This window comes from Polyodon spathula, chromosome 41, assembly GCF_017654505.1.
Source record: "Polyodon spathula isolate WHYD16114869_AA chromosome 41, ASM1765450v1, whole genome shotgun sequence".
Taxonomy (NCBI): Eukaryota; Metazoa; Chordata; class Actinopteri; order Acipenseriformes; family Polyodontidae; genus Polyodon; species Polyodon spathula.
In genome coordinates this window covers 280729-352817 of record NC_054574.1, presented here as the reverse complement: position 1 = coordinate 352817, position 72089 = coordinate 280729, and the positions used below count along the sequence as shown (strand labels likewise).

General features: G+C 41.4%; 2 protein-coding genes across 5 annotated transcripts in view; both read right to left on the bottom strand.

Annotated features, from left to right (window-relative positions):
• Window positions 1-31712: 31712 nt before the first annotated feature.
• On the bottom strand, window positions 31713-53003 carry tbx4 (T-box transcription factor 4). 3 transcript variants are annotated; one of them, XM_041236526.1, is made up of 9 exons: window positions 52887-53003; window positions 44362-44511; window positions 44032-44126; window positions 39916-40035; window positions 39090-39237; window positions 35895-36047; window positions 34815-34903; window positions 34232-34479; window positions 31713-33518 (listed from the first exon to the last, which is right to left on the bottom strand). In XM_041236526.1, the coding sequence occupies exons 2-9, from the start codon at window positions 44506-44508 to the stop codon at window positions 32923-32925; spliced, it is 1596 nt and encodes a 531-aa protein (XP_041092460.1). In that variant the 5' UTR covers window positions 44509-44511; window positions 52887-53003; the 3' UTR covers window positions 31713-32922. The 3 variants fall into 3 exon arrangements, with proteins under 3 accessions (XP_041092460.1, XP_041092458.1, XP_041092461.1); XM_041236524.1 differs by lacking the exon at window positions 52887-53003 and adding an exon at window positions 48697-49045; XM_041236527.1 differs by lacking the exons at window positions 35895-36047; window positions 52887-53003 and adding an exon at window positions 48697-49045.
• A 13885-nt stretch (window positions 53004-66888) lies between these two features.
• Window positions 66889-72089, bottom strand: part of tbx2b (T-box transcription factor 2b) — an 11437-nt gene continuing 6236 nt past the window's right edge. For both annotated transcript variants that reach the window (XM_041236518.1, XM_041236519.1), the window contains exons 4-7: window positions 71388-71464; window positions 70896-71065; window positions 69468-70081; window positions 66889-68586 (exon numbers count right to left, since the gene is read on the bottom strand). In XM_041236518.1, the coding sequence (XP_041092452.1) occupies window positions 68149-68586; window positions 69468-70081; window positions 70896-71065; window positions 71388-71464 (1299 nt within the window). In that variant the 3' untranslated portion in view covers window positions 66889-68148. The remainder of the gene's footprint in view (window positions 68587-69467; window positions 70082-70895; window positions 71066-71387; window positions 71465-72089) is intronic.

The window sequence follows — 72089 nt, the reverse complement described above, 5'->3', positions numbered from 1 at the left end:
TGCTGCCTATGACTGTGCCCATTTAAGCCCTGATGATTAAAAACAACAAATGCATTTCTGTACCATCAGTAGCAAACAGATCAGGCTGCCAAAGGAAAGACTGCACACTGCAGGTATGTCGGACATGAATCCACAGTGAGGTGCAAACTGGCAGGGGGGGGTCCTTCTTAAATGAATCATATTTCCTTCAGCTAGGGACGCTGCTGCTACCGAACCCATGCTAACCCTTATGGGATAGATGAGATGTGCACGTTATTAGCCCATCCTACTGCAGCTTACTTAAAGATGTTCTGCACTCTTCCTAGCATTAGCATGGTGTGCTTTTCTTAATTCCTCTTAAAGAAAATGCGAGGAGTCGTGCGTGCCAGAGAGAGAGAGGCCTGATTCCTGCATTGTTCAGGATAGGGCTTGCACAGGGGATGCACAGCGAATGTCAGCGCTTGCATTGATATTGACGGGTGGGTTCAGGGCTTGGAGACGTGTTGATTGCTGATTCACCAGGTGGCTTCTTGTTCACTTGTGTGATCAGCTGCCTCACACTTTTTTAGTTTTGGATACATTTCAAGTTTTTCTTTTATTAATGCACAGAAAAAAAAACCTGTGTGCCAACTGACAGGCTCTGACTCTAATCCGCTCTCCCGTGTTGACACCAAAGGCTAGGAGTGCTCGATTTCTTCTTGTTGAGGACTGTTAAGAGATTTGCATGTCAAAGTGAGCTTTCCATTCGCCGAGCCAAACGGATTACCCTCCTCTGCAAACATGCGTTTACTTTGCTGTTGCTTGGATCCAACTTGCCAGCATGTTCTGGGCAACAACTCGGTGTGTGGCCACACAGCTGACACAAAAAATTAATAAAATGTACTCACTGTTACAAAGCATACCCACTACTTCGTTAGTGTTTTGTCCTTTGTTTTTTTTTTCTTTAAAAAATTAAAGCAATTTTTGGTTACGACTGGCAGTCTGACTGTATAATCCGTTCTGTGTGTCGTTGTCTCATTTCTAAAGGGGACTTCTATGTCTAGTGTGGGAGTGTCTGTGTTTGATGTTTTGTTTTTCCCTACAGGTCAGATTGAGTTCATTGTTGGCCTGATTTTAGAATTGCATCCAATGTGCTCCGTTCATCTAGAACCAGATGCAGAGAAAGGGTGCCTGGTAAAACTTTAGAATGCTGTCAGTAGTTCAATTGTAATTGGGTTATGTACAAGATTACAACATTAGAAATGCATGCATGCTTTGCGAGCACTTGGTGATTTTCAGTTTGCACAGCCTGTTCCACAATGTGTCTGTAATCTGGGAACAATCCGCTGTTTAAACAGCTAGCACAACTTGGTGATGGATTTTCTACTTCCTTTCCTTGAAATTGCACCACTTCCACCACGCCATAAAGGTCAGCCACTCTCAGGTTTGCTGCTGCAAACACTCCTTTTTATTCCTCCTGTTCTTAGACAATGCTATTGTCTGACGGCTGCTGGGGTGCTTTGCTGTTTCAGTGAAATTGGCTGCAAACCAAATGGATGGTGCATTAGAGCTGCCCTGCTCTCCCTGCTGCCTTTGATCCAGCACAAATGACTAGAGCAGTGGATATTTGCAACAATAACACAAAACAAACTTAAAAGGTTCACGACTGACAAGCTGTGTGAATATGAGTCTTTGTTTAACTAGCGTAGTGACTCTAGTGTGGAATTCAATATCTTTACTCGTGATCCTGGCTGTTCTCTGCTCTCGCGAATCCCCCCCTGTGCCTCTGAGGGCTGTGTGTAAAGAACCCCAAGCCCCTAACAGCAGTGTTTAGTTGTCAGGTTTCGTGGTCGTTTGCTGGAGAATTTCTCTTACGTTCTGTGGCCCCAAGTTGGGGAAGCGCTGTTAATTATGTGCAAGGTTTGCTGCAGAACAAAAATGAAACAGCTCACAGCTTATATGAATTAAGGTGCTGTGTTTAAGGGCAAAATAAAAAAACATGCCTGGCACACTTGTACAGATAGGAGCCTGGCTGCCTATTCTTCACCTTTCAAGCTGGTGTAAGAGCTACATTTTGTCCCAATCGCAGAGTAGCCATCATGTGACAGTTTTTCTAAAGCGTTTATCGCTTCCGACCGAGACAACTGCGTTTTGCTAAAAGCGATTAGGACCCCTCTGTCAGCTGTCGATTTGAGACAGTTGGTGGGTTTTATATAACAGGATGCATTTGTGTGGTGTGTTTTTTTTTTTTTTGTTCATCATGTCACGACATTTGGCAAAGGTCCTTCTCCCTTTTAATGCGCCTTCCTGAATAGCAGGGTGACCTCAATCTGAGTAAAGCCTCCCTGGACAGCGCGAGGGAGGCTGTGCAGCCTGGACGGGGCATATTTGCAGACCGTTGTATTATTTGGTTATGAGCACATGTTAAGCAGATTCATCATCATTGTATTTAATAAAGATTTCATCTGTCACGCGGATGCATAATCTTCTGTGTCGCAGTGGCTGCCTTTTGTCTTGAGCAGATTGCTAAAACTGCATTCATCTGGGCTCTCTGTTTTCCACAAGACTGGACCTTGTTATTATGTAAGCATGGCTCCCACAGCATCCTTCAGTTGCCTGTTAATGCTCCCAGTCTTTAATTCATAATGGGGCCTCATTGTTAAGCTCACAGTAAATAATTGCTGATTATGCACAGCCCGGTGTTAGCTGGCTAATAGGCTTTATTTTGCTTTGTATGTTTTAAGGGCAGACGTTATTGTAGTGTACAGCAAAAAAACAACTGAGAAGCGACAGCACTGAAGCAGGGTTTGTGTAAAATCTCAACACAATGTGCATGACATTGTCATTCACAGGGAATGCAGATGACTAGTTTAAGAATCGGGGAGCACAAGTGCCTCTCTTGCCTGGTAATGGAGTTGACAAGGAACCACATGAGCAGCAGCTTTCACAGCTGCAGGGACATTGCACTGTCCTGATCTGGATTTTAAAACTGCAGCACGTTGGTGAAATGAAGTAGAATACCTTCCCTATAACTGCAAACCCCAGCCTGTCTGTTCACTATACTACACTTCAAATGCACGCTGTTTACTTACAGAATACATATTGATACTGTATTTCGGCTCTCCTTTCCTCTTACGGTCGCCAAATGGAAACCGTTTCAACTTCAGCGTCAGACAGCTGGTCTTCTCCAAACAAGACATGCTGTATCATGCAGTGATGAGTGGCTTTCTGCTGTACAAACAGCACTTTAGAAATGCACTACTTATGCTTAAAGTGGCTCACAGTGTAAATAAACTTGTTTTCTGTAATTTATTTTTTCCAGAACAAGTATTTGTTCTTAACGTTCTAGTGCAGCTCCCCAGTGACACATCAATGACCCTCCTTCATTATTAAAATTGTTTACGGAAAATCGACCTTTCACTGTATAAATTAATATTCCTTCCTACTGTGTTACTCCACTCGTTACAGTAAACAGCTAGAGATGGCGCCATGGGTTACGTTTAAAAATAGTTTGCAGTGTTTCTTTAGATCCCAGCAGGATAGCCCATGTCTAATGCAATTGCTCGCTGGTTAATAAACACAGCGGCGTGTTTTGTATAATAATTGTTTTAAATGCAGGATTGAAAATCCACTATTAAGCGAGTGATCATCATGCAGAAATGATTGCATTGTTTGAAATGGGGGATGTGTGCCTGACACCTCGCTGTGTTTGGGGTTGGGGGAGGTGGCGTGTGTGTGAGTAATGCGGGGTATAGGGGCTGAGGGTTGGGTGTTTGAATGAATAATCTTTTAAAGGTGTTAGTGGCTGACGTTAGGCTTCATCTCCTGTAATCCATCTGTTATTGCAGCCGACAGGACTTGGCCCAGACCAAAGTTTTTGCAGCCCCAGAATTAAAAATAAATAAATAAACCCTTACCGGCTGTGGGGTGCTTGTCAGGAATTAGTCTCCAAATCTGCCTTTTGCTAATTTGCTAGCAGACGAAGATGTATGTGAGAAGATACAGCTACGGTCGTCCTGTTATGGTTATCGCAAATCTCATCAAAGTATAAGTTGATAAAGAAATCAAAATACTGTGCATTGGCAATTAGACACATGGGTTTATGTATTAACAGCACACTACTGTCAGAGTAACTTCATGCTACTGTGAGAAATCGATAGTAGTAAACGTACGTTTTTTTAGCAGCATGTGGACCCTTTTTAATAAGCATGAATGGCCCCACATGCTACAGGTTTGAACTCTTCTCCAGCTATTGTGTTTGTTAAAGGTCATTGGTGTACACACACGTGGCAGTGCATATAACCTGCTTTTTAAAGATGCATTGACTGCTCTCTTACAATGCATTGTGACAAACCTCGGAGATGGTTCTGCATTTTAAAAGTGAACTACTCAGAAACGTTGAGCAGTTTACCCTGCTGAATATTCTCCGCAAGGATGACCGGCACTCTCTGTAATTGCTTACAGGAGGCCAGCGCTGATAATAATGCTTAGTTGTTGATTGTCTTCTGCAATCTGTCTGCAGCCACAGCTGACAAGTCTTGGCTACAGCCGAAGTTTTGAAACAAAACAAAATGATCCGCTAAGGAGGTTTGTGAAGAATTAGCCACTTAATCTGCCTTGACCAGTTCAGAAGCAGACAGATCTAGGTATAGACATACAAAGTGTGCATATGTCATTAATGGTTTAGCAAATCTCTTAAGTTAATCAAGAAGATCTGTGGGGTGGGGTGGGGTACACTGAACAGTATGTGGCTCCTAAACCTCTCAAGTGTCTTAGTGTCATTCAAACGTCCTTATTGAGAATCTAACTTTAATAGCATTACCATTTAGATGTGTGTGTGTGTGTGTGTGTGTGTATCTATATATCTATATAATGTATGTGTGTGTAAACCTAACCCTAATAAAACAATTGGCAAATACAAATACGAACTACAATGTAACAGTTCTTATTTAAAGTCATTTCTAGAACCCTTATAGTAAGAATTATTTTCATATGTGGGTTTTATTTGAGCTAACTGGGCAGTGGAGTTACACACACTTTCAGCAGATTACAGGTTGTAGCAGCTGAGACCAGTGCTGCGCCAATCTTCATTCAAAATGAACTTCAAGAGCAGTTGAACCACATCAGTTGCCTCTTCACTGTGACGACAGACTGTGGCGCTACAGTGGGAGTGTTGAGGTTCTGTACTAAATGGCTCGAGAGCAAGTACAACGCTGTGGACCATTTATAGAACAGCACCATTACTCTGAGCAGGGAGGCAAAGTCCAAGCATTGCGTTGGGAGGAAGAGATTGATCTGAAGACTGGGTAGCCTCAGGGTGAACTCTCATGGTGGTGTCCGGTGGGAGGTTTGAAGAGATGCTGGTTAAATGATGACACATTTGATTTATAGCTCGTCAGTGCCATCCTCAGAAACCCTGTTGCTGTGACTCTCGCTCGCCATCTTCACGAGCTTTAAGAAAGGCAAGCTTTGTGACGGGATAACGTGATTGCTAACAAGCAGTTCAGGAACTTTACTTTTATTGCCTTCTGAAGTCAAGATCGACAGTTTCAGAATTATTGAAGTTCACTGACGTGACAGGCTATATATATATATATAAACGTATCATTTTAAGGAAGCGGGATGTGCTGAGTATAGCCGTCACCGATGAGCATTTGTCATGGTAGTGGACAAGCTTGAACTCCTAAGCTGTGACACGAAGCATTGCTCTGGAGCTGTGTTTCTGGACACATGCAAGGGCTGCACCTCTCTGAGGAGACAGCTAACCGAATGCAAACTGCCTCCAGTGCATTCTCTCAGTGCCAGGGGGAGCTGTGCTGTTTCTCTGGAGTGAATCCTAGAACTCTGTGTAATCCCTTCATTGCAGACACCCTGCAGCAATGCCAGTGCTACAGTCTGGTAATTGGCATATTGTAAACAGACACTGTGTGTGAAGCGCTATAGCAGTTATTTAAACTGTACACTGTAATACCTCATGCCTGGGTGACAGCACCCAGTGGCAGCTGCCAGGATTAGGTACGGAGCTCTCCGTTTATCTGTGTTAAATTCTAACTAAGAGGTATTGCTATAGCCCACAATTTTACAGATAATCATTACTTCTCATACACAGCGCACAGCTGCCTCTGATCTCCCAATTAGCAACAACAAAAGGATTCAGTGTCCTGCAGTCCTGGAAATATCATGGGTGTGGGCTCCTTACAGAATAATAACAAGTGCCAACAAAAAAGTTCACAAGGTCATGCAGCACCAGACATGGAGGTTTGTTTAATTAATTTAAAGCACAGTTTATGTTGAGTTCAACACCAGCCTGGCGACACACCGCTGCAGACTGGAGTGTGTCAGCTGGCTTCTGCTGGAGCAGCCCAATGCAGTTACCACAGTGTGATCGATTTATGAAAACAATGGGTGTAGTGTCCTTAATATAATGCCTTTCATTTAACAAGCGGAACTTTGAAACTAAAGATACAATGCAGCAGATCCCAGATTGTGCTTTCTAAAACCCAATCGATGACTACCCACAGGAAAACCAGTATAGCCACTGTTTATCACCAGAGAGGTTATTAGGAGAGGAAATAAATTGCCAGTATCACTGTTGTACTTTCTGTTTTGTTTCTTAGTATGTAGTTAAGAGGGGGCTGGGGGAAACCCTATTCAATACTACGGTCATTCTCACCAAAGTCAATCTGGAGATTCAAACTAAATAATGCAAGTCCCCAGAGTTCAACACACATGGCTGTGCTTGTCAGAGTGAACTGCTCTATTGCTTTTGTGTTGCCCCCAGTTTGGCTCAGCGGACACCTGTGACACAGCCAGAGCTGACTAAGGCTGGGGTCATGCCAGCGAATGAGTGTGTTATCAGGGTTACTGTGGAACTCAGTGCGGGGTCCTGGAAGGACGGACAGTGAAACCCTCTGAGCTTCTGTGAATCAGTGTAGAAAAAGATTGAGACACATTGCCACTGTCACTGGAATAAATAAATAACTGCAAGTGTGAAGCATGTTATTTTTCAGTGTTCAGAGTCTGTGTCACTTTAAAATGCATTTTCTGTCTGAATTAAATTATTTCCTGTTGGATCCGTGCTGAAGTTAGGATTCCACTCAGTAATTTGAATAATATTTACACTTGCAAAAAAAAAAAAAATTGCTTGGCAGTGATAAAAACAAAAAAAAAAATTAACGAACGTCACTACTTTTGTATCAGACTTATAAAAAAAAAAAAAAAAAAAAGAAACCCTGCTATTATTTGTGCACAATAAAGGCATTGATGCTGGTGGTGGAGAGGCCCGAAGCAGCTGAAGAATGTTGCAGAGTCATGTGTTGTGCTTGTTGCCCGGGACAGTGGGTCGAGGAGGGATCTGAAAGTCCATTCACATTTCAACACATTTCAATCAGCTGAGATTAAACGCAGTAGTGTTGATCGTGACATGGAGAAAAGCTGGACTTTTTTGTGTTTTCGTCTTCCTTGGAGATATCAGATTAATGCTCCAGACAGATGCGAGTTGTTGACCCCTTATCTCGATTAATAGTGACATTTGAGAGCCTGCCACTGATATAACTGTGAAGTAAAGAAAGGTTCTGTGCATCGATGTGTCAGTAGAGTCATCAAACACACAGCCCTTTTTTAACAGTGTCTTTCTGGGCATGCGCTTTGCTAGTCGGAGGAGCACTAATAAGAAACAAAGTCAGTTGTTGACTTTTTTGGTTAATTTTGAGCTTGATTTTTTTTATTTTATGTTTTTATCTGTAGTGCTACATATCTGTCCCAATAGGTTTTTTGAAGTTTTTACTAATCCTTGCATTTTTAACAGCAAAAAAAAAAATATTTGCAAAAAGGACTTGGTGTCTGGAGTTAAACAGGATTGTGTTTATTTTGTAAGTGGATCAGATTGGCTGATTGCTCTGGTCTCTTCCTTCCCCTCCTGTGTTTGGTGCTGATTTTAAACAGGATTGTGTTTATTTTGTAAGTGGATCTCGGCTGATTGCTCTGGTCTCTTCCTTCCCCTCCTGTGTTTGGTGCTGATTTTAAACAGGATTGTGTTTATTTTGTAAGTGGATGGGACCGGCTGATTGCTCTGGTCTCTTCCTTCCCCTCCTGTGTTTGGTGCTGATTTTAAACAGGATTGTGTTTATTTTGTAAGTGGATCGGACCGGCTGATTGCTCTGGTCTCTTCCTTCCCCTCCTGTGTTTGGTGCTGATTTTAAACAGGATTGTGTTTGATCTCTTCCTTCCCCTCCTGTGTTTGGTGCTGATTTTGTATTTTGTGGATCGGATCGGCTGATTGCTCTGATCTCTTCCTTCCCCTCCTGTGTTTGGTGCTGATTTTAAACAGGATTGTGTTTATTTTGTAAGTGGATCGGACCGGCTGATTGCTCTGATCTCTTCCTTCCCCTCCTGTGTTTGGTGCTGATTTTAAACAGGATTGTGTTTATTTTGTAAGTGGATGGGATCGGCTGATTGCTCTGGTCTCTTCCTTCCCCTCCTGTGTTTGGTGCTGATTTTAAACAGGATTGTGTTTATTTTGTATGGGATCGGCTGATTGCTCTGGTCTCTTCCTTCCCCTCCTGTGTTTGGTGCTGATTTCAAACTGCTGATCGACGTCTTCCAACATTTTCAAGTCCTCGGCTCAGTCCCAGGAAGCGCTTTTTTTTTTTTTCCTTTGGCAAAGAAGTAAGAATACAAGAGGGAGTGTACTCGGCAGAGAGTCTTTAAGAGCCTTTGAGAAGAAAAGGTGTGCTTCATCTTGACATTATTTAAAGATCGCTCGGAGACAGAACAGCTTCCAGCGCCTGATTAAGGAGGGTTTATGAAACTGTATTAGAAATGAAGATATATATTTATTGAACAGTTCAGCTATCTACTGCTACACCAGCACACACACAATGAGACGTAAATGGGTTTCAATAGTGTCTATAAATCACTGCAGTAACTGTTATGTGTGTGTGTGTGTGCGTGCATGTGTGTGTGTGTGTGTGCGTATATATATATGCATTTTAAATTCATTTGCACCAAAGACAACCTCTACTCACTTTCCATTTAGTGAACTCATGTTTATCTTTATTTTTGTTGTTTTGTTGTTATTATTATTATTATTATTATTATTATTATTCTTAGTAAAACCTGTGGGACAGATTGATCAGTGTGTGTATATCTTTTGAACTGCATGCATTAATTTCTCTCCTATAGCACAAAGCTTGGTGTAGTAGACTGAATTCATGGATACCGGTAGCGCTCATGTGGTCTGTAGCTTGCATTATAACAAGGGCAGTAGCGTACACACTGCATGCATCAGACAGCCTCTGCCGGCTGCCTTGTGTTTGGATGGAGAGCCGCTCGCTCGGGAGTGACTTGCCTGTGTAATGACAGGATGTGCTGTTGGAGAGCTGATGATTTCAGTGCAGCTGGATCTGACACATGAGCTCTGCAGCTGTTTGCATTCGAGCCCCTTCTGCCTGTGTAGTGGACGACAGTCACTGGAGTCGCTGCAGGGTTTGGTTTGAAAACATGTTGTGGTTCTTCCTGCTAGTTTTAGTTTAGTTTTGGTAAAAGCCAGTACAATACTCAGCTGGCATGCAACTGTGGCAAAAATGTTTAGAACTAACTCATTTTATTTCATAAAGTCGAATGAAACCTGCTGAATAATGTTACGTCAACATGTTGAATTGCATACTGCTTTGTAGTTTTCCATACACGCAATGAAAAACTAATTGAAAAATGTGACCCTTGCGATTCCATTTTGTAGTTTTTTTTTGATTGCGTGATGTTTAATAAAAGATCTAAATTCCGTTCATATAGTTGTGTTTTTGTTTGTTTTTTAATGAGGTCTCAATCCTAAAATTCTAGGTGATGCAAAACTTTTGGCCGTAGCTTCATGTGTAGTTTTATTTCAATATATTACATTCTTATTGGAGGCAATAAAAATGGCTCTATGTGCTTTCCCACTGTAAATTTTATTCCTGACTGGGGAGGGGAGGGGGGGATATCAATTTTGTTTCAAAAGGTAAAGACACTAAATATTGCTGCGGTGATTGTCAGCCCTGTAAAGCTGTCTGGGCTAAACATGTGCTTTTCATTTTTGTTTTGCATTTTTGTCAAAGGCTTCAGTAACTCCCGTCCTTTGGATTTTTTTTTGTTTAATGCAGTGTGGTGTTCAGTATCTGAATATTATCCACATCACGGATTATCTGAAACATTTTTACAGCGTGTGTTCGGCCTTTTAAATCCTTTACCCTCTTCTGTCTGTGGAGGAAATATTTTGCTACTCCTTGTGACCTCTCTGAGAAAACGGAAAATGAATGCCCTCGCAACACTGTGTAATGTAACGCAAATGAAAGATTATTGGAGTTTCCCAGACGAAAATGATTGTCGTGCAAATATTGAGTTTCATTAATGGCAGAGTCTCGGAGTATTGCATTTTTAATATAATCGAGGTTTAATGGCACAGCCAAGCAGCTGACTCCCTGAATCAGAGGGGCTGAGTGTGTGTGTGTGTGTGTGTGTGTGTGTGTGCACTGTCTCTGCAAAATTGATTTGCTGTTTTATTAAATGCAATTTTGCCAGTCTAAGTGGCGCAGAACTTCATAGCTGTAATTTTATTTATTTTTTTTATATATGAAGGTCTTGCACTGTGCTAATTTATAGTGATTGCAATGTGAAAAAAAACAAAAAAAAATCTTTTAATTGGCAAAAGCCTTATGTTCCTAAATGAAAGTTACTTTATATTCTATTGTCATGAGTGCTTCGTTTAATTATGTGTTGCTTTTTAGAGCGTTATTTACAAGGCTTGACTACTGTTCTTTTTAAACCAGTGCTGTGATTACAGCTGCTGCTGATTTTTGTTGAAAAAATGACCACTAGCTGTGTGCGGCTGTCCTTTCTCTTTCCTTCTGTAACTCTGGGTTTTGCATTGAGAGTCCATTTGCTAACTCACAGCTGCACAGAAATCACACTCCCCTCCCTGCGGGTCATTTTGTAAAATGTGTGACGCATGCCTTCAGTGCAGGACTCTAGAGCCACACCATTTGCGCATTGTGTTTTCTGTTGAGTGTTTTGTAAAAATCTTTATCTTCATGCACCTCTACTTCAACGATTCATACAAGGAATTGGAGCCTGACCGCTATTCATCAACCCAGCCAGCGTGTGGAGCCCATGCGTAGATCACAATGACGGCACACTTCTAAACGACTTGTTCTTGTTGTTTCTTATCATTCCATCTGCAAGATATGTTTTATGTTGTTTCCACGCTTTATGAGCAAGTGTCTCTCGTGGTTAACTGGCAGATGCCTACAGTATAGACAGTTAAGAGACAAAGGCACGAATAAGCTGCAGCCCCCTGTCCCTCCTCGTTCTCTGTCCCGCTGTCACATCCAGGTAATCAATGAGAGACAATTCCACTGTAAATTCAAAGCCGTGAAAGAATTAAAAACACAAATCCTTCAAGGTGGTCTAGTTGTGTGAATGCAGGAAGTGTTGAAATGCAGTTTGTCAGAACAGGCAGGGCTGCAGCTATACTGGTGATGAGTGAACCGCGTATGAAAAGTGGCACTTCAGTTTATTTAAACGAATGGAGAGCGATGAAAGAGGTTTGCCTTAACTCGCAGGCAAAGACAGCCCTGGACAATACAGACGGGGCTTCAGGCTTAGATCAGCATTCAGCAAACCCGTTCCTAAAGCACAAAACGAAAAGCCGGTTAGTTAATCTGAAGGTGTCAGGTTGTTTTGAAACCTAAAATAAAACTATTCAAACAAGGTGTGCAGTAAGAATGAGTCTCTCCACCCGATGACAAAGCACAGGCGGGAGAGGCACAGGACTGGAATAGTAACAATGCAGTTCATTAACAGGAGTCATTGAATAGCAACTAGAGGCAAGCCTGGTGGCAGGGCAAGGGAAGGCTTTTAACATGTTCTTCTTTGTGTTTTTTCAGTGGGATTAAAGAAGGGATCTAAAGCTCTTTGCTGCAGCACAGGGTTTTAATCCACATGTCCTGAACTCGCATTCATCCAGAGATGTATAATAATTCAATCTTAATAAAAGTGAAGCATTCTTATCTTTTTTTTTTTTTTTTTTTTTTGATTTGTTTCTTTTTCTCAACCCAAACATTGCCATCGGATCAAAGGTAAATGATGTGCGTGTGTTTTAAACACGTAATTGAGCCCGGGCCTGCTGAAGTGGTTGTGTTGAGCCGATCGCACAGTCCAGGTGTTTGTTCTAAAGGAAGTTCTTTGAAGAGGTGGAGAGAGATGTGCTGCACTGAGAGCTGCTTCAGCAAGTTCAGTGCTGATTCGGTACTCATGGTTTCTATTCACAGCATGCTGCTATGAGATGCGCTGCACTGAGAGCTGCTTCAGCAAGTTCAGTGCTGATTCGGTACTCAGGGTTTCTATTCACAGCATGCTGCTATGAGATGCGCTGCACTGAGAGCTGCTTCAGCAAGTTCAGTGCTGATTTGGTACTCAGGGTTTCTATTCACAGCATGCTGCTATGAGATGCGCTGCACTGAGAGCTGCTTCAGCAAGTTCAGTGCTGATTCGGTACTCAGGGTTTCTATTCACAGCATGCTGCTATGAGATGCGCTGCACTGAGAGCTGCTTCAGCAAGTTCAGTGCTGATTCGGTACTCAGGGTTTCTATTCACAGCATGCTGCTATGAGATGCGCTGCACTGAGAGCTGCTTCAGCAAGTTCAGTGCTGATTCGGTACTCAGGGTTTCTATTCACAGCATGCTGCTATGAGATGCGCTGCAGTGAGAGCTGCTTCAACAAGGTCAGTTCTGATTCGGTACTCAGGGTTTCTATTCACAGCATGCTGCTATGAGATGCGCTGCACTGAGAGCTGCTTCAGCAAGTTCAGTGCTGATTCGGTACTCAGGGTTTCTATTCACAGCATGCTGCTATGAGATGCGCTGCACTGAGAGCTGCTTCAGCAAGTTCAGTGCTGATTCGGTACTCAGGGTTTCTATTCACAGCATGCTGCTATGAGATGCGCTGCAGTGAGAGCTGCTTCAACAAGGTCAGTTCTGATTCGGTACTGTCGGCTGATCTTTGGGCAGAGGGCTCCCCGCCTCCTGTGCAGTATAGAGAATGATGAGGTGATTGATGCAGCTTATGCAGCCGTTGGTCCGATTTAATGTTGTTTAAGTGTGAGTGCACAATATGAAGAGTTTAAGTGCCCTTCATGCATCCGCAGATTAACGCAGCACTGTGTCAGAGTGGTACAAGTTCAGAACCTGTGAACGTCCTTGCACCTGCCTGGTCTCTTCAGCCAGTCCCTTCGTTGCTGAGGGACGCTACAGCCTCAGATACGCGCACACATGGGGGCCTGATTTTAAACTGCAGCTTCGTTTCATTTCAATTCACTTCACCTCAAGCTCTGCTCTCTGGAAACGTGTCAGGAATTACTACAGCAGCGTCTGTGTTTAGCGTTGCTGTTCTGTATCTCAAAACCCCCGTTTCTGCTGTGTCTGTACCAGGGCAAGAACGTTCAGGTTTCAGGAGCATATGCTGTATGTTGTGTAAGACAGTGCCCAGTGGAGTAGACGGTGTTCCCCCACGTTGTGTGAACCTTTCTTCCCTGCAGTCATATGTAAGCTGTAATTCTGTGGATACAGTCAGTGACCAAAACACATTCCCATGTGTGATATCCTATTATCCTGTTCTGCTGCATTCATACAAATAAACCGACCTGAACACAGCTCTCTAACAGCAGCTCCTCTAGCTGCAGGGCGCTATATCTGTGCACGTGAGCCTGCCAGTTTGTGTGAGTCTTCTGCATCACCAGCAAATGTGTTTACAGCCCTCGCCCCGCCTCTCTCTGAGTAATTGGCTGATGCCTGATCGCTGCATGGCCAGGCAACCAATAGTGTTATTAGTCAACTAAATGTCATGACCTCGGAGTTGCTTCTGGGCTGAAGGCACAACAATGATGTCAAAACTTCTCGAGTCTTATACATCAATTCAGTTGGGATTAAAAAAAAATGTACTTAACAATCATTAGAGTGTGTATTTATATTGCCAGCAGGGAGATTATTCTTTGAAAAGGCTCCCAGCGCCCCTCCAAGTTGAATCATGCTGAAATGGTCCCTCAAGAGTTGGTTCGTGTTAACAGATAATAGTGTGAACAATGAACTCGGCACAGGAACACCTTCAAAACAAATACACTCGCTCCTGTTTTAATAAAGGGAAAGGATCTGTCTTTTAAGAGAGCTCCCTTTCTAAATACTTCTTTGAAATAAACACAATTCGCTGGAGCTTACTGTAATAGCAGGTGTTATTTAAAGGAGCGTTTGAAAAAGCTTTCAGCCTTGTTCTCCTTTGTCTTTTAAAGGCTGTGTTGTAAAAGAGGGTTTTTCCCGGTCAAGCTCTTTTATGTTATTGTCAGATTTTAGATGTCATGAGCAGTGCGTTCTTCCCTGATATTCTGTCCATGTGTGTGAACAGATATTGTGATGTCACAGTACAGAGGTGAGAGTGCATCGTTCGCTGGCTCAGTTTTATCAATGAAACCGATACCACAGGGAATTCTTAGATCGCGGTAATTGTTCTATTGAAGGATATAAACTAAAGTAGAGTTTCTGCTTTATAATTAAGCAACAAATTATTACATAACGTGCATAAAATGAAAAATAACAGCCGCTGCTTGGCATTCCGCTGCTTGGCATTCTGCTGCTTGGCATTCCGCTTTGACCCGGGAGATCTAGTCAACCCGTAGCTGTTATTAATGTTATCCATGGCACCCCCAAAGTTTGCTCAGCAGTAGAATGAACGCCTTGAGATGATGCAGGGCCTCCAGAGGTTAGCTGAGGGACACGACGTCTCCAAGCCAGACACTTCTCTTTGAAGATCACAAGAGTGTCAGATTGAAGGGGGGTGGGGGGGTAGAAGAATGGCATTCACTCGCAAGAGCGCATGACAGGACCCTGGGATTGTGTTGAGAGAGGGAGGGAGGTGGCTTTGAACAGTGTATGGCAGACTGCCTGTAGATGTCACTGTTTCACTGTGTTACAAAAAGCACTGAAGAACAAATGCTTTCTTAAAAGGAAGGTGTTTGCCATGTCAGACAGGGTTCAGCACGGGCACACTGAATTCTTCAAGTGGTTCTCCAAGACTAGGAATCTATATTCTAGAAGCCAAGCCTCTCATCCAGACGCTGACCCCCGACCCCTGACGCTTATTATTCCTCCGACAAGCTGCCTTCCAGTCTCGCTTTTCTGTTGCGCTGCTTCGGTAGGCGTCAAATGTGATTTGAAACCTGTCCAACAAGCAGGCAGTGTAGCCTCTCCGGGTTTGAGGTTCAAATGCATTCGATTGTCATTGAGCAGGCTGTTCTAAGAAATGAAAGCCCCAGTCTTTGCTTGAACCATCCCACCCTGATTCTGCTGGCTGGGCAGTCTGTTTAGTGGCGTGACCGCTGGCTAGTTTTTCTTTCACAGTGAGGATGTTTAAATCAATGACCTCCCATCGTTTCTGATAGGCCTGTTGCTCACGGTTAATAATATCATGACAAAATACCCAGATAAAGGCATTTAAAGCAAGAAAGCTCCAGTTCAGTGCGTTTTATTAAATGAAATGGGCTGGATCACCAAGTCAAAATAACAAACTCCTTTGCTGGGCGCAGCTCGACTCTTGCAATGAATAGGGAAGCTGATTCTTGTGACATTCATTACACTTCCTTCAGCCCATTTTCCATTCACTTCTATTACATTTTTTAACTAAATTATTTAACTGCACTAAAACGTAACCCAGATTCTCAGCACTGTCACCTTTCTTTTTATAGTGTCTCTTTGGAGCTGAATCCGGCAACCCCACTTTGTAGTCTGACAAATGCGACAAGAAAATAATGCCTTGGTAATCCATTGGCAAATGTGACAGAAAGGACATTGGCTTCAGCTCCGATCCAGCCTGTGTTTTGTGTGTCACTGTTTGCTTTAATCCTTAAAAAAAAAAACAGAAAGAAAAGAAAACATGTTAGTAATGGCCAGTAACAAGATCCTATTGCATTAAGAGCAGTATATCATTCACTTAGCACGGATTATGATAGATATGAGCTCACAGTTTAAAAGGCTGCATGTAATAAAAAAGCAAACACGATTATTGACGGGGACACAAAGGGAGCTTTAAGTGTGTCTAAGCTGGTTGTGTGAATTGGATATATTTTCAAAAAAAAAAAAAAAAAAAAAACAACCCTACCCTGTTCAAAAGCAATTGCTTTCTGAACAGCGAGAGAAGATTACTGGAGGTGTTTGCTTTGCCTTTTCAAACAGCGTGCTCATGTGAAAAAGCATTCCCTGTACGAGGAGAGGCTTCCAGCTCTCTAGAGGTTATTATCTCTTCTGAAACCCGGTGCTCCCTGTGCTTATCTGTTTTTATTCTGTTTCAGTTTATACTATGCTGTTCAAAGAGGATGTGTGCATTTAAAAATGGAGGGAGTACACAGTCCCACACCTTCACTGCAGAGAGAGAGAGAGAGAGACACTGAAGGGTGCAATAGTCATCTTAGTGCAGAGTTCTGTGACTTTGCAGAGGAACGTCCTCGCTGAAGGGTAGCCTGACATATGTTTGCATTGGTAATGCATTCAGAAAAATGATCTGTAGCTTATTCGATTAAATTGGAGGTGGGAAGTTCTATTCCTTTTTTAAAGGTGGGGGAAGGGTGTATAGAAATAATACAAATAGACAATTTGTAAAGTTAATCCTGTTAACCCTAAATCCTGTATTTCGATGAATTTGTTCTCGAACAACAAAGCGGTTTTGCAGACACACTGCATTGTCATTCATTAGTTGGTATCAGACCTTGACCTAGTTGCTGGATAATGCCTCTGCTTTCTTTAAAGTCCCCCTAGGCTCTCCCCCACATCATAGATCCCCTTGCTCTCTTAAAGGAGTCAAATCTCATTAATAGCCGTTCTTTCAAGTTCCGAACATAGTCTTTGCTAATTGCAACGTACAATACAAACCCATGTAATGAACTTCATTGACTGATGGCTGTTGTGAGCAGCTACAGCGGAAGAAGAAATAACCAGCATGCTGCCTGTGCATCTCCTCTCAGTTTCAGCAGGAACAGGTGTGCAAATCAGGCTTTTTCAGAAGTAGAAAGTGCTCTATATCTAGAATACTGTACCTTTGTGGTAAACTACTTTTCAGACAAATGCAGTGCACACAAATAAGTGCTTTTGTATAGAAGGGGTGAAACAGCTGTATAAGTGGCCAGAGAGCGTAAAAGTGTGAAGGTATTCAATAATACATGTGGCTTTTCAAAGAGCAATACTAATGGATGGCTTAAAACAACACATGGATGGGGGGAGTAGCAAGGAGACGAAGCAGTATATCTGAGAGAGAAGTAACAGCTCTCCCTTCTGGAGCGCTGATCTATTAGGCTGCCTGGGCGGAGGAAGCAGGGTCTGCGGTGACAAGTAACCCATCACCTATTGGAGTTGCCGTTGTCGGGAGAAACATGTTTTAGGGCTTTAAGAGAGACGGCTCAAGCAGACTGTCTGGCTATAGAAGCTGACACAGTGACGAGTGGTTGACGAGGTTATTAAAGTAATGGTGACATTGACGGTTCCTTTCTGAGAGGCGTGTTGATTCTTCTGTAATTGCTGTATTTACTCTGCATGTAGGGTTTCTGAAGCTGGCTGTGTCAGCGCTGGCTCATGCTTTGTTGACAAAGGAATAATAATGATTTGGTGGCATGCAATATGGTGTCGGGGTTCATAACCTTTCGTTGATACCTGCAGTGCATCATTCAGACATGAGCACATTTTTCATGCTGGTTTTCCTGCTGTATCTGTGTGTTGTTTCTAAATGTGTATATGTTTCACAAACAGGGAACTCCCCTTCTTCACCTCTAGGTGTCAGTAGAGACTTGCAGTACTGGGGGTGTGGCAGCAGATGCTGCGCCCGACAGCTGTCAATCACTTCTCCAATCGCATTCACATGTGTTGGTGTTCATTAAGAACTCCCATAATGCTTCTGTGGCAGCGCTCCCAGTGCAACTTTATTTGTAATTGTTTTTCACTGAGTGAGTTAACCAGTGTGCGTTTATACTGGCCGTGGAAATGAATGGGTGCAAAAATACAGCAAATACAAAAAGTGTCACGTAAGCTGCTGTCCTTCGCAGAGCTTTGGAGAGCTGTGGGCAGCACTGCTGTACTCAGGATAGAGATCATACGCACAGGATGCAGCCATGCATCTGTTAAACACAGATTGACAGCCTCCTTCAGAAAAGAGGACTAGCAGGTGTCTGTAATGCACAGTATATACCCGCACACATTACTGGTGTGCTATGGTTTAAAAGGATGCACGCTCTGTGTGCTGCTCTTGTCCTATTCAGCATGTTGCATGAAACACCTGTAGTAAATGGCGTGGTTGTAATGAGTCCTGAAGGGACACCAGTGCTGAGTGTGCATCGTGTTCAAGGAAGAGGTGCAGCACTCTTTACTGTGAGGAAATTATGCCTGGTGATAAAGAAGGACTGTATCTGGGGATCAGGGCTGAGGTTTTAACTACCAGGGAAGACATTGTATGAGCAGCTGCATGGGAGTATAGCAGCTTTCAAGATGCAGCAAAAATAGAACTACCAGAACCAAGCCCAGTGGGATCATTAGGAAACTGATGACAATTATACTGCTGTCTGCTGCAGGAGGAGATTGGAGGTGCTGAGAGAGGAAGAGTTCACTGCTTGTATTTATAATTCACTACACACTTGGTTTGACCTTGTGTAATTCAATTCACACCTGCATGTATTTTCGGAAGGGAGAGCTGTCTGCATTTGCCTCTCATGCTTATTAAAACACAATACACTTGGTCTACATTTTGGTTTTGTTATTCATTTGATCCATTGTTCACACAATGCGAGAGGCGTGGGAGGGTGCAGTGCTGTTTGGACTGGATTAGGAGTGTCATGTTGCTGCTGCTGCTGCTGGGTCACAAGGCTTGGGAATGGACTACAGGTGACAGTCGTGGCTCCAGTTCAAATGACAGGCGAGGAGCCTTTGTATTTGTGTTTACAGGACAAGAGAATATATCAGGGGGGTCGGCAAAACAAACACTTCTTAACAGATACCTTGAAAAACAAGAATCCACCCTTTGTGAACAAACCTGTATTAGCATTGCTTCAAAAACAAACAAGACAGAATAAAGGTGTTCTAGGGCGTGTGAAGCCTCTGTCCCCCGCGTGGCTCAGACACAAAGGGGGTGTATTTGGCATCCAGGTAGAAAGAGGGGGCAGGGTTTATATGGGATCTGAGGCAGCCGTTTACTTTGAGATTAGGATCAAGGAGAATGAGACAGGGGAGGGTGTCCCAAATAGAAGGATGAAAGCAGCTGTAACGTCTACAAAGAAACAGCAACAAAGAGCAGGAGAGAAAGGGAAACTGGCCGATGCTGTCATTTACATGAAGACTGACTGGTAATTAAACACACCCGTCGCTCACCCGGGATCAAGTCAATGAGGGCAGGGTTACATGTTCATGGAAGCAGCCGAGCGAGTTTGTTCAGATCATGCAGGATGTGTTCATCGAATCCTGAACGGAGTGTCAATCTGTATCGCTCCACATTGGTGGCGTTAGTGAAATGAGTTTAGAATGTTTCCTTGAGGTTTCACAGCTGCTTTAGAAAATCAAGTGAGCCAGTTTTGTGAATGTGTCGGTCTGGTACCTTTTAATAATATAGACAGGCTGCAGTTACTTGAATACACAGTGGAGACTCCATACAGTATATACCGCCATCCTAAATCTGCTCTTCATTTCTCCTTTAGGTTGCGTATTGAGTGCACATAATGAGGAGTTTGCAAGGTGAACAGGTGTCCTGATACTGTGTGGAATACCGAAATTAGCAACCTCAGCTTCAACACAAAGCGTGGATAATGACTTTCTGTAAAATGCTTGCCGTGAATGTGGAGACTGCCTGAAAGTGAAGCCTCATTTGTGTGTCTCTGAACCCTGCTTATCCACGTTGAGATCTCCTCCCTCAGCCAGACTGGCACAGTATCTCTGCCATCGCTTTGATAGCTGCCTGGCCCCTCACAACGTCAAGTGAAGGCCCTGTCTGCATTCTGCAGCATATCTCTCCCAAGCAGGCCTGTCTTGTACAGTTGCAGACACTGTGTCTTGTTAATTTCCTGATACCTTAATGATATCAGCAGGTTGTTTGTGCAATGTAAAGCTTGGACATTCTCTTGCTGTGTGTGTTTGCGATGGGGAGCGGTGATAGCGCGAGGCAGCCACAGACGCATATCAAGGGAATCGCTGATTAAACCTGCACACAATAGGAATGTCAGGTATTAAACAAGCTGCCAGTGCCTGCTTTCAACTCCAGCCTTTTATTTGTTTGTATTCTGCAGGTTTTGATTACACGTTCATTTCTCTCATGGAACCCTATGTTGCAAGGCTTGGTTCCAAAACAGCAGAATTGCTCTAAAATCAGTAAATGTAGGGGTGACTGGCATGGGGATTCTTAAACTAGGGGACCCCCGCAGGTCCACAGGGGGTCCCCAGGGTATTCTCTCTGTCTCATCGAATGTCCAGCATGCTGGGCGCACTGTGGCATACTGCAGAGTTGAAGAGCAACATATGGGCATATAAAAATACATTGTTGCTGCTGGGTAGACCCGAGCCTGAGGAAACACAGTGGAGCTCCGCAGTGCACTGCATGCAGACCGCTCTGCTGTGACAGCCAGCCTCGGGATTCGTCATGAGCTAAACGCTGACCTTGCACTCCGGGAGGAAGTGGACAATAAGGCTACAGATCTGTGAGGTACTGTTCACAGACACTGAGAGAGTGAGTGAGCTGCCAGCACAGAGCCATGCCAGCTCTGCAGCACATCCCTCCACATGCCCTGGCCCCTCTCTGCTGTGCTGCACGCACTGCTCCGGAGCACAGCCAGGGCTGCAATCATTCACACAGGAGCTGAGCACAGTGCAGGGATCTTTATTTTAAATAGCACAATATTTGATATGGACTGCGCAGGGATGAACTGAAGCGATTTTTTGATTTTATTTCCCTCTACCTCCTGCTGGGTATCTCCTGATCTCTCCCTCCTTCTTTCTTATCATTGTTGACTCATCATTCTGAGGTGCCAAGTTTCACAGCTCCTCCTGATGTGCCTGATCTTATCTGTCTGAGAGGCTAGAGCTGCATTAGGAAACAAACGTGAAATATATACACAGAACTGCGTGTAAAGCATGGGGAAATAAACGTGAAATATGTAGACAGAACTGTTGCTAAACACGCTTGGAGCATTCCTCTGTGAGAAAGAGAAACAGCACACATTTATCCTATTAACAGATGGCAGTGCAGTGGTTTGCCGCTGTACTATGTGTGTGAAACCAGTTGTATTTATCCCCCAGTGTCTGTAGAACTCATTTAGCCCGCTGGTAATTGGCTTGAGAACAGTCAAAGGGTAGAGATGTGTTCTTTTGGATTTCTACATATTAAACAGGATTCAGACATCATGTTCAACACTGTAGCTGGTAGTTCTTCAATGATGCACGTTCATGCTGTTCCCCTTTTTAATCATTGTTCATTTGTTTTCTAGCATTTTACAGCCTCCTCAAGTTTAGGTGTCGTTCACATTCCCTTCAAAGGCAGTCTGTAAAACAGTGGAGCTGTTCCCAGGTTTCCGACGGCACGGCAGTGGTTTCCTTTTGTTATAAAATGATTATTAAAAGTGCAGCGTGATGATTTCTTTGGTTTGTTTTGTATTGATTGTATTATACAGAGCGTGAAGTGAAGGAAAGCTCTTGGCTGATGATTTAAACTCTGATGCAGACAGCTCTGTTGCCTGCAGTGAGACTTCCCAGATTCAAGAAAGGTCAGGTTTTACTTAGCAGTCAAAGCCGAGCTGTAAATCATTGTGCAGTTAGAGGCTTTGGAGCCAGCTGAGGAGCCAGTCTTGCAGTATCCCTGCCTGTGGAAGCATAGTTCACTGTCTGGAGCTTTATTGTGCCAGGACATGCAGGGTTAAGAGTTCTGGACGTTCTTTCAGACAGAATAAAAGACGCTTTCCTGAGAATCCCATTGCAGCACTCCAAAGGGCTTTGCAAAACAAAGTAATAATATTAAAAAAAACAAAAAAACAAAAACACACTTGTTATTTCAAAACTAGACACACAACATCCATGCGGTGCATTGAAATGGGCTCAAAATGTGCTCTGTGGTGTTTGAAGTGCGACTGGGCTGGTTCTGCTTCCTGTGTGTCTGTGTGTGTGTTCATCTAAAACTTTAAAAACTTGTACAATTCAAGGGTAAGATTTTTAACAAAAAAAACTAAGTGAAGCAGAATGTATTTTTAAAAGTCCTTTCAACCCAGAGGGGACACTGAAGAGGACATGTGGTCAAAACATTTTGTCTTCTTGAAATAAACTTCCATTAGTTTTACCAGCTGACCAAATCCTTCTTTTTGCTTTTTGTTATTTTTGACTCATTAAGGCCTGATTCGAGGCAGCTCTGTGAAAAGCAGCCATCGAGACTCGTGTAACGCGGATGTTGCTTGACAAACAGGGCCATGCGTTTAGCAGGTGTGCATACAGTGTGCTGTCAAAGACTTGCAGCTTATGCAGGATTAAGCAGGCACTTAGCAAGGAGGAAAGAGGGTATAGAGTCTGAATCTCTGAAGGCTCTCTTACTGGGCAAAGCACCTAATATCTTTAAGGGATTCCGCTTTGCACTGGGTAGCAGAAGTAGCAAGCACTTAAGGTATCTTTGGGGTTTGTTAAGAAATTATTTCTTTGTGTTTGGAATAGCCCAAAGGTTAAAGACAAGAGAAAGGAAGTGCCTCGTAAGAATTGAGGTGACTGAAACTGATAAAGGAGTGAGCAGACAATACATTTACATCTAATAAATGATGCAAAAATCTCACTTTCTTCAGCAATTCCATGTTTCAATGCCTTCCAATGAAAAGGAAATAAATATGGGCATGTAAATGCATATTAGTGTGTTCGATTAGTTTACCGGTCTGGTGCTTTAGTGGAGTTCTCCTTGCCAGACCTCTCTACAGGTCTAATATGGTTAAGATTTAAATACATGTGCTGTTGTATTGTATTGCTGCAATAATCAGGTTTATTGGAGATAATGAAGTACAGTATGGATAGTCCTTAGCACTAGCTCTTGTTTGTTCCGTGCATATCTTGCAAGGCAGTGGTATTATCTCTTCAATCTTCTTTCGTTTTATTGTTATTTGTGGAGAAGCTCTTGTACTTTGCATTATGGGCTTTGCGTGATTAAGTGCGCAAAATGACAAACATGCTTGTCTTGCGCTCCTCGTCTTCTTTCCTAAGTCGAATAATCACCTTTAGGAGGCTCAGTCTCTTTTAGCTAGTCTGTCAGTCCCCAGTACCCAGATCCCCAATAAGCCGCATTTGTTAAACTAAACACTTGATCTGTTTCGGGGGCATCAGCTGGAGGCGAGGTCTAAGAAGCCTGATGAAAGTATCTAGCAGGATTTAAAGAGGACACATGTATTATCTGGGAGATTTGTTGCCGCTTGTCGGAGTTTATCCACAGATCTACCCCCTCGAGTATGTTCCCAGAGCCATTCTGTACATGTACGTACTTCAATGGAAGTGACAGCAGTGTGTGTTGCCAGTAGTCCTTGCAGCCTCAGTCGCACGGGTTCAGGGGCGCACGCTGAATGAATGCTCTGTGCGCCCCAGCGATGAGCAGCTGCAGGAAGTGTGTTTCATCACCACAGTGCTGAACCGGTTTGAACCCTTTACTTTGGGGTCCGTTCAGGTGCTGCAGCTTCCTCTGCCTGTGTGTCCCCCAGGATTCATTAACACCCTTTCATAAAGACAACCCATGCAGCTCTGTGTTAAAATCTAATAGACCATGCAGCGCCTTGTTAAAATCTAATAGACAGTCCATGCAGCGCCTTGTTAAAATCTAATAGACAGTCCATGCAGCGCCTTGTTAAAATCTAATAGACAGTCCATGCAGCGCCTTGTTAAAATCTAATAGACAGTCCATGCAGCGCCTTGTTAAAATCTAATAGACAGTCCATGCAGCCCCTTGTTAAAATCTAATAGACAGTCCATGCAGCGCCTTGTTAAAATCTAATAGACAGTCCATGCAGCGCCTTGTTAAAATCTAATAGACAGTCCATGCAGCGCCTTGTTAAAATCTAATAGACAGTCCATGCAGCCCCTTGTTAAACCTGCTCCCCTGCTCTTGTGCTTCATGGTACAGTGCTGCATGTTGTTTAGTGTGTTGCCGAGTGCTTACTGTGTCTGGGAGGCTGGGGACTCTGATAAGGGCAGAAGAATGATGGTGTGAGATATTTTCTGGATGTTTTATTAGCTGAATAAAAGGGTTGCTGCTACTTTACATCCTACATGTGCTGCCAACTCTGGTGTCAGAACTATATAGGACCTGACAAATGAACCAAGAGTGCCTCTCGCCAAAATAAATTCACCTTTCTGAAAGCATTTAACAGATTTGGGAGTTTCTGTACCCTAGGTGAAATGTGCAGTAGCTTTTGTTGAAGTAGTTTAATGGCCAACGTAATATTAAAACAATGTTTTCTGACGTGTTTGATGTCTTTCCACTAGGAGACAGTGATTTCCACATTGTAAATACAGTAGCTTACACATAAGAAGCACGCTGCTTCCCAGCAGAAGGGATGGGATCTGTTGCTCAGCAGTTATATCACAGTTATATGAACTGCATTTATCAGAATTCAGGAGTTTTTTAAACAATTAAGCACATTTCCAAAGCTTTTTACTCAACATAAAATGCCGAATGAACAACCTAACATTCTCAAACTGTCCTGAAATCCAACCGATTATCTGTTTAACAAAAAGATACTGCATGTCGCAGTTACACAGTCTGGACAGCAGGGGTCATCATGCTCTAATTCTAATATAGGCTGACACACCACAAGCAACAGCCAGCAATGGTGTCTGATGAGATCAGTTCCAAGTTTGATTTTAACTTCACTTGAACTTGAATTCTTGAAAGGTAACCAAGCAAAAGATTCATAAAGTTCATAGTGCAGCATGTGCACTGCTCTGATAGCGCACGCCACTCTTCTGATAGCGCACGCCACTCTTCTGATAGCGCACTCCACTGTTCCCTAGGCCCTGGTAATGCTTCTGCTTTTACTCTTTGCAAACATGGTGTTGCTCTGAACAGACAACTATGTTAGAAGTGTTCAGAGTTTATCAAGCTGATTAAACTACTGAGGGCCAGTTTTAGCAGGTTTAGTCTCCTTTGTTGAGAGAGTGCTGTTGTTTTCTTGTGTCTTTATCTACAGCAGTAAGCTTTAATTCAGTGTTTACATATATTAACCTGAATGCAAAAGCAATGTCACACCCCCATGCAACTGACATTAGCACTGCAGGAGGTGCTTATAGGCTGTGAAATGGTTTTGAATGCAGAATTCTGTTACAGTACATGGAATATGGGATGTTCTGAAAGTCTGTAACGCTTTTATTGAGAATACAGCTGTGTTCAAGATAGTGTGTGTGCATGTGAATGTGAGGAATGAGTAGCAGAGCTGGGCTGGTGGAGAGGAAGAGAGCCCTGTCAATGCAATCCCTGCAGAGCTGGAGATTGGAGGCCAAGTCACTGACCTGATTAAGACCCTCTCCGAGGGAGGAGGGAGAGAAGCTGCAGGAAGCCTTGCTGTGCAGGGATGCAGACCCTCTCTGAGGGAAGGAGAGAAGCTGCAGGAAGCCTTGCTGTGCAGGGATGCAGACCCTCTCTGAGGGAAGGAGAGAAGCTGCAGGAAGCCTTGCTGTGCAGGGATGCAGACCCTCTCTGAGGGAAGGAGAGAAGCTGCAGGAAGCCTTGCTGTGCAGGGATGCAGACCCTCTCTGAGGGAAGGAGAGAAGCTGCAGGAAGCCTTGCTGTGCAGGGATGCAGACCCTCTCTGAGGGAAGGAGAGAAGCTGCAGGAAGCCTTGCTGTGCAGGGATGCAGACCCTCTCTGAGGGAAGGAGAGAAGCTGCAGGAAGCCTTGCTGTGCAGGGATGCAGACCCTCTCTGAGGGAAGGAGAGAAGCTGCAGGAAGCCTTGCTGTGCAGGGATGCAGACCCTCTCTGAGGGAAGGAGAGAAGCTGCAGGAAGCCTTGCTGTGCAGGGATGCAAAAACAGGCTGTGAGTGGGTTATTCATTAAGCTCTCTCTGTGACAGTTTCAAAACAGATAATATAATTCACTTGTGTGTACTGTTCATTTGTTTTATTCATCTAAACCCTGTTTTTTATTCTTGAGTTTTAGTTATAGAAATACTAAAAGAAACATATAGAAATTCAATGTAAATTTTTTCCACTAGAAGTCTTTCTCCATGTCTTCAGAGTTCCCAGCATTGATTTCTGGTCTAAATGTTTGTCATTTGTTTTATTGTGCGTGTGCGTGCAGGGGGAGGGAGGGAGGGACGTTCTGCTTTTGGTCCATTTGGAAGAAAGTGTTTTTTTAGAATGTTTCAGGAGCTGCTGGGGCCCTCAACAGCTTCTTAATGAGCTTCTGTGTAGCTCTGCTGCTCCAGCTCAAAGTATAAAGCATAGTTCACATTCTATGATGAACACCGGGTGCTGTGTGTTCAGTCTATGCAATGAGAGGGAGTCTATGGGAGGGTGCTGTGTGTTCAGTCTATGCAATGAGAGGGAGTCTATGGGAGGGTGCTGTGTGTTCAGTCTATGCAATGAGAGGGAGTCTATGGGAGGGTGCTGTGTGTTCAGTCTGCAATGAGAGGGAGTCTATGGGAGGGCGTTTTTGCTCATGTGGATCGAATCAGAAATCTCCACTAATTGATTCTTTACTAGACTCCACAACAGCCTAATGGAGCTCCCATTAAATCCCCAAGTATTTAAAGCTGGTTTGAGTGTTTCTGGGAGAGGTAGCCTGTACCACTAAGATAGCTTTTACAAGACGGGTGAATTAACTGCATTGCTGTGAAGCACTCTGCGTCCGGGCCCCCCTTAGCCTGGGATTTGAACAGAGACAATAGGAAATGGTGTGAAGTGGGCAGCAAGGCCGAGAGAGATCTATCAAAATGAATTCCAGATGACTCAGCCTGGCTGTTTGCAGGACGCATACCGTGTCTAAAGACTATTTGCGAGGTTTAAACCAGCCTGGCTTTTAATGCAGATGGATTGGTTTTTATGTGGAAAAAGTTCAATAGCATTCATTTTTATGTCTTTTTTTTTTTTTTTGAGCTGCTGATCTTATAAATAAATAAATTACGATGAGAATGAACTTTTGTTCCTGTTGAACTCGGGGGGGGGGGGGGGGGGGATGCTTTTAGTTTGTGGAGGTGGCGATGGCTTGTGCAGGTTAGTTGCAGTTCAAAGCCCTTGGTGACGGCGGCGCATGCTGAAGGCTATTCATGAAGGCCGTGACTGGCAGTTAATGTCCACTGCAGAGGGGGCTATTGCTGGTACAAACCCACCCTGCAGAGGGGGCTATTGCTGGTACAAACCCACCCTGCAGAGGGGGCTATTGCTGGTACAAACCCACCCTGCAGAGGGCGCTATTGCTGGTACAAACCCACCCTGCAGAGGGGGCTATTGCTGGTACAAACCCACCCTGCAGAGGGCGCTATTGCTGGTACAAACCCACCCTGCAGAAGGGGCTATTGCTGGTACAAACCCACCCTGCAGAGGGGGCTATTGCTGATACAAACCCACACTGCAGAGGGGGCTATTGCTGGTACAAACCCACACTGCAGAGGGCGCTATTGCTGATATAAACTCACACTGCAGAGGGTGCTATTGCTGGTACAAGGCAAAACTTTATTTTTTATTCAGATATTTTTGAGTGAAATTCGAAGCTGCTTATTGGTTACAGACTGCTAAATTCAAAAGCTGATTGGCTGTTGATCTGAGATGATAATCCTGTTTTTTCTTTTGCTTGCTCTGCAGATTTGGTTGATCCCGTCAGCTGTTCTCTTCTGCTCCAGAGTTGACGTCCCTTGTAAACAAACCAGCCTTTAGAGAAGGATCCGAGCTGAGTGCACGTTCAGTAAGGGGCAAACCCCTGCAACTATTCACGTTTGTAGAAACGCTGTATTGGAAATATAACCCAATTGAGGGGTTCAGGGCTACAATTAAACAGTGCACACATACTTCAAGAAAATCTCTTTGTAACAGCCATTGTAATTAAATGTAAAAGGAATGCATTCAGGGCTCGTATCAAAGCTCTCGGCTTCAAGCAAAAATAAAATCAATTTGACATGCATTAAACAGCGGCAAGCTGCAAAGAAACACAACAGAAATGGGAGGGTAAAGTACCATAACCATGTTGAAAACACGGAATACTGTGTGTTTTACAATAGAGATGTAATACCAGCGTATTAAACTTCTGTATGAACACAGATAAGCCTTTTCTTTGGGACTGGGAAGCCTGTATATGGTTTCCGGCTGAAAGCCAGTGTAGAATCTGAGAACATCTTGCAGAATTTCATGGCTGCGGATTTGTTTGGTAGGGATTTCACAGTGCAAGTGTATCAGAGGAGGTGGATGGTAATTGGATCGCTGGAAGCAAGCACTGGTCTTTTAGACAAACCTAAACCTTTTCTTCTGTCTGTGTTTGCTTATTGCATTAACATTTCCAGAAGCAAATCTCTTCAGGCTTGTTTCTTCTGCACATTATTCCCCTGCAATGCATCTGTTATGCAGCCTGGGGAGATATTTGGAGAATATGACCAGTGATGGGTCGAAATGCCAGAACTCTATTAATCCTGTATGAGACCCTCCCCTTCAAATCCAATATTAAATATCCGCAGCTGGTCGGCATGTTGGCCAGAGCCCCCCTTGTTGTTTTTTTAATTGATTTTGTTTATTTCTTTATTTTAATTTGAGGGATCCGTTTTGAAGGGATCAGATGAAATAAAGACCAGCTTTGATACACAGTGAGCACTGTAACGCGAGGAGACAGAAAATGACACCACGTCTTCATTTTTCTATGTGCTCTCTGGCACGGGGGTGGAAATAACAGATCTGCTGACTGAAATGTAGATTCATTAAGTGCCTTTATGCAGTTACACCTATTCCTCATTGTATGGTTTTCATATTGCATGCATGCTTTCCACCACATTCAAAGCGCTCCCAGCTCTCTTTGTCAGAGTACATGTGTATGAAGTGTAGGGTAATGACTTCCACACATCTGAGATTAGGCAACTTGAACAGGCTCCCAGAGTAACGGGGAAATACTGGGCTTCATTAGCACGTCTTGAAAATGTCAAGGGCTAGCAGCGCTAATGTGACAGAAAGGGACAAAAAAAAAACGAAGCTTTGAAGAATCGCAAAGGAGGAAAAAAATGAATTACTTATACGTGCGTGTTCTGTCACGACTGCCGTCCGATTCCAGAATGAAAACGATTTTGCAGATTATTTTATGTGTTGGACAGTATTTTATTATTTTGGCTATTTGTCAGTCTAACCGTTTAGGTTATTCAGACTTTTAAAAACCCAGACAATGAGAATATCCTTCTCCACTGAAATGTGGCACACTAGACTCAAAACAAGAAGACATTAATTTTATTTATTTATTTATTTTTGAAAATCAAATCCAATATCCCTGTTATGAAGAAAGGTCAGAGAGTTTCCTATCACCAAAATGACCTTCTTGACGAAGCAGAGTACAGTATTGCTGGAACTTCATTTATAACCCCCACAGCTGAATGGGTTCATTTCAGTGGTTCAGATCGCTGTGCTGCTGACAGCATCCCTGTGTAACAGTGAAGAAGCTGGTGAAACAGATCCCTGTGCTGCTGACAGCATCCCTGTGTAACAGTGAAGAAGCTGGTGAAACAGATCCCTGTGCTGCTGACAGCATCCCTGTGTAACAGTGAAGAAGCTGGTGAAACAGATCCCTGTGCTGCTGACAGCATCCCTGTGTAACAGTGACGTGAGACGAGGTCACACCTCCACAGTGCCACCTCAATGCAAAACACTGGTGCGCAGCTAGCAGTGCTCACACCCATCTGCTTGTAACTACTACTACTGCTAGTGATGATAATACTAATACTAATAATAATAATAATAATAATAATAGTTCATGCATTTGATTAATTGAGTCAGAGCTGTGCAAAGCAGCTGAAACCTGCCCAACCAATCCCCGACCCCATGTCATGCAAAGGGTTAAAAATGCTGTCATCCTGATGGCTGCAAAGAAGACAAATGAGGCCAAACTAGAGCATTCCTGCTGGGAGCAAGGGCTGGGTTTGAGCTGGAAGCCTGGTTCAGTGAGGCTGTACAGAAACCCCAATGATCTGTCCACTGTCTCCAATAGTGATGGATTGCAGCAACGGAAATATCTTACCAGAGGCCGAGCTTTATATACCAGCAACATGCCGTGCCTGTTAGTGCTGTTCCAACGAACTGCTTCTGCCAGCTCCTGCATTCTGTTACTTATTAGGTGCTGTCTTGTTGTCCAAAGCCGTAATATTTCTCATGCGTCTTAATGAAGATCACAAGAGTTTTTATCTTCTTTTGCTGCTTTACTTAAATCAGCGTCAGCCTGGTGAATCTGCTTTACTTGGCCTCTTGAACTTTCATTTTACAATTTTTCTGGTTGAGGTGTGGAGGAAGGATTCGGATGCGTGATCTTCACGACCCCCCCCAAAAAAATAAAAAAATAATGGAAAAGCAGAAAACTGGAAAATGCAATTTATTCATTCTAGTGGGTGTGTAAAAACAGGTGACATTCAAGAACGCATGTAGAGAATGAGTACAAATCAATGCTGGGGATCTGGTTCAAAATGTACAGAATGAGTACAAATCAATGCTGGTGATCTGGTTCAAAATGTACAGAATGAGTACAAATCAACGCTGGGGATCTGGTTCAAAATGTACAGAATGAGTACAAATCAACGCTGGGGATCTGGTTCAAAATGTACAGAATGAGTACAAATCAATGCTGGGGATCTTGTTTCCAGAGAATACGAATATACTGGGGCTGTGGTTTTTATTAGATTTTTTACTGTGTGTTTGGATAAAAAGAACATATCCTGATGTTTTGATAACATGTATACTTTTAAAAGTGAGAAATTAATGCTTATCCATGTAAGCCTGCAATAGGCTCAGTTCTAGCTGCAGGTCAGAAAGCTTGTCATTGACATTAATGACCTTCAGTCTGTAACTTAGGATCCTGCTTCAGCGACTGTCCTTTCTAACTGTGTGTAAGTGTACTGCACATCTCCAGAGCCTGCTGTGTACAGTATTGCAATGATTCCTGCCTCTGTGTTTGTACTCTCGGGGGACATTGTATGCCATGCAGTTAACAATACCTTTACTCTAGGCTGAAGAGGGAGGATCTCAGGTCATCTGACCGAGTAACTCACGCCTGCATTCAGTACACAGAGTAGGTAAGCTGATTGTCTACAAATATTGACATTACTAGATACTGACTCATCTTTATACAGTGTGTGTTTGTGTGTGTATATATGTGTGTGTATATATATATATATATATATATATATATATATATATATATATATATATATATAGAGAGAGAGAGAGAGAGAGAGAGAGAGAGAGAAATAATAGACGGGCTTCAGTGAGTTACAGGAAAATGATTCCCTCTAGGGTTTCTGTGACTTCATAAACTACGAGAGCGTTGGGTCGAGGCACAGAACCCCGAGATGGAATCATTTTCCTTTAACTCACTGAAGCCCAGTTATTATTTTTTATAATACATGGAAATTAGGATCTAATAAAAAAAGACAATAAACACGTCTCAAGGTTCAAATTGCAAGTGAATTTAATTAATAACAACGTAGATTAAGTCAATATTAAAGAATCTGAAATATAATTTTCTTTTTGATAATTCTAATAATTTTAAGGAAAAGGTGTTTCAATGGTGTATGCGTTTTTTTTTCTCTTGCTGATTATTCATCTCATTCACTTGGTTGGTGCTCCCATTGGTGGAAGATGATTGCAAATCTTCACAGATAAATTTGTTAAGTGCCTAAAAACCATGACTTGTGGGCGTTGTCGAATGATTGAAAACGAGATGTTTTGTGCTTGGAAATTCTGGCCTGTGATTGGTTAAAACCTCATCATAGGAACAAAAAATAGATTTAAGCTATTGCCCTGACATCCCTACACCACAGGACAATAGCCTCCCTCTGACACGTGATTGGATCACATCACTGTCAGTCCCGCCCCTTTTCAGAGGAACACGCCACCCTTTCCCCTGCACTCCTTACAGCAAGAGACAATAGCTGAAAATGAAAGAACTGCTGAAAAGCCTGTGACTTAACAGAACATTAATTACAAAATGTACTGCAAAGGAAAGATTCTTCAGATGCTAAAGCGGTGATTCAAACGTCACGGTCACTGTTTTCTGACTTTCTGAAATCCAGACAAATTCAGCTTGACGATGGAAACAAATATGACGGCCAGGATCTAAACGCACTGCTAAGAGAGTATTGTGCAGCGGACGGAGAGCTGGATCCTGAAAAAGACTTTGATAACTATACCGTGTGAACTTCAAAAACATTTGCTGTTATTTCTTTATTTACTTCTGCTGTATCAGTTATAGTTAAACAAAATATATAAAGCCGTATTTACTATCCAACCTTGCCTCACTTATTTTCATGACTGATTAATATATTAAATACGTCCTGCACACTCGGCTCATAATGGAAAATGAAATGCCCCTCCGGAAGACTAAAGTTACCTCCAGGGTGCAATGCCCTTGGCCTGCGGCTTCGGGCATTATAGCCCCCTGTCTGTAACAATAGTGTTCCCTCGGTGCAATAATTTTCCATTATGACCCTCCTCTCCAGTCCATATTTACTATATATAGATATACACACACGCATGGTTCATCTTCAGTGTGTCCCCTGAATCACAAATGACACTCCACTGCATTACAATGTAATTTTTCATTTTTTTAAAAACAGCAGGAGCGAATGCAAATCATCACGAGAGGCGAGGTGACAAAAATTGATGCACAAGGTGGTTTGCAGGAGCCACTGGCGTGTTGGTGCCGCTGTTGGGTTCTGTACAGACAGTGGACAGGCTAAGGCTACTCAGCAGAACCGGGGATTAGCTCTGTCCAGTTTCCTGCACTGCTGTTCAGTCCCAGCTGGTACTGGAAGGAGGAGGACTCTCTGGAAGAGTACGCTGGAAAGTCACTGGCGCAGCCGCTCGAATGGGGCGAGCCCGGCTTGCTGTCGTACATAAAGGGGGCGGCTCGCTCTCTGGAGGGAGAAGCGATTCCCGGTGCAGGCGGGTTGTAAGCACTCAGGTGAGTGTCGGCTGGCTGCGAGCGCTGCCCTGCGATGCAGGCGGGGAGCCGGGGCATCATGGCTGCAGCTGTGCTGAAGTGAGCTGGGAACGGCTGATAAGAGACAGTCTCCATGCTCTGCATGCTGTAGCTGCTGTAGGGGGAGACGGACGTCCACATGTTGCTGTTGAGAGAGGGTGGAGGGGGGGGATCCTCCCCCTCGGAGCTGGAGTACATGCAAGCTTCCTGTGAGCCCACCGCCTCGCCGCAGTATGGGGGGATTATCAGCGGCTGCTCGTAGGAGGGGGCTGAGCGGAGGTGGTGCTCTTCAGGGACAGAGGAGGGGGCTTCTATATATGGGTGTTTGCAAGCCAGATCCAAGTGCCGGCTGTTGTCTGTAATGATAAAATAAGCACAGAAAAGTATGCTTGCCTCATCCAGTAGCGCTGGGCTGAATTACAATGCTAATGCAAAAATTAAATAAGAAAAGCTAAATGCAAACTCCACTATGCTTTAGTCCTCATTTACTGCACTTAGGCACAGTTATCTGTTATTTGTTGTTTATTTGTTTTTATAAACAAAAAATATATATATTTTTGTAACTTTTATATAGGCTATATAACATCTAAGCTAATCCTGACTAATAATAATAATAATGGTCATTAGATTAGGTTCCTTTTAAAGTTGAAATCTTTTTAAATGGTGGCGATTTCACAACATTTTCTTGATTCATAATAACCTTGCCCTTACTAGGCTATGTGCATGCAAGCTAGCAATAATAATAATGATGTAAAAAACACGCGTTGATTTTCCTTGTTTATAGTGACGTTTGTATTATCACTTAAAGCAACAACAACATACAGTAAATGAAGATACCCTGGCATTCAAACTGTTAAGCCGTTGTTATTTTGAAGTGAGCTGCTCTTTTGCATTCATGGTGACGTCTAGCGCATGAGCCCCAGCTGCACAATCAGAAAACAAGGCTGGCTGCACACAGCGCTAGTGCTGGACAACAGGGGGTCGTTGAGACACACAGCATGCCAGAATACCCTGAAACAGCGGCAGCACTGAGCCTGCTAGCAGCGTGCTGTCCTGGTCTCTCCATTACCTCTCCGTGTGAAGCAGTGGTAGAGCAGGCCTGAGTCCCGGGGTACAGCCAGGGAAGTGAAGGGCCGCTCCTGGGGGTCTGAAGCACTGAACTGCATGTGAGTGCTGCTCTTGTACTGATAGTGCTGCTGCAGGGTTTGATGAGTGACGGACAGCGCGCCACTGCCTCCCATTCTACCAGCCAGCTGGCCGTGAGCAGAAACCAGCCTCTGCCGGCCCACGCTCTTGGAGATCACAGGGTGTTCCTTACTGGAAAGAAACACCATTGAAAACAACAGGTTAAGTAACCTAATAACCTTGCTCTCTTCCTAGGCTATGTGCATGCGAACTGAGGCTGTAGCCTCTGTTTCTGCTCTGTCTTGAAAGTGATGCAGAATTCCCAATATTCCTGATGTGGAATGTACCAATCTGATCGCGCGGGTCTCTTGGATCGATTTCTGTAAATCTCTTTAACGATGCCAGGAATTTCCAAGGAATTTTAATAGACTGACAAGTTGTTAATTTTAGTTTTTTTAGTTTTTTGTATTTTTTTTCTTATCTGTGACCAGGAGGGGAAAAAAAAAATCTAAACGAGCCACACAAACCTCTGCAGACAGGAAGCTCGCAGATCGCTCTCCTCACTGCCCCGGAACCCTTTGGCGAAGGGGTTGTTCTCAATCTTCAGCTGGGTAATCTGGAACAGAGTAAAGACGTGTGCGGGACCACTGTCCTATCGGCTTCTCAGTTGTAACATGGACTAGTGAATTGTAATACAGCCACATCCAGTGTGACACTACACAGAAGAAAGTTTGCTACAATCGCTTTCACTGCACGGAATTTCATTGCACTTCCTCTTAACTGTCTCTGTCTGTCCTGGATTTGATTTACCTTCTGGTCGTGATGACGTGACCGTTGAACCCTGTACTGTACAACGGGAGGAGTCATGGCTGATTGAGCAAAGGTACAAACACATTACAGTTGTATTTAAAGCAGTTTCCATGGTAATACTCAAGTCAGTCCTCCCAGACAGACCTCTGGTATAAACTGTGCGCATGTATCCTTGTACTTCTTCAAATGGGTTAAGAACTGTTGACTCTGTTTGTTTCAATCTGCTGATTCCAATGGAGCTGTTTGTCATGTTACAAAAACGTCCTGATTTGAAGGGGGAAGCAAATTCAAGTCCTGTTCTAAAAGCAGATTGGTCTGAGCTTGCAGCCGCAATGTGAACTCAAACTGGACAGTGTGTCTGCTGCTGTATAATTCACCTTGGTTGCTGTCCCATTGTTACACTGGCTGCAGGGGCAGGGGGGGGTCTAAAATCTGGCAGTTTGATTTGTAATAGAGTTAAACATTCTGAACTGACCTAAGTGTGACAGACAGTATACAGTGTCAGTGCAATAGCACTGTTTTTGTTGGAACAATTTTAGCACAGCCAAGTAAATTATTATCTGTAAGCTGTCAGCATGTCCAAGTCACATGTCTGTGTTTCGGGCTTTTAAAGACACCAGGCTGAACCTCAGTATCTCAGCTCTGACACCAGGTTGAACCTCAGTAAGAGTCTGTACCTCAGCTCTGACACTTCTGCACGTCTGTGTCAGCATTATCTCGGGAATGGAAGAAATCATTGTTTCCAGCCCCAGCAGAGTCGTTTCGTTATTGCACCAGAGTCCTGCCATCGTGCTTACCTTGTGATTCTGATAGGACGTTACGGAAATGAAGCTCGTTTCATGGAACACATGAGTGCAGAACGCCGTGTTCTTGGAACCAAAGCCATTGTTCTCGTCAGCCTTCACGATATGGAGTCTCGGCTGGTACTTGTGCATGGAATTGAGAATGATCTGGGGAGAGAGTCCCGTTTAGGGCTTTACTGCAGTTTTAGCTGAGCACTTTGAAACACATCCTATTTACAGTACAGTGTCTTTTCTAATCACTGGTCTTTCCCTCTGATTATGCCACTGCAGTCCAGACTATACAATACAACGCAGTGCAATTCAATTCAGTTCAATTCAATACAATACAGATTGTCTCCTATATAACGCTCTTGATGTCAAGGCATCCGAGGAGCTTCACAATTAAAATTCAGAAGTTTAGTCATGAGCCTGTGTTTGGAATCCTTTCCAGCTATGTAGAAACACTCTCAAAGAGATTCTCTTCAATCGAGATACAAACGATTCAATTGTGCTGGTTTTCCTGCTAGCGATCTTGATATCGGTTGGGATTGAATTCTATAGACGGAGGGGATTAGTAAAACAACTGCTGGCTTATTGGAATGGGCAGCAGATCAGCGCTCTGTGACCTCAGAGAGCCTGTGGGAGACAGGCAGCCAGCAGGTCTTGAGAGCAGGAAGGACTGTGTAGAGAACAGGTAACTGAGAAGCAGGATGCACGCCAGAGCTGTGGGAAGCAGAGTGGACTCCTGTTTCTGAATGGCTTTCTAATCCTGCACTGTCTGTTCTGTACTGACCCAGGTGAGCTGGGTCATCTCCAACTGCATTCATGTCAACAGTGGGAAACACCAAGTGCTTTCAACTCACCTTGCAAGCCATGCCAACCTTTAGCACCGGCATTGGTTTAATTAATGGGGATCTTATTGCTGTCGAAAGCGACTGTCTTTGAGATGGTAAATGATGGATGGCATTGAAGTGGGCAGGCTGGTGCCGCTGGTTTTCTTGTTTGATATGAAGACAGCTAGATGGACGTTGCTGTTCAGATAGTCATTAGTGGGTTGATTGCTTAGGTTCTGGAAGTGACAGTTGCTGATGCGGCTGTCTGGAATAACAAGTTCACGAAGAGGCTGATGTAATACCCTGCTGGAACGGCAGGCAAAGGAGCAGAAGAACTCATCTCTCACAGATACACGGGAGCTGGCCGGCACAAGGGCTTCAGTGCTGAGCTTTGTTTTGTGAATAATATTTTTATTGCTGATGTTCTCCAGATACACGCGGAAGGCAGGAGTGAAAGAAGGCAGGAATGCTTGGTCTTTATGAGCTGTGCGTCACTGCCAGCGCCTCCTCTGCTGCCATCCCTCATTAAGGTGTTTGACTTGTTGAAGGTTTTACCCTTTCCTCTTGACCCGAGGAGAGGGTCTGTTTACAGGCACTTTCTCAGTGTTTACTGGTGCAGTGCTTGAGATGACCCCTGGATCACATGTCTCAGTCTTGTTTTCCTCATGTTAATGTTTAGTGCACTGCAGTTTGTGCACAATTTGTACAAGAAGTCTAGAAAAGGTAGCCTTCGAATTTTCTCAGTGCCGCACATGATAATATTCCCAAAGTCAAAATAAAGTCACCTTCATACATCAAAGGTATAGTGTAACAATATATTGATACAGTTGTAATAAAGCAACATGAGCAGCTTACAAACAGAGATGCAAAGTGAAAGAATATGACCGGGTGAAACTGGTAGTTAAAAACATTGAGGCATGAGAGAACATCCGTGGATGACTGCATGCCGGTCTTCATAACTGCCGTCACTTCCAAATTTCTGAGCAACAACAGATAGTCTCCATCCAGGGCTGCTCAAACCTCAGCTATTGCTGGCTCCCAATGCAAAGCCTAATTTACATGCATACAGGATCAGAAACGATTGAGGGTTTTGAGCACATGTGCATCGTTAAATACAACTGTCATCATTTACTTCTTATTGTCAGAATTTGGAACTGGTGCTCCCAAAGAAGGCCTCCAATTCTTGCAAGCTGTTTTATGCATGCATGTATTTATGTATTTACTGATTGATCATCCTGCCATCCAGTTTTCGGTTCTCTCCCATCCCGTTCTGTTCCAGCAGGTTGGGTCTGTGTTTGCTGGCACAATGTCCTGCTGGTATGGGCGTCAGTGTGGCTTCACTGCCTTCCTCTTTCCTAATTGCTTCCCTTATCACTTCAGAAGCATGAGACTAACCCTGACAGTCAGACTAGGCATTGGTCATGGGGGCTATAAACCTAATGAGCTCTTATCTGACACAATCCAATTGGACAGCAGCTCGCAGGCACCCTTTGGGCTGAGATGATGTGTCTCCACAGCACTCACTCAAAGCTGTTGAACTGGATAATGGCTCAGTGAGTTCAGTTTCAAAACTTAAAAAAATTACTTCTTAGGTTATTCAAAAAATTACACAGAAAAGTAATTCAGTTGTGAGTCATTATTTGTGTTATTTGGTTTTTTTGATGTTTGTCGTCTGTTATATTTGTGGGTTTATTTGCAAAGGCGTTTTACAGGGTTGCATTGTGTTGCATTGAGATTGTAATTCAGTCTGTGCCAGAGGGCCCTTCACGTGAGGTTACTGTTGTTGGAGGTCCTGTAGTGCTTCCATGAGCGCCGTCGTGTTTATTTTAAAAATATGTTCGCCTTCAGCTGCAGTAGATTTTTTTTCTTCTCATTAAGCTAACTGATCGACCTATTCTGCTCGTTGCGCTTTTACAGTTTCTACATTTGGAGTCCGCCATACTGTAAAAGCTTCTGTGTTTGTAAAGCCTGTTGCGTTGTGTGAGCTCACGTCATTTTAAAATGAACTTTCAGCGTGTAGCTGAGCCGCCAGCGCTCTGCAGCATGATGACCCCTGCATCAAGTTCAAAGATGTGGAATCCTGTTTTTAAGAGCTCACTAAATGCACAGGAGTAGAGTGTGTATGTGTAAAGAGTGTGTGCATGTGTCTCGGAATTAGCAGTGCCCATTCTTTTTTAAACATAGGGACAGGAGAGTGGAGAGAGGATTTGGGACAGGAGTTGATGGCAGCCTTGGTGTAGCATCAAGCCTTTTTGTCTGGGATATATCCCTCCCACCTCACTCTGTTCGAATCATACACATGGACCTGCGATGTCTGTGTTTAATCTTGCTCTCTTTTAATGCGCCCCGTCCCGCACAATCACCTCTCTTCACTTACGTGGCCGAAGGGGTCAAGGTGATTGTTGGTGAGCTTGAGCTTCTGGAAGGAGACAAGCTGCCGCATCCAGTGTGCTCCCGTAGCTGGGGAGTCTGGGTGGACATACAGCCGGCCGGGCATGGCAGGCTCAGCCTTGCCAGCAACCATCCTGCAGATTTAAACCAAACCAAAAGAATACTCATGACAAGGAGGGAGGCCACAGCATGAAAGAGCTTTCCTTAAAGTGTGTCATTCTTACAGCAATGTGTAAAGCCATACTCCACTGAGGAGCTGTCAACAGCCCTGGGGGCCAGTCCACCCCCCCTTTAAAGGGAGTGACACCAGGGCGGAGGTGACAGGAATACCATGCAGAACATACAACTGGGATACCAGAGGGGACCTCCCACTACAGCCAAGATTTCACTATACAATCTTAGAATGTATTATGCATTTATTTTAATTAGCCATAGTTACTCAAATAATCACTTAACTGTTTGGGTTACAGCAACAAACAGATAAGTTAATGGAACATATGTTGTCATATTTATCAGTGCTCAGTCTAATGGCTTCTGATTTTGCTAGGTGTTAGGTTGGCAGATACATCACATCTCTTTCTAATAAAAGGGGTGTTCAATCAAAAAAGAGCCGCGAGCACAAAACGTCCCCCTCGTTTACACACACAAGTGACATTTTTAAAAGAGCTCCTGATCATTTTTCCATGGGGAACTGTGGTCACACTCACACCCAAGTGCAGACAAACAAATTCCTGGCGGCCCCCCAGCGCCCGGTTCCTAGAATGCACAGCCACTGATCCTTAAAGCTTGGAAAATGAGAAGCGATCACTTGCCATTTGTTATCGCAGAATTTGTATCGGTGGTCATCGGCAGGTACAATGTCAATCAGAAGAATGTACTTGGTCTTCGGGTTCATTCCTGTCACTTTGATCCTGTAACTAGGGAACATTCTCCTGCAAGACAATGTAAACCAGCCCATCAGGAGACAGTAACAGGTGCAATAGATACCCATTCTGGTGCTTGAGTTAAAGTGTAAATGAGAGTGGTAATTCTTCAGTATTGTATTGCAGGTCTATAATGTTATAGCACTGAATCGGATCAATAGGTTTCCAGAGATATCTATTCTATGACAAACTGCAGTAAGCAGCTTTCATTGAAATGTGCTGTGAGCAGAATACCTCTGTGCAGAATACCTATGTATGAGTATGCAATGAGGTCCCAGCTACACAGAGCAATGTCCCGGGGTTTAAAGAAACATGTGAAGATCATTCATTACTGCAGTGGAAAATGAAGCCCAGCAATGACTTCTAAAATCCTCGCTGGCCTACTTTTAAAGCAAATAAAAAGCCATGCACTTTCTGGCCGGAGCTTCGCAGGCTCAAACTCTGTGAACCCAAGTGACCCGAACGAAAGCGGATTGGAAGGTGTCTTTACAGAGACTTCAACCTGATGACAATCACTGATAAGAAAAGCCCTAATGCCTTCTCCCAGAGCTTTAGCGGCTCTTCAGAGTGCTATTGCCACAGGAGGTGTTTGTTTCCAGACAGATGAGCCTGAGATTACATGGACCAAAGCCCTTATAACCACATTTCCTAAGTAAGATCACCGCGGCCGCACGTTAAGAAGAAGTGCCAGCTGACGAAGAATGAATGTTGATTACTGGTTCAGCGTCAGTGAGGGGTCAGGGGGAGGGGGTTGTTTCGCAAATGGACCTCTCGGTCACACGAGTCACACAGAAATGCACTAGGAAGCCATGTGCTTGAATTAATAACACTTGTGACTACAGCGCGAGGGTCTCCGTTATTCCTATAAGCAGTTCAAGAATGTATCGGGCTGTTCAGGTCCGCAGTGCATTTAAGTGCTTGTCTAGATTAGAAGAAACATTTGCTTTTTTTAAAACTCTGATTGAAATGAAAGGAGGTTGCACAGGTGAACAGGTTACTGTTCGAGGAGAGGGGGAGCACTAAGAGCCCATTAATATGACACGGCCCTGAACTACATCAAGGGCCTCTTCATGCTCCTCGAAGATCATTTCTCTTTTCATCCCACTGAACCTGCACCCTTATAAACCTTAAGTGCTTTTTAATGGCATTTAGAAGTGAGCCCTGCCATGTGGGCTTCGTATGGCAGACAGCTACCCAGCCTCTCTGGTATCTAAACCCACAGCGGCCCTGCACAGGATTCTGGGAGAGCAAGGCTCTATTTCTAGATCATGGTGGAAGGCTGCAGTGTGGAGAGAGCACAGCGCTTGTAGGTATACTGCTCTCAGCTCTCCCCTTGGAAGGCCCTTGTTTAGTCCTACTCCTGTACACAAAGCTTGCATGTTGCAATTGGAAGTCATTTAAATGAATGGGCACACATTCCTCTGAATTCCAGTGCATTCACAGCTATTCCTGTGCTGTTCCACTTGAATTCATTATGAATGGATGGCCTTTCTTCTTATCTACTGGACTAGAAAAATTATTATAAAATAACATAAAAACATTTGTTATTCAGGTGTTACTCCAGTGAGGAAACTCAAATTGAAATTCATTAAAATTTGCGGCCATTGTTTTGAAGCATTACTGAAGTAATCTAATAATAGCTGCCTCTTTTCCTTCTTTTTTCTGACAGCGCGTGTCAGCTGTTTCTCTTCGCTGCCCCGCTCGTGTCAGCTGGTGACGGATGGCGTCTTTTCTTGAAAATACTTTGAGCAGATCAAAGGGTCTCCTGGTGATGGAGTTCCCTTTTCTCTCCATGTCAGTGGAAACCTAGAGCCTCTTACTTCTCTTCTCATCACCCACGCCAGCCCGCTCTGACTCGCTGTATACAGACACTGTACCGTTAGCTTTGAAGTGCTGGATTAGGACAGAGCCCGACCTCAGAATAACAAACACTACAGCAGGTTCAACTGGAGTTCTTCTCAGAGCTTCATTTGTCAAGCTGTTGCTATGTAGTGCGTTTACACAAGCGTGAGTGAACTCCCAGTTACATGGACACCCGAGCAGGGTGGCAGCCCTCGACAAGGAGCTTCATTAACCTCAGCATTAGCTTTCATTTGTGTTGGGTTTTCTTTTGTTAACTACTGCTACTACTACTGCTACTAATAATAATAATAATAATAATAATAATAATAATAATAATAATAATAAAGTGAATGCTATCGTTCTGCTTCCTCTTCTTCAGTATGAACAGGAATGTAAATTATATCAAATACAGTAGTTCCCTGAGTCAGTTTCTGGCCTCGCTACACCAGTACGGCAGAATGGATTTATAATCCAAACCACACTATCATAATGAAACGCATTCACCTGTTCACATGCTTTTTTCTGATTTCACGTGGGTGAGTATTAAAAACACCAGACACGGCTCATTACTTCAGTACTTTAAAAAAAAATAGCTTCCAACTTCCTAATCATGCAAAAGGGGAGTTCTCTGTAATCCATTGTGTTTGACATTTAATTGCGAAAAAGGGTTATAAACGAGTTCATTTCAGGACTTGGGTCCAAGTTTTTTTTAAAAGAAAGGAAGACAAACAAGTCAGTAAAAAGTCCCAGAATATCTGGCACATGCTTTTATTTGAAGGGCCATGTGCAGCTCTATATTTTTGTCCTTTCTTAAATTGGATTTTAATTTGTTATTTCATATCATTTTTGTTCAGATGAAAAGCATTGTTATTTAGACTTCCAATTAAAAGGATTTAAATATTCGCTACTGGTTTGCACGTGCCATTGCTTTACTGTTTATTAAAATGATTTTAATGGGCATTTTGAATACGTACTGTAGTTTCTCTCTGCCCAGTTTATCTTGCGTCTGTGGCGCTTTATATCTGTTATAATAAGTATCTATTGCGTTTGTATTCAGCCTTGAGATTGATTTATCAATCTAACCCCTTTCTATATCTAGTCTAGGATGTAATACATTGTTTCCAATTTCACAGTTCTCAGTTCTAAACTATAGCGTCTCCTATCTGGTGTTCTGGTCTACAATGCAGAGTTAGCATTTTTCTTTTTACAATCGAGGGAAACTTTTGCTCAAGGCCATTAAAGTATATTCTATTCATACAAGTTAAAACATCACCCTGGCTGTCTCCAATACGGGCACTGAGGAACTATGGAAGCCACAATGCCATGTGGCAAGGAACATTCTTCACGCAACAAACATATTTAATAACTTTCCTGACTAGTGGCCTAGTTTTCTTTTTAAATGACGAGAGGGGGCTCAGTGTTAGACAGTAGGATGGGTCAGTATAGTTCTGAGATGGGGCTCAGTGTTAGACAGTAGGATGGGTCAGTGTTAGACAGTAGGATGGGTCAGTGTGGTTCTGAGATGGGGCTCAGTGTTAGACAGTAGGATGGGTCAGTGTGGTTCTGAGATGGGGCTCAGTGTTAGACAGTAGGATGGGTCAGTGTGGTTCTGAGATGGGGCTCAGTGTTAGACAGTAGGATGGGTCAGTGTAGTTCTGAGATGGGGCTCAGTGTTAGACAGTAGGATGGGTCAGTGTGGTTCTGAGATGGGGCTCAGTGTTAGACAGTAGGATGGGTCAGTGTGGTTCTGAGATGGGGCTCAGTGTTAGACAGTAGGATGGGTCAGTGTGGTTCTGAGATGGGGCTCAGTGTTAGACAGTAGGATGGGTCAGTGTGATGGGGCTCAGTGTTAGACAGTAGGATGGGTCAGTCTGAGATGGGGCTCAGTGTTAGACAGTAAGATGGGTCAGTATAGTTCTGAGATGGGGCTCAGTATTGGACAGTAGGATGGGTCAGTGTGGTTCTGAGATGGGGCTCAGTGTTAGACAGTAGGATGGGTCAGTGTGGTTCTGAGATGGGGCTCAGTGTTAGACAGTAGGATGGGTCAGTGTGGTTCTGAGATGGGGCTCAGTGTTAGACAGTAGGATGGGTCAGTGTGGTTCTTGGTGATTGTGAGCTCTGATGCATCTGAAGATGTTTCTCCACCCTCCTTCATTCACCAACCTGCCCGCCTTCGTGATGATCATTTCCGTTCCAGCCTCGTGGAACTTCTTCCACAGCTCCTTCTCATGAAGACACACCTTGATGTTCTCTATATTCTGACACATCCAACAAAAAAATACATACACAAATATTAAGAACTGTCTTCTAAAATCGTTTGGTAAAACGTTCACTTGAACTAAACTGAACAGTAAATTCAATAACCTAGGCAAGAGTTTCAGAGAAAAACAGCTATTGCAATCAGCTATTGCAAATTCAGCACTGGAATATTTAAAAGCTGTAGACTAAACTTCAGAGAAGTTTATAGCATCACTGTGTGTTGGAGGGGTTCACCTGGTCAGTGTCATTCCCCCGAGGCGCGGCGCGACCCCCTTCTGCCACACCCAGCTGGGAGGGCTCCGCGATGGGCTCCGAGTGCCCCGCCGACTGGGCTGCTGTGAAGCCTTCCTCTGTCACAGCCAGGACCTTGTCCTGGAGCATCTCCTGAGGGAACAGCCAAAGTGGAAGCCCTTCTTCAAGTTCACCATGGTACATGTGCACGGCGCTGAATCACACTGTGCTAGGCTTTTACTGCGGGAGACTTTTATGCAGGAGACTTTTACCATCTTGCCTGGTGGGGGGAGGGGGATGAGAGATTGTACCTGAATTCAAACCCTGAATAGGTCTTAAAGGATTCAGGTCATTGTTTTTTCTCACTTCCTCTAGCCCCAAGCATGATGGCCACCACACCATCTCCGGGGAATGTATAATTCCTGTTCTGACCAGTGCTTTACAGTATCTATGGTTATTATGAACCAGATGGCTCTGAATTGAGCCTATATCAGAAAAACAGAATATATGTTTTAATTTATGCTGCTGAAGTTGTAGAACCCTTGTTTTATGTAAATAGGCACAACAATCCAGTTTGCTGTCAGAAAGGTCATTGTCTGGAGGAGAATTCAGACAGTTCTCCATTTGGTTGGAAACAAACTTTTTGGTTATTTTTAACCAGCAGGATATCGGTCACTGAGATTATTCAGTCTATATTTAAGCCAGGTTTTGGAATTGTTATGCTTGTAAAGAACTAAGTTAAGGGGTTTTGTTGATAAAAAATGAGTTGGAAGAACTCCTCCATGTAAACAATGTGAGTGCAAAGCTCTTGAGATTAAAGGGGAGCAAGCAGACCTTTTTAAACTCATGCAGACACTGGGAAAAGCCAATAAAGATAAGCGCTGACAACAGCACTAAGACTGCAGCACATCAAGAGCTTCACCGTGGAAATGTACCTTCCTCTGCCACGTTTAACTAAGAGCAGTGCTGATACCTTCCTCTGTACCTTCCTAAGAGCACAGTGCTGATACCTTCCTCTGTACCTTCCTAAGAGCAGTGCTGATACCTTCCTCTGTACCTTCCTAAGAGCACAGTGCTGATGCCTTCCTCTGTACCTTCCTAAGAGCACAGTGCTGATACCTTCCTCTGTACCTTCCTAAGAGCACAGTGCTGATACCTTCCTCTGTACCTTCCTAAGAGCACAGTGCTGATACCTTCCTCTGTACCTTCCTAAGAGCACAGTGCTGATACCTTCCTCTGTACCTTCCTAAGAGCACAGTGCTGATACCTTCCTCTGTACCTTCCTAAGAGCACAGTGCTGATACCTTCCTCTGTACCTTCCTAAGAGCAGTGCTGATACCTTCCTCTGTACCTTCCTAAGAGCACAGTGCTGATACCTTCCTCTGTACCTTCCTAAGAGCACAGTGCTGATACCTTCCTCTGTACCTTCCTAAGAGCACAGTGCTGATACCTTCCTCTGTACCTTCCTAAGAGCACAGTGCTGATACCTTCCTCTGTACCTTCCTAAGAGCACAGTGCTGATACCTTCCTCTGTACTCCTAAGAGCACAGTGCTGATACCTTCCTCTGTACCTTCCTAAGAGCACAGTGCTGATACCTTCCTCTGTACCTTCCTAAGCACTGCATCACTTGGACACACAGGGGCACATTCATCAAGGTCGAGGTACAAACTGACATGTGTTACCAGTAGAATATGGGCTCAAGCAACGTGCAGGCACACTGCTAAGATTCATTCATTTTACAAAATATGGAGCTCATTGCAACACAGTGAAGACCTTCTTGAATCAGAAATGCATTAACCGCTTGGAAGATATAGCTTGCAGCTTTTAATTGAGTTGTTCTTGTTCCTTTCACTCAGGGGAAGGCATCTTTGGCTCTTCCAGTTCAGTGAATTCCACTGCAGGTCTTCGTTCCAACCAGTTCCTTAATAGGAACCGGCAAGAGATCAATAGAATGAAGGACCTGGTCTGAACGAAGTCCTGCAATGGAATACACTGGAAGAGGCACGGTTGCCTTACCTTTCTCAATCCAATTCATTTTGAACGGCCCTAGCTTTTTTTTCTGTATACTGTTAGTAGCATAGTACCAGTTATTCTAATGTAGTGAAGTAACGCATGACTTCAGCACATTGCTCCCACAGTGACCACTCTTTTCCATTGCTGAGCATACCAGCAGTGCCACTTTACACTTGTATATCAGAAGGACAGGCACGTATTTTAAAGGCCTGCTCTATATGCAGCCTGCCTGCCACTGCGTCACTCTTTGAGCCAAACCTGCTGTTACCTGCAGCAGTAGGTGGTTATACAGCTTCTGGTGCTTTTACATCTCAGGAACTAAAGCAGAGTATGTAAAAGCTGGGATTACTTTTCTATTCCCACCTGTTGTGTTTGTAATAGCTGCTTATTGCATGTATTTTTATCTGGACCTTTGAGTCTAAAGGTATGAAAACAATAACAACGTAAAAACTTTTTTTTTTTTACTATTGTAAGGCACTACAACGTTCTGATTATTCCGCTCTGCAGTGCATTAGCACGTCCTCTGCAATATGTGAAGCCTGTATAATATATACAATTCTAATAATGTAATAATATTATTCCTATTTATATTGAGAGGCGCTGCTGTCACACATGCTTTTCGCATATCAATCAACAAATGAAAATGAATTAGTGTGCAAAAATGTTCTACTATTATGGACATATTTTGAGTTCTGAATTGTAATCGTTCAACTTATTATATGAAAGCGCCTTATCTGATACAGCGCTCTGTAATTATAATTATTAGAAATGCAAGTCAATTAAATAAATACTCATTGAAGTAGCCCACGTTATTAGGAGCGTGTATTAAGCATTGTGAACCTGTCCCTTTGTCTTCATATAAAGGTTAAACATGCGTAAATAAGCTTATGTATATTTCATATAGGCCTACTGTTTTCTTAAGATGTAAACAATACTACAATTGTTTACATAATAAAATAGTAACGGTTAACAAATGGGAACATTATAAACACGCCCTTTTAAATTGATAAAAAAAAAATATTATTATTGTGATAAATAATATGAACTTTTTGTATCATTTTGTAAATAAATATTTACAGCGCAAAAAAAAATAAAAAATTGGAATAAAACTGAAAGTAAACTAAATAAGTCTTACAGTAATCACTGAGTCAGTATTGCATTTAAGAAACAAAAGTCGTCGGTTGCTGTTAATTGTAATTGCACACAACTTCTTAATGATTGGGACCCGGGTTAATAAAATATAATAACACAACGACGTCGTGTCTCAGAGAAAAACTAACACAAGAAATGTCCAGACAAAGACATATATATATATATATAAACCTCCATGCTTGTAATAAAACGAGAAACAAAACAGCATCTTAAAATATATTTAGATGTGTTTCTTTAAAGTTTGAGCCAAAGTCCAGGTTATTACAAGTAAAGCAATCGACATTGCATTCACAGATACGCACATCATAAAGGCTTCGAATAATGGCACAACAAAATGGACCCCCAGTTACTAATATATATATATATATATATATATATATATATATATATATATATATATATATATATATATATATATATATATTCTTCTGACTCCAATTATTTGTTTTTCGCGTCGCTTTTTGTAATGTATATTCAGGTTAATATTGTTTTACATCTTTATATATACACACACACACACAGTGTTTTAGAAGTAGCGGTACAGGCCTGAATTAAGGCGTTTGCAGTTTTGTGTTTGAAAATATAATAATTTATATAATATTCATATGCTTATGTAATTGGGGCAGCCTTATAAATTACAGTTTGACGATGTCCCCCTAAATGGACTCAAAATCAAGCAATTGCTTAATTTCAAAAACTGAAAATAATAACGCGCTCCCTTGCTGTGTAGCTACTGCAGAAGCAGAGGCCCTTACAATACGCTATATGAACAACAGCAATGCAACTGACTGATAGATCGGCATCTCCACTGGATCCCTCAATAAAAAACACTTCGGAACAAGGTGACGTGAATGCAACCTTCTATTATTCACAAGCAGGAAAACAACCAGTCTTTCCGCATCAAAAATAATAATAATAATAATAATAATAATAATAATAATAAATAATAATAATAATAATAATAATACCATCAAATAAAAATAACTTGACCAAAATATGACTCCTGCATTTAAGACAGGCTGTACTGTAATGTGCCAAAGACAGTGGTGATTAAATCTCGTTATAACGCACAGGTCTCAATGTGAGCTACGCTACCCAGGAGGAGACTTTGAAAACAAAAGCAAATTCTAAGACAGCAAAGCACCAGCGCGTGTATTTAGTCGTATTATTACCTCATTGATTCTAAAGGCAGGGTTCCAGCATTCCAGTCAAAATCCGCAGCTTTTACGAATGAATACAGAACACCAAATCCGACCAGAAATAAACTGGGTTTTTTTTGTTTTGTTTTGTTTTGTTTTTTTACAGAAATAGCGATTATTCGAGAATCCTCAGTATATGATAAAGGCTGTTGGTCTGGAGCGGAGTGTCATCTCTGTATGTTGGGAGTACGGGTTTTCTGTGAACTAGTAAAGAAACAAAAAGTTTTACTCGTGCCTTTTGATTTCTTAAAAAAAAAAAAAAAACCGAGTGAATTATTTGGCCCTTTCTTTCTTCGACTCTCCCTCCTGCTCTCTGCTCGCCAGTGCTGACGTTGCTCCTGTCAATCATAGAGACGCTGCACTGGTAGAACGCAAAACATACAAATTACCCCAAATTATATAACATCATATTTTACATTATATTATTTATAATAACAAACCGGCCTCATATACTCTACCCTTTCAGTTCTTAAAACTTTACAAAAAGAAAACTATCAGATTTCTGTGCTAGTGATGTAAAGACTAATTCAAAGAGAATATAGACAGCATCTCTAGACTTCATATTCTTATCTTTATAAAATAACACATTATAATGTATGTCAAGCTAATGTACAGTATATTGCAATATTAAATACCACAGATCTGTCAAAGTGACATCTTGCACAGTACCGAAGATCATGTTTAAAAAGTTTATTCATTGAGGTCGTTTAATCTGTATCGGTATAGGACAGTATTCACGGTGTTCACATCATTCCAGACAATGTGTTTATATTTTAAACACTTTCTGAAACACCTTTCGAGTGTTGGGTGTTACTGACGAGATAGATCTAAACCTATGCAGTGGAACACAGAATCACCACACTGTATTTGAGGGGGTTCCAGTAATGGACTGACCCACTTTATCCATGCAGAAAAGGCATCAGTTTGGGTAATTTGGATTTCTTCATTTTAGTGGACCCCCTCGTTATAAACTTGCTGAACATTCCACGAAAACTCCTGAAGATGCGCATAACAGATGTCAAATTATTAGGGTGTGGCTATTAAGAAAGTCCAGAGGTATTCAATATGAATGGGTAGCGAAGACCACAACAAACAGGCCAATTACGAATAGCATTCCAATAATACAGATTGGGTTGATCATAAGCAACCTAACTTTAACATTTAAAACTACACAGTATGACCGAGTAAAATAGAAATAGATGGACTATTATTATTATTATTATTATTATTATTATTATTATTATTATTATTATTATTATTATTGTTTTTTTTTTTTTTTTTTTTTTTTTTTTTTTTTTTTTAATAATTACTCTTTACAGTTTAACATTGCAAGGTTTGCGATGAGTATTTTTTAAATGCAGCAGTGTATAAATGTATCAGGACACCCCATTGGCTTCTGTAGTTTATTGGACTTGACAAAAGTACCAACAGTACAACAGAAAATCTGTTGATACAACTTCGAGAACAATGGAATGAAATGACACCAGAGATTTCGAGAAAGCACACAGGCACAGTGCCAAAAGAAATGCCAAGCTGTTATTAAATCCAAAACGATGGCCATACTAAATATTATCATTAAAGACACTTTCAGACATAGCTGTGTTTTTAGTTTTGAAGTAGTTTCATGTACGATTACTTTGCAAACATGTATAACTAATTTCTGTAGTAAATTCATACTTTTGTGTGTGTGTGTGCAACGCTCAATAAATGCCCGCTCTTGAGATGTTCTGACACATTTGCACACTATTGTAGTCTGATAATCCTGTTTGTATGCGTTCCGAAACTGTTCTGTTCACTTCACTGATATACCTGTGGAATTATATAATGAAAGAGTGATCGCGCTGATAACGATGCAGACCCGCTATATCGGCAGTGGCGTTATGTAAACCTGCTCTATTATTGCGTTGTATAAGCAGAAAAAAACACCTTGAGAAGAGAGAGGTCCGTGTAGTATTTACAATATGAAATATAAAATATGGCCGTGGTTTTAAAGTAAATAGGTCGTGGCACTGAGCTGAAAGACTCATAAATTACAAATAAAACCATGGGGTGAAGTGGGCTTGTGATTTATGCCAAGGGGAGCTTGCAGATGAATGGGAGCTAACATGTCTAACTCCTGCCCATTCTTCATTTCTACAAAAACGTGTTTTTCTAGCTATTAATAAACTAAAAGCTTTGTTTAGGCGTTCTTGAGGTCCAGTGGACTTACTCAAACATTTCTAAAATAACCCTAGCAGTTTAAGCACACGTTGTGTTTCGGTTGTGATTTTTCAATGCGCGGCAACACGATTCAGTTTCTTTAAACTTTCAAACTCCGTGATTTTCCAAGTGTAAGCATTATTGAACAACCATAACACGTGTGTACTATTACATTTACAAACTACTAATAAGAGCCATGTAGGCACTATTATGAACTCACTGCAACAGCTGGAAGATACGCATTCTCTGCTGCGGTATATGCAGCTATATATTTTGTTTACATTTATCACACACAGGAGATCCCGTGGTGTGATCTTCAGACATTAGGGTGATAGGTCTCTGAGTCTGCTAAATATACTAATACTAATAATAATAATAATACTATACTAATAATAATACTACTGTTAATAATAATAATATAATATAATAATAATAATAATAATAATAATAATAATAATAATATAATAATAATAATAATAATAATAAGAGGTGCAGCCGTTCTATTCCATGCTTTCTTGAGTGTGGGGCCTATTCTCTTTCGTGTAGCTGCCGATTCATTTTCTGTATTGAAACGGTTTGTGTTTGGTGCATATCGCTAAGCTATAATCATCCGACAGGCTTACCCTTAATGAATACCATTTTTATGGCTCTGTTTTCAGGTCGTTGTGTTGTCGCACCTAACGTGTTTGCAGTGGTTGCTTCGTTTCATGTAAGTTTCTAATAGAATATCAAATTATTGGACTTTTCGTTGAAACGTGTCTAATCGGAATAGTAACACATTTCACGTATTTTAACACACCGATTCTTAAATAAACGTAATGCCCTCATTACTTTTTTCTGCTCTGTATATATATATATATTACAATGTAATGGTTACAAGGTTACAATACATAATGCCAGTGGTTTTGATGTTGGGTCTGTTTTCCTTCATATTACAATCTTTTGAATTTTTTTTATGTTAAATTATTGAAATGATACACAAACAAATGGATACACTGTGTTTGTATTGTGTATGTACTTCGTACCCCCCCCCCCCCCCCCCCCCCAATAAATAATATTAAAATTCACTATATTAAGAGTAACACTATGATAATAGTATAATAAGAATGACAATAATTTAAATGAGTCCCGTTTATTCCCATTTCAAACTGAACCAGGTCCTGTTGGTTTTAACACAGAGATTCCGATTCTGCAATATCATACCATACCCTAGTCTTGTAAGGAAAGGGATAAAGACATGTAGATACATAGCCGTCACCAGCAACACTATCGGAGCAGGGTAACAGTTAAAGCTCTTCCTGTTGCTTTGAGAACCACAACAAAGTGCTGGTCACCCTTTAATCAAAATGGAGAAATCTCCACATAGAAACTAGAAGAAAACCCAATAATTAATCTGTATAAAAATATTTAAATGAACGTTAGTTGTCCATGCACATCAACTTGAGGGGGAAATGATCACATATGACTAGAACAAAAAAACCCGAATGTGTTGTTTGTTTATTTTGTTGTTGTTGTTTTTATGTTGGAGGCACACAATACATATTTAAAATTACTAGCACCAGAACATTGTGTTATTGTAAAAAGTATACCATTCCACTCCAGTTGTGAGTTTGGTGTTGGTTTGATGATGATGATGATGTGCACTATTGCACAATTCATTTAATAGCGATCCCGTTTGCTGGAAAACATCACATTTACAATTAAAGCACAGTAACTTCCATTGTATATAATATCGCACATGTTTAGCGAGTGGCGGGTCGCACACTCACATGTGGAAAGTTTGTCAATAGGTTTATGTGAAGTTGTTTAAAATCAGATCCCTCCCCCCTCACATCAGACATGCCTCGAGAGCACAGCATATACACTGAATATCTTACACTGTAAACTTCAAATATATTGATTTATATGAATAAACTCGAGTCATAAAACAAATATTCCACATGATTGCAAATGCCAGATCGTACCTCATATGATATAGCCGGTGCGCTCAGCTCTCCTCAGGCCCTCGTCGCTTTATAAGAGACGCGATTTGTTCATTTGCTCAATTGAAGAGGCACTTACTTTTCGGAGGGATATGGAAGAGGGTGCAATAAAATGGCTGAATCTTTATAGGGGCTGATTTTAACAGGATTTCGGAAAGTGAATTTAAACTTTACTCACTCCCACAGTCACGTGGTGTGTGCAGAATCTAAACTAAGACTGGGCTCGTTCTGATAAGTTTTTATATTCTTACGATGATGTCACACTTGAGAATATTCCTTAGATTTAAAAAAAAGGACACGCACTTGAAATCAATAAGAATGTTACACGTCGAGTTCGTTTAAGCCAAATGCGATGGCAATGCTGTACCCATTTTTAAAAAGGTTGTTTTCAAACTTTAAAAGGGGCTTTTTATGTCAATCAAATACAAAATAAATAAATAAAAAACAACAAGATATTTAACACATGTAGCCTGAGTAGAGCCCAGGTGACGAGGCAGGTAATGGATTGCATCCTAGCTTCTAAGATTACGTTAAGAATTATTATTCGAATAGGAATTATACTGAATACATATGCAGGCGAAAACATGTAAATGCGCACAGCGATCTGTAAGGAAAACCTCATACAAACAACACGTTATCCCTATAATTAACACAAGACTGCGGCTGATCAAACACTTCCGCGTTCATTACAAACAAACAAAATAATAATAATAATAATAATAATAATAATAATAATATAATAATAATAATAATAATAATAATAATAATAATAATTCTGCCAGTTCGATCATTCCATTCGAACAGCTTAACTTTTCAATAACCCAAATTTAAAAAAAAGGAAATCTAAATTAAAAAAAGCACAGACTACATGGCAGCCACAAAGACGCAAATCCAAACTGTGTTCTTCATTTATTTTCCCAGGACGAGGTCGGGTGATTTATTAAAGTGCGGCGACCTTTTGGATCTAATGAATTAGCGCAGGCGGCTAATGAGCGAAACCTCTTCAATTACGCACGAGCACACTCTCGATATTTTGCTTTTATTACACAAAGAGAACCTCAAAGTGTAGCGTATTTTTCTTGCTTCTTTTCCCCAAAAAATTGCAAAAGAAAATCAACTAGACCAACTTCAAAGTTCTAAACAAACTTTTTTTTTTTTTTTTTTTTGTAAAATAAATTCATTTATTGTATCGGCATTTATTGAAGTGTAATAATAATTAATTATTGAAGGTAATAATAATTAATAATAATAATAATAATAATAATAATAATAATAATAATAATAATAATTCTGTCATTGACGTTATTTTAAAAAGACGGCTATATTTAATTGAAACGCACAGAAAATAAGAGTGACGTTTTCCTGGAAATGCAACTCATCATAAACTCTGATTATAGATTTTAAAAGTAAGGAAATAAATAACTGGTGTTTCGATTGCTTCGAGGCATTCTTGAGACCTGATAAGAACAGTTGTGATTCTAGACTCAAAGGAAAAAGAGCTCCTGGTGGTTCTAGATACAATCATAGTGGTTCCTAGTGGTTCCACACACACACACACACACACACACACACACACACACACACACACACACACACACACACACACACACACACACACACACACACACACACACACACACGTGTGTGTGTGTGTGTGTGTGTACTGCTTTAATTATTGTGGATATAATTTTACATTTAAATTGAATGAATGCAAAATAATTGATTAGTATTGCAAGTATGACTAGTGCAGGTTGGTTTACTGTTTACTGTGGGTGTGTTAATCGGGGGCAGAACTTATGTACATGTTTTATCACACACACACACACACACACACACACACACACACACACACACACACACACACACACACACACACACACACACACACACACACACACACACACACACACACACACACACACACACACACACACACACACACACACACACACACACACACACACACACACACACACACACACACACACACACACACACACACACACACACACACACACACACACACACACACACACACACACACACACACACACACACACACACACACACACACACACACACACACACACACACACACACACACACACACACACACACACACACACACACACACACACACACACACACACACACACACATACACTACACACACACACACATATACATAAATCTCCTTATTTGCTTGTATTTATATTTCATTTTTTGTCAATATATTTTTTAAAGATTATTTTGCCCCCATCTTCAAACACTTCATTTTCTTCTGGAATTTTGTTTTTGAAAAGCGAACAATCGTTTGGACAACTTCGCCTATATGTGTTTGAAACATGGCTGCGCCCTTAAGTGCGATTCAGACACCATGATGCACTTCAAGATCCCTAAGTTGTAGTCTCACGTGGAGTTCGCTCAAAAGCAGCTGCAGGGAGTCATGTTCAAGCACTACCGTTATCGGAAAACGCCCCCCTGTTTGTTGCGTGGAAATCCAGCTGAGAGCACTCAGTCGCGACATGTCGCACTGAGCATTGCCTTTGTTTACTGTAAATACACAAGAGAAGTACTTTCTACCAATGCAGCAATTGCACAATGATGTAACTATGAGAAACAGAGAAATATAATACATAGAGATAACTCATCTTGCACTGCAGATTACAAAACAATGCAATGCACATGCGTGCGCTGTCTATTCTAGATTCATTACGGGGATCTGGTACGATGTGTATGCCTATCATGTGTGCAGGTCGAGTCTGCACAAACTATATCATATATAACTATATCATATACTAAGTTTCACATATTTAAAATGGGAATTAACAATATAGGAGCGAAAACAAACAAGCGACCTTCAGATTGCAAACCTGCTACCGTGCGCACGGACAACCCTGGCTATGCCCAGCTTCATTCTGATTTTTAATTATTCTGAATCATACGACCCGAGCCGTGGTCAGTGACAATGTCTACTATCGTGTCATTAACTTGAGAGTTATCGGGGGTTTCCAAGAGGAACAAAATATGAACTGCAGTAGCCTACTGCAAGCAATAAATAAAACCAACGGTGCGATTTGCAAAAATGATATTATTATTATTATTATTATTATTATTATTATTATTATTATACGTTTGCATTATTATTGTTTTGCAACCCAAAATGCATGTATACCAGGCGTTGACAAGTTTTCTAAACGTAAAGGAAATTCTGTATTTAATTAAATATGTAAAACAGCCCAATAGTATAGGCTGCAATATTGTCGCCAAATATGACGCTTTTCTTTTTGGAAAATGAAAACGCAGCACTCCCGTGTTGATTATTGATCCCATATGTTTTTATTGTATTGCTGATTTTCACATGAACACCCTTTAGCTCAGACACACTCAGATCATTGGTTCAGTAGCATTTCATAAACACACATTAACTGTGCTCTGGCATTGGAGTTTGCCATTATTAATGCTAATCGATTGTATTGTTCGCTTTTGCTGGCCTATACTCTAGTATCATGAGTAGTAACCGGGCTGGTTATTGCTATTATCCAGCAGACTGGGTCCTATCGGAAATGTAGGCTTTCTCGCATTCTCTTCTCTTGGTTTTTTTTCACAAATTATTTCTGGAACATTAAATGTCACCCTTTTTATTATCTCCATAGGATATATAACCAGCCACTTTGATGCACTGAAGTAAAAAGGTGTATCTAATTGGAGAAAATCCAGCTAGAGGTATACGAGTTAAATGGTCATTAAACTCAGAAAATATGTGTCACAAATGTCTGAACATATGTTCTATTTTTAAATTGTGCCCTATATAGATTCTCCATTAAATGATCACGGCTAGTGCTTTAGGGTAGGGTTGGGGTTACACGAAGCCTTTCCTATCTAGTTGTGCTGGAACATATGGAGGGACTTCTATATCAGACTTATTGCTCTCAACGTGTCTTTGAAACTAGACAAGTCTGTTCTCAGCAACTTTTAAAAGAGTTTGAAAAAGAAAGTTGACGAATGACATAAAGAAGTAAACACACACACACCCCACGCCCGCAATGGTAAGTGATTACAGGCATACATTTCTCTGTGAACTTTTCCTGTCATAATCCTGCCGCCCGGAACACATTCCGTTTGGTGTAAACGGAAGACGCAGGACAGCGTATTGCATACTCATATCTTCCTATATCGCTGTGATGTTAAAAATTTCTCACTTGGGGACAACAAAGCCTGTGAAAAAAACGTTACGAATTAAACGTGACATTTCACGCGCTCGATTTTGGATGCACATTCGTGTTCATTACAATGGCTTGAGAGTGCTCTTCAAATGCAATGCGTGAAATGCACCCCTGTCTAATGGCGTGTAGGAATAAACTGCTTCTCTCATACATGGTCAAGCAGGCTGTGGTCCTGTTCAAATCTGCCCATTCTTTAAATTAATGAAACCGCTTCTTTGCCTGTCACAGGTGTGCTTCTCCTTGTCAATTTGGACGTTGCAATCAGCCCACCTGCAAAGAATGGAGCGGCACGCGGCACAGCTGCCTCGTTAATGACCTCTGCGACTCGCACGGAGAATAATCCCTTGAAGACAAGGAAGGAAGCTGTTCTTTGTTTTCTGTATGTTTTTTTTTTTGTTATTGTTGCTTTTTCACTCAAATGTGACCCGCAGATATTCGATGTTTAGTCCCACCGAGGCTATGTTGTGGTTCTAGGTTTCGACGTTATTAAAAAGCCGGTCTCTTCGACTTTGGTGTGTTCGTTTAGTTTTTCAAATTCGAAATTACGCCTCTTCTCGTGATAGAACCAGTTCAATTCTTGGAAGGTAAGGTTTGTTCTTTTCCAACTCTCCTTCTTTTGGTTTAGATTCTGGTTTATTTTTATTTGTTTATATTGCTTCTTTAAAAGACTAACCCTTTGTAACTTGGCCTATAGTTAGATGTCGACTCTCACCGTATGCGCACAGGAAGGTATTTAAAGCTCTTGTTGTACCACATGCTTCGTTAGTTCTCAACGTTATCAGGAAGCTGTCTTTATTGACACTCCAGTTTGTTTATATTCATACAAAGGTAGTTTATGCTGTACAGGAAACACCAGAACTGCTGTTTTCAATTTTCTCTTGTAAAGTAACACCCATATTTAATATGAAAATACCAGTGTGGCCAACTTGGCAGCTTTAACTTTAATTGATTTATATTTTGGCTTACATGAGTTCTTCTTCTCCAGAATCATTAAATATCAATTAAATGAAATCAATCCATTACACCTCCTGTCTGCTTTGTGAAGATTAATGATGCATTAATCTCAATGAAAGGGACCAGTTCAAAGTCAAGAAGACCAATGTTTTGTCCAACGTCTACTTGACTTAGTTTTACTTCATTATTCTAGAGGCTTACCCAGCACATGGTTCTAGAGGCTTACCCAACACATGGTTCTAGAGGCTTTTCCAAGACATCTGCCTCTAAACCAAAGGTCATTTCCCATGACTTGATTAAAATAGCTCACTGGCGTGAATGGCAGTGAGGTGAAATAACACCAGTGAACCAACGCCATTAATGTCTTAATACTGCCCACACTACCATTATTAAATTTAACAGAAAAATATACAATGGAGCCAATAGTTAACTAGCACTACCAACAATCCTGACAAGGAAAGTCCAGTCTGCTCGCTGCCTCTGAACTCCACAACGTGTAACAGAGCTCTTAGTGCTTTGAGATTTTGTAAAACATTCTAAGAATGAATAGCTTGTTTTAAGCTTTCCTCCACTTCTATCGAATCCACTGCTGGAATCCTTCTGCTACGTGCTTCCTGACATTGATAACTTCAGTTACATCATTGAAAAAGAAACCACTATACACTGTATAGTTCCACAAGTATAAAAGAAAACAAGAGCCATTCCGTGCATGACATGTGAAAGTCATTGAAATACAATGCATTGAATATCTAAATATTTCCATTTGATGCATTATATGCTTTAATTACATTCTTAATATTTCCATGTTTTTTTTTTTTTACATTTGTGGAAATAGTGTTTTTGTTTTTTTAATGATGTAACTAAAGTCAACAATGTCACAATAAAGGATGCAAATGGCAAGGAGGCAGAGTGTTGCAGGTTTAAATATGGAGAAGCAAAGTGTGCAATCAGTACTCTCTTTACATTAAAGGATAGCCAAGTGTGAGCTGGAGATTATTTTTAAACTCACACTTTATCTAAAAGGCTGCTTTTAAAGAATGTCTTCATTAAGTATTTGGCACTTTTCTCTAATGTTTTGAAGAGGGTTTGGGGTTTATTCTTGCGCTCGCTCCGTGTGTTTTTAAAGGAGATTAAACTCTCCTGCACTGAGAGCACCTCCCTCCTGATAAACTGCTGGATACACAAAGCCAGTGTTGATGTTTAATGCACAGCTCAATGTCAGTGTGGGGGTGAGGGGGCAGCACAACTTCACTTTGGGGTCGGACATTAGAATCACTCATTGCTCAACACGAATGTATCGTTCCTCCTTTAATACTAACACAAGGGGGGGGGGGGGGGGGGGTTCTTTCACTTGTGTGTTTTTGTTAGGGGAAATTTATGTTCAAAGGCTGAATTTTTTAATTTTTTTTGCTATATTTAGTAATTCCCTTTGCTATGCAGTTTGTGGATGTGATATAACTGCATAAAGTCCCCTTAATGTCTCCCCTAAGTTCCCTTAATATAGGGGAGTCATATATATATATATATATATATATATATATATATATATATATATATATATATATATATATATATAATGTGTGTGTGTTTTAAAATGGGTACATGCGAGTTTAAATGAGAATATTAGTCATAATTATAAAGTAATTACAATATGAATGAATTAGCTGGGTGGATTTTTGTATGATTTTATAAATGGAAATCCCAGCTTATTCTATCTATCTTTAAAGACCTGTGCAATGTCCTGTTGTAAGTGACTCTGCATATAATGCACAGTTCACAGCCTACCTCTGTAAAATGATTTGTGATGGTGGTCCACTATGAAAGGCGGTATATAAATATTATTGTTGTTATTATTAAATGACATGTATAACATGCAAGCAGTTGTGAACGGGCTCGTCTTTCTTTCACAGATGTGGCTTCAAATATTGGCAGGACGGAGCAAGATTTTTAAATTCTTCTCCAGGCTTTCGGTGGTTGGCTTCCTCTGCCGTGGGGGTGAGTACATTATCCAGCCTATCTGGAATGCCCAGGCACTGGATGTGCGTGCGTGTCCCCCACAATGGTATCTCTCACAAGGTGAAACCCAGGCCAGGTGTATTATCATATACAGCATTGTCCTGCTGTGATTACACTCCAGTAATGGGCAGAAAATAATGGTTACACGTATTTATGAGCAGATTCTTGTCATGGGTATGGTGGGCATCAGAGTAGCCCAGGGTTTTCAGCCGCTATTGGAGCAGCTGTACAGATTATCACGTGGGAGTGGATACTGTACTTTCTGGACACGTGTTTTTTTTTTTTTTATGTACCCTGTTCTGAAGTGAGTGGGCGGGTGAAAAGGAAACGTGTACAAACTGTCAGCAACTGTTTAAATAGAAATGGAAAGTACAGATAAGGAAGGTGTCTTCAATTGGGTTTTATACAGTTATGAAGGGAAAGCACAAAATGTGACGACTTCTGTAAACTAAGGTTTTGTGAAACGCAGCAGTATGGCGCCGCTTCAGATAAATATGTTAAGGGCTGTGTTTCTGAAGACTAGGCATTGTGTGTGTGTGGTAGTCGTTTTATACCGTACGCAGTTCAAGAGGATTCTTCGGAGTTCTGATGGGCAATGTCCTTAAAATATAACCACCATTCGTAATCCCGCGAGATTGAAATGTCAGGGGCTTTGCACTAGGGAGCAACTGTGACATCTAGTGGACAAAGGCAGAACTGTTTTACAACCGAAGAAAACATGCTATTATATAGCATTCTCTATATAATGTAACAACAGACCAGGGGCATGTATAGGTCGTTGCATGTGTTGTATTAGGATGATGGGTTGTTGTTAGTCCTATCATACTGTGCGTAGTGTTGCGTTCAAGCATTTGCACGTGTATTTTATTAACTTATATAGTTTGGACGCTGTAATTTAGCGTGTTTAAGGTCCATGGCTTTGGAAGCAGCAGGTTTAGACTATCTGAAAGTGATGTGTCAACGTGATCGAGGTGTTTCGGGCTACACTATGTGATCTGAGACGCATGCGCAAACAGGTCTAATGTCCTGTGTATTAAAGGTATTGAAACAGCTCATTCTAAAATATAAAAGTCAATCCCTCCTTTAAAACCCACACTATAGAAGCAGTGCAGCAGTCAGTAAAATGTCTTCACTTTTTCAATTGGACATTCTGTTTTAATATATGAAGTGTGTGACACTGAAAAAAAAAAAAAACTAAGTTTAAATTCTCCGAGTCCGTGAACTTAATTTGTGATGAATGTTTAGCTGAAGCACTAGAGTGGAATGACAACAAATGCACCCAAAACTACTTGAAAGGAAGAAAGGTGCTGCCTGTCAACTACTCAGAGTGGAATGTAAACACACACACGAGTCAGTAAAACCATTCCATTAACTACAGTTTGCATGTAGCCGTGCCTGTTTGTCCTACATTTGGACACCCCGCCGTTTTGCTTGTTTCAGTTTCCAGCAGGGGTCGCAGTGCCTCTAAGATTCTAGCAGGAGACACGCAAACAGCTCTATCAATAGCTCTTCAATAATGTGCAGCCCGCCAGGCTTCTAACGCTTCAATGAAAGAAATAGACATCGTCATTCTTAATGTGAACAAACGTATACCCAATCCAAAATGCGCACAGTACACAACATAGCTACATTTGTGTGTGTGTGTATATATATATATATATATATATATATATATATATATATATATATATATATATATATATATATATATATATATATATATATAATATACAGGTGTGTGTTTGTTTTGATGACAATGTTTGCATGTTTTGGCTAAAATAAATAAACTGAAGGTGATTAATGAATACGTGGTACGCATAATTACACGAGCGCACACACTCCATTGGCACCCCGCTGCACCAGAGGGACGGGTTCCTGAGTTACGCGCACACCGTTCCTTCCCACTTTCCTGGGTTCTATTCCCGGATCGTATCTACTTCCTCGCCTGTTTATCTGCGTCAGGAGATCTGTCTCCAGTCAATTGCTCAGCTGTCTCTATTGTCACCCAGTGAGGTTTTTAAAAGAAAAATAACCAAACTCGCCCGGCGTCTCGATAACGCACTGTCTCCAAGCAGTAATTGAGAACGATAGCGGGAGACAGTAGGGTACTGAATGTGTTGTGTGGAGAGACCTTTTATTAATATCATAAAGTGCGTTTGAGGTCAACGACAGAGGATGTATGGGCTGTGATTATGAGAAACGAAGATAGTAAACGCAGTAATAGGTTTACAAATACGCATTTACTCCGGTTCAAAGGTTTTTGTTAAATGTAAAAGATAATGCAACAGAACTAGCAAGAATCAATACTGTAAGTGCTCGGAAATTGATACACTAGGGTTAATGTGAGAAGTTTTGTAACATTAAGGGGGGAGAGTTTGGTTTTTTCTTGAAAAACATCGTTACAACTAAAGAGCAATCAGCGTCACTCCAATGAGCATTCCAAGTGTAGCATTAATAATAATAATAATAATAATTAATAATAATAATAATAATAGTGAACTTCTGTCCATCAGATCGTGCAGATAAGAATTCCATCTCATAACTCCCTGTTTACCCAGCTGCTTCATCGAACTAAATCCATTAAAGAAGTGCATTCAATACATAGATCACTCTCTCTCTATCTATCTATCTATATATATATATCTATCACTATCTATCTATCTATATATATATATATCACTCTCTATCTATATATATCACTCTCTATCTATCTATCACTATCTATCTATATATATCACTCTCTATCTATCTATCTATCACTCTCTATCTATCACTATCTATCTATCACTCTATCTATCTCTCTATCTATCAGTCTGTCTATCTATCTATCTATCTATATATCACTCTCTATCTATCTATCTATCTATCTATCTATCTATCTATCTATCTATCTATCTATCTATCTATCTATCTATATATCACTCTCTATCTATCTATCTATCTATCACTATCTATCACTCTATCACTCTATCTATCTATCGGTCTGTCTGTCTATCTATCTATCTATCTATCTATCTATCTATCTATCTATACACGGGTGATTTATCACATCAACGCACCATCTCATTGATGTGCTAAACGTACTGTCTAATCATCCTCTGTGTGTGTATTATATAGTGCTAAAAGCCCTTGTTTAGCTATACGTCGAAGACCTTTGAACCTTGAAAAAGTGTAATCATCTCTTCAGACAGACTGGTTTGATTAATACTGTTAGCATTGTTGGAAAAGGTTTAATCTTTTAAAGAGGTTTTTTTTTTTTTTTGCATGCGAATAGGGATCGAATGCGTATGTTTATTGCACCTTTACACTATAGATTAGCCGGCATGGTTCGGGTACGGGCTGTGGGTTTGCATGACGTGATTATAATCTAGGAATCGCCCACAGACCATCACACCGCTTTAACCAGACTATGTGAACTGAAACATGTGTGCGGTAAGGACACCTGGTGAAAGCAAAGAAATACAAAAGCACACGTATCCAAATAGGTGTATGTCTGTATTGTATTTAATAGTTAAAGCATTGGAACACCATTTACAAATTAATGTTAACATCTGACGTGTATGTGTGTATATATATATATATATATATATATATATATATATATATATATATATATATATATATATATATAATTTGGTATCAATGTTCATTATAAAAGAAATCCTGCAAGTAGGCTCTTTTATGCCCTCTTTAATAATTAAAACAAATTGACTTAGTCTTTTTACCCACGTACAATTAGCAATCATTAGTTGCTATCCATGAGTCAGTCATTGGAGTCTATTGATCATTCATTGACTGATTGTTTTAGACAAACTGTTATTCTCTGTGAGAGTGCGAGGTCGGGCAGCGCACACTGTTAATTGGAGATAGCAGGGAGTAACAATGGCCGCTTGATACAATTAGAGTTTTGTGATTAGCGCAGGAGAAAGAAAAGAAACAAGAAGGAGGCTCTCTAATTAGGAGCTGCTGCTCTTGGGATCTCCCTCCGCTTTTGTCCCGGGTGTGGGGAGGCAGTGTGGCCGGCAGGCAGGCGACAGGCGCCGGTTCCTGGACAAAGGGCTGTCTGCTGCCAGAGTAGCTAGGCGTCCAAGTGCCCATCCTCCCGAGCTCACTTCCCAGCAACTCCTTAACCCTTCAACTTGAAACACTGTACACCGGTAGACGCGAAAACATTTCCAATCACATGTATATTGAGCGGAGCTGCTATATATATATATATATATATATATATATATATATAATGCATACATACGTTACCCCCTCCCCCCGTACGTATACCTCAGTAGTATTTCCCCCTTCTATAGAATACCATTATACATGTGTGGAAGTGTATTTGGTTAATTTGAACATATAATGTTCAGGAAATATTGCAAAAATTATCAGGCTCACTCGTGTTATGTTGACTGTGGCATTGGAAAACACTATCGATGGTTATTTCACTATTCTATCTTCACTTGTCTTTCAAAGAGTTTAGTAAAGACGTGTAGATACATTGGATTTTCATGCAGCCGGTTTCTAAGTAAAATGACATCGGCCAACCATTTCTGCTCACTTTTGAAACGTTATTAACAGCGGATCCTCAAGATGTTGTTCTCTGAGGATGCGGTGGCAGCTGTGGAATTGTACACCTGTTAGTCACGCGCACACCAGAACCCAGGGACGCATTTTTGCAAATCGAGGATGACTATCTTATTTTACACCGTTTCATTCCCAATTGAACACCCACTTATATGCAACATTGCATATACAGACTTCCATTTATACTTAAGGACAATATCAGTGCATTTCTATATTCATTTTTGACACAGTTTAGCTGAACTTTTTAAAATCGTTTTGTGGAGGTGTTTGAGCGGTTAAGTAGCCCCTGCCCCATAGGAAGTGTAGAGGAAATGTGTTATTGAAACACTTTGACAAGGGGCGGGCGAACTTCTGTAATAAACACATCCAACAATAGCCTCGAATTACTATTCATATGCTATATATAACCTAATGATACAATAGCAATCAACCGAGAATAGGAAGCCGAGATTAAAACATGAATCACTAAGAAACCAAAAAGAATAACGGCTGAGTGCGGCATTGCTGAATGCGCGCCAATAGAGCTGTTAGGCGACCTGCAATACGCTGCAGTGGTGGGCATATTGTCGAGTGAACGACAGCAGGAATCACGTGTGCTGTTATTGATTATATCATTAAACCGCAAACGAGTGCTATCTAAATGTTTTAAACGTGTCCTTGTAGTAGCTTTATTAATATGAGCACCGAGTCTCCTTTTTTTCTTTTATGGTGCCGGTATTTTGCATTATTCCTGGTATGGAAATATTTCAAATAGAACCTGCAGGTACTTTGAAAACGGGTTCAGCCCCGTGGCCAGCGTTCCTTTAATCTGTCCGAACCCTGCTCTTTCCACAGATTCACTCGCTTTAACAAGAGATACTATTATTTCTGTGTGTGTGTGTTTTTAAATAGGCAACATGTAGACAAATGTCACTGTGTCAGAAATAATTGAAAACAAAGAATAAAGTCCCATTGTCTGGTGCTATGAAAACATCATAAATGTAACTAACGGTAAACATTTTGGATGAGGCGCGTGCGTGTTTGTGCTTTTTTGTTTGTTTGTTTGTTTTGTTGCAGTATCCTCTTTTGCCAGCCACATTTATACATGAATCGTGTTGACTAACACACCAGCAGAGGGCGCACTAACGTATGAATTACTTCGTCGCTGTTCTCAGCGTCCCTTCAATCCATTTTTTTTTTGTTTAAAGTGAACATTTTGTATATTTGTGTTAATCGTGTTTACGGTCAATTTTATTAAAGATGTGCCCTGTTTGTAAGCTTGTGAATGTTGTGTTCTGAAAGCAAACATTCTTATTTTTCAAAAAATAAAGGAGTTGGGTTAAAAACAACGGCGGCACTGGAAGCGTAATTTATACACAATACCTGAATATTGCGAATATCTCGTGTGATTGGATTTTGTGTGCCGGAGCTCAGCTTCGTCAGATCCGCGTTATTGTGTTGCTCTATACCCCAGGTTCATTGGAGAACCGGCATGTTTGTAGGCCTGCTGTTTTATTTATCCTGGAAACAGCATTCAAATATATCAAGATTGTTATATCAATTCAAGAACCACTGTAACCACGAGTAAATTGCCGCACAAATATACTTACAGGTTTCAATTTATTTATTTATTTATTTATTTATTTTGAGATGCTGTAAAAAGGGGTTGAAGAATGTAATCTTCTCGATGAAAGATTGTGATTTGAACGTGTTTCTCTACACTATAAATAAAGACTAACATTTCTGCGCTGTAAACAAATTAAGAGTTTCCGGGCGTGGAATCATTTACTGTCATATAATGAATCACATGTGACTAACACAGGGAACTTAATTCTGGACCCACGCCTGCATATTTCTAAAATAATATAAATACACAAACATATTTACAATCACTGAACATTAAATCTAATTGAAGAAACAATTTACAGTTTCCAAACTTCTGCTAAAATTGTCCCCTGTGCTTTTGCCTGAAGAGCAGCATTGCTGTGTGATGAATTTCAATGTAACGAACTCAAAGACCACCTATAAATATTTATATTTAGTGTAGTAAACACATAAATAAATAATAATTCGGCTTCTATAGCAGATGAAAAACAACCAAAGTATATATTTTTGTCAAGTAGAAAGTTGACACGAGGTTTTGTTTTTGATAAATATGTACATGTATTCTGTGTTTAAAGGAGGAAAAAATGACATCCGATTCTTAACAAACAAGACGACCAATCAATATACCACCTTGATTTTTTTAATTGAAAGCGTGAGAGAATTCAACAAAAAAACTTACAAATTGACCCGAATGACCAACATAATTGAAACCCGCTTGTAAGTTTAACCCTATATTGCGCCACCATATTTTTTAAAAGAGAAACTGAAAAACAAAAGTCTCTATTTGCACTGGAGTGAAACAAACCTGAGGTTTTCCTGCCTTGGTGTATCCCGGGTTATTAGATAGGATATATTACGTGGGGAATATATTTTAATAGTTAGATTTTTCCTGCCTTGATGTATCCCGGGTTATTAGATAGAATATATTATGTGGGGAATATATTTTAATAGTTTGATTTGTGTCTTCATTTGTAACACTGAACAAGCAGAATGGAATGATGGCACATGAATTTCTTTTTTAGTGTGACAGGCAGGATAACAACAATTGAAACTGTTTTCTCCTTTTCAAACCACAAAGCGCTAAATATTTATCATTTACAATAAATGCTCGTGTAAAATGAAAATAATAATAAATGCAACGAGTTAAACTCTAAATATTATGTACACGCCAATGTACAATTTTGAATAAATTAATTCGAATTTGCATATTCTGGGATCCGTATAGCTTATTTACACAATTTACTTTTTTTTTAATTTTTTGTTAATTACATAAATATTTCAGGTACACAGTTTAAACAAATAACAACAAAGTCCACTTTTCGCTTTCCCATCCCTTTTGAAAGGTATTTTTGGATGTAGCTTCTGCGTTTTCTTCCTCGTTGAATTCACCAAGCGGCACGAACTCTCCTTGTTACCGTTCCAAAGCAAAAGGACTTGTCAACGCTGACATGACGCATTGTCTCTGAAATCCCTTCTTGTTTCTTATCAGTATAGCTCCAGAGCGGCACTGCAACGCACTTCTCCGTGCATTGACCTATTAAAACTATTATACTCAATTGCTATTTTTACAGTTTTGTCCTTTCCTTCCCCATTGTAGTATTGTGTCTTTGTCAGTGTCTTAAGCGGTTTATGTACTTGATCAGTTAACAGTTTCTTTGTCCTTTCAAGTTTAGGTATGAATATCTATTGAGTGTCCTGTTTGATAATATTACAACACACTTCATTGTTTTACAATGCTTTTCTGCTCGCTGGTGCCGCCGCTGGTCGCTCCATCCATCCACCAATCCAAGCGTAATTTTCTATCTTGCAAATGTGCTGTACAAATCAATTTCTACAGTGACCCTTGCATCGTTCTAGCCAGTCTGGGGTTCGGGGAGGCGCCCGCGTCACTTCGGGGACTCCCTCGCAGGGGATGTTTCCCGCTGGCTCTCCAGCCCACTGACGAGTCTCTGAATATTCTGCAGCTCGTTGATGGATTCTTTCATGGATGTTTTTGGGGACCCCGTCCTATGGCTACCCCCTGATTTGTGTTTGTGGTGCTCCAGGGCGGGGCTGGTCTCCCTGCTCCCCGACTTGGAGCCTTCCGAGCCCGGGTTCAAGTTGCTGGGTAATCCGGTAGTGAGGAGGTTGTTGCTTTGAGGGATGGATACCGGGATGTGGTAAGGGTTGAACCGGAGCCGGGGTCGGGAAGTGGTGAGGAATGGGTTTCGGGACACAGAGCTGGCCGCGCTGCATGCTGGGAGAGCTGACGCTGCCGCCGCGGCTGCTGCCATGTACGTGTACGGGTAAGGGAACAGCCCTCCAAAGGTAGGCATCGGGATACCCTGAAGAGCAAAGAAAGGGGAAGTCTAATAATAATCACCATCATCTTTATTTAATATAGCGCCTGTCACAATGAAAATTGCCACAAAGTGCTTTACATGAATAAAACATTGACACACACTCTATTAAGAGACTGCAATAAAAGCAATAAAAACACAGTGAACAGGTAAACAAGGCAGAGCATAAAAGGAACATCATTTTAGATCCGTTCCTCTTGACCCTAGCGCTCAGGTATAATGAACAACAAGGTGATTGCTATAGAACACGCAGCAACAGTAATAAATACACACAATATAACGTGTTGCATATTAAATAACACCTGCAAGGGAGTGTATGGGTTAAAAACTTGGAGTAAAGAACCAAATAAGAGAACGTTGCAATACCCTTCACAAAAACACAACCTTCACATACAACTGATTTAATATATAGACTACATGAGTACAGTTGCTAGCGTAGTTTTTTTTTTTTGATAAAATCGTCTAATTATAATGGATCGTATATCACTTGCATTAGCGTTGATATGGTTTAATGATCGATGACCAGCTAAGCATGTTTCACAGCGTGAACATCTGCACTGCATCCCCACTGCGCAGCTGTAATACTCGCACAAGGACGCTACACAGCGGCAGAACCTGGTAGTGGAAATCGGGATCTAAATTACATATATATTAAAAAAAAAAAAAAAAAAAAAACACACACACACACACACACACACACAGCAATGGGCTGTAACCCATGGCAGATTCTACACGGGTAAAGCTAACTTACTGTTTTGTTTTAATGACAATATTTTAATGTGCGCGGTCTGTTTTACTACAAGCGCTGTCACTCTAACCAGAGCATGAATGAACAGCTGCATGCAACACCACGAACGAGGTATTACCTGAGAGGCGGCCAGCATGTGTTGAGACAGGTGGAAGGGGAACGCAGTGGACCCTCCCGCCGCTTGAGCTGCGGCCATAGAACCATTTTCCAGACTGTTTGCACCGGACATCGAGGCGAGTAAGTGTCCCATCCCCATGGCGGAGAACGCCCCAGGGGCCATTGCAAATTGTCCCGGGTGGATAAACAAGGGCTGCCCGGTGTTTAACGGGTTGAAAAACTGCTGTCCATGCAGACCGGACAGAGCCAAGCTTTGCAAGTGTCCAGCGGTAAAATGGGAGGGGCTCTCAGTCTGTACCATCAAAGGGGCGAACCCATCCTTGCCGCTGCCGCTGCTTCCACAGTCTGCAGCTTCCTTCTTCGACGAGTCAGAGCCTTTCTGGTGCCTGCTTTCCGACTTGTCCTTTTCCAGATTTCTGATGCTGAAAATCGAGTCGCTGTCTTTCCTCGAATCGGGAGACTTGTCTTTCTTGTCCGGGCTGGGTTTCTCTTTTACCCGTTCCTCTGATCGTGGGCTGACCGGGGACGGGGGCTCTGGGCCCGGGCTGATGACCCCACCTGATCGCTCCTCTTGTGGGTCCAATTCCTGCTCACTGTCAGTGCAGTGTTTTTCATCTAGATGTAAAAGTAACACAAACATTTAGATTGACATTTTTATTAACAAAACACAGCGTTTTCTTTAATATGTAGATGTGTAACAGTGTTGGTCCAAGGGGAATGTGTGGTATGTTTACAATAGTAAGCATACTTAACATGAATGTTCCGAAAATAAAATAATGTTCATTTAATTCCTCATTGTGTTGCCTCAACACAAAATAAATACACGTTTTAAAACTACAATATTGAGTCAAATCATAGGCCTGTTAAGAACACATTAGTAACACATTTGAAACACCCTGCTGTCTGATACAAAACGTGATTGATCAAATATATGTGAAAGATGTAAGTAACCACCCCAGATCAGTAAATCAGACATTTTAATGAACGTTTGATTTCATTGAAATGAGTCATGTATTGACCGCGATGTACACTCTGAGCAAACCAAACCCTGCATGAAACAAGAAGGGAACCCCGTGCCTCATTATCTCGTTCATCGTTTAGATCGTAGGTGTATATTTATTTTAACTAGTGTTACATTTTGTTTTGCCCATTAGCTACAATAGAAAGCTCGATAATTCGAGTTTATTTATTTTGTTTTGGGTATTTCGATAGAGGCTACATTTGTCACACTTGTTCAGACGGAATTGCATGAGATTGAAAACTCTATAGTCTCTGTACTTAGGATATCTAATCTATTAAAAACAATACTATATATATATATATATATAATATATATATATATATATATATATATATATATATATATATATATATATATATATATATATATATATCATACATAAAATATTTAAAGAAGCCGGCATCTTACCTCGACTGCCTCGGTTGAAACGAAGAGGACTGGACGCGGGGCATAGCGGAGAGTGCACGGTGTCTCTGCCGGGTGCAGGGTCACTAGAAGAGGCGTCAGAATCCAAACAATCTCGATCGGCTTTGCACTGATCCTCGTACATCCGCAGCGAGGGAAGGGTTAACTGCTTCCTGAAAAACCAAAAGCGAATTCAAGCGTTAATCAAGGGAACTTTTTTTTTTTTAAAGCAATGTTTGGACAAGTTACCTTAATAATGTGTTGGCTTGTGTAGCTGGTTCTTATCTCCTTAAAATATATGTATTTCTATTTTAAAAACAATGCAACACATGGTAGGCCTCTATCTAACCCTGGCTGTGTTTAGGAGACAGCTGACCCATTTGCAATCCCTATAAAATCAGCAACATCTGCTAACTGCGTTGTTTGATCTCATGCACGAACCATGACTTGCCAAAAGTATCAAACGCACAATAAGAGAAAAAAATCTAGATTTACCTCTTTTCTCGTCTCCCGTTGCCCGTGTCTCTAAATCCTTTTGCGAATGGGTTATGATCAATTTTAAGCTGCGTTATCTGGAAAGGAGAACATGGACATTCATTATTATATCACACAATCTCAGTAGTGTTTATCCTGTGTCAATAAACACTTTTTTCTTCAGATGAATACATCGCAGTTTTAATATTTGATTCTGATCTGCTCTCTCTCTCTTTCCTCGTTAAACATTGCATCTCGCAACAGAAACGTTTTTAATGTGGAAAGCTGTCTCTTGCTTTGAGTCTTCATGGTGTTTCAAACTAGATCAGCCACTTAAAGTCCCCTGTTTAACACACCGCACGCTTTATTAAAACGAGGCTGAGGTTTGGCTTTCATTATTAATGGAGTTTTAATGATAGGAAGTTATTTTCACGGCCCTCGAGAGAGACGATGGCGACTGAACATCGCTGCGTTGGTTAAAACACTATTCTTATCGGAGCGAGAGGAGAAGAGAGATTGAGACTGACTTCTGGTCCTGGCGTCGCTGATCTATTCATTATTCATCGCGTTTTGAAATATTTCTCTGTGACTGGTTTAAAATGCAGTCTTGCAGTAGATGTTTTGTCTAATAACTATCGCCAAAGGAGCTAGTAATGACCGATATGATTGAAAATAAATAAAAAAAGCAAATAATCAAAGCCCGTGTATTAAGCAGCTCACCTG

Bases quoted from the DNA above. Each gene is read 5' to 3' on its own strand.
- tbx4 (XM_041236526.1), bottom strand. From the start codon at position 44,508: ATGCTCCAGGACAAGGTCCTGGCTGTGACAGAGGAAGGCTTCACAGCA. The intron at 44,127-44,361 runs GTGAACCCCTCC...TGGATGTGTCAG, and splicing joins GGGGGAATGACACTGACCAG to AATATAGAGAACATCAAGGT. The intron at 33,519-34,231 runs GTAATGGAGAGA...TTATCATTACAG, and splicing joins CCACTGCTTCACACGGAGAG to ACAACAGCCGGCACTTGGAT.